The sequence below is a fragment of the Terrapene carolina genome, unplaced genomic scaffold (assembly GCF_002925995.2).
Source record: "Terrapene carolina triunguis isolate 2854851 unplaced genomic scaffold, T_m_triunguis-2.0 Scaffold130, whole genome shotgun sequence".
Taxonomy (NCBI): Eukaryota; Metazoa; Chordata; order Testudines; family Emydidae; genus Terrapene; species Terrapene triunguis.
In genome coordinates this window covers 2672058-2737440 of record NW_020664481.1, presented here as the reverse complement: position 1 = coordinate 2737440, position 65383 = coordinate 2672058, and the positions used below count along the sequence as shown (strand labels likewise).

The following is a 65383-nucleotide window of genomic DNA, read 5'->3' as shown; positions in this document are numbered from 1 at the left end:
TTGGCAGTTCATAGCCCAGCACCTCTGGGCCTGGCAGTTCAGAGCCCGGCACCTCTGGACTTGCTGCATCAGTTCTGAATGTAAAAAAATAGCTTGAGCCCTGGCCCCTCTTTCATTACAAATTAAGCACTGCATAAAACCCAAGATTTCTGACCCGTCCAGGATGGAGCCCGTGGTCCTTGTCCACATAATTCCCTGGCTTCTCGATTGCATTTCCCCCACCCCCACAGTGTCCCAATACTGCTTCTGCCAAAGGGCAGATCCCCTGCTGGAGCCAGTTCCCTGAATTCATGGCCCTTATATGTCCCTCATGAACCCGAAGCACTCCAGGAAACCCGCACTTTTGCAGCGTTCCCATGGTGCTTTAGCTTTAGAGGCAGAGCAGTGAAGGTTGGCCCAGGCTCCAGGAGGGGGCTCGGTGGGAATGGGAACAGAGTGAAACAAGGTATCAAGGGGCTTTCCTTGAGAGGCAGCAGCACTGCACCCACAGGGGAAGGCCAGAGCTCACGTCCTTGCCACCTCGTCCTTTCACACAAGACACGTCTGGAAACTACAGCTTGTGAGAAAAGAGAACAATGGGAGCAGCTGCAGAGTCCGCCACAGCTTTTCCTTCTTCTCCTTCAATGCTGCCACCCGTGAACTTGGTCCTGCAAACTGGCGGCTGATTGCAAGGGGTGGAGGCAGCAGGTGGGCTCTGTGAAAGCCCACCCAGCTCTGCCTCTGCAGCTCAGCCCCACAAGCCCTATTCTAGGCGCCTCCTGAGCAGCACTGGTCACGATGGATGCAGCCAGACCCAGTGGGTGTGTCTACACTACACCCTAAGCCCAGGCTCTGACTCGGGTTTGTGTCCAAGGGCCGCTTCTGTTTGCACACAAATCAGTCCGACTCAGGTCAGCAAGGCTTCAGGACCCTGGTCCTAGGACCCTTCTAGGGAGTGGGTCAGAGCTTGAGTCCTGCTAAGACTCGGGTCCAAGCCCTGTCATTTTGCAGAGTGGACACAGGTCAAGCAGCAGACCCAAGTCAGAAGGTCAGGGTAGTGCAGTATGGATGAGTTAGCCTGGCTGTGAGACCTTGGCCCAGCAGCTATAAACCCAGGTTTACAATGCAGTGTGGATGCTCAACATGGGCTTGGAAACACCGGTTTCCACAGACTAAGGCTTAGTGTGCAGTCTAGATATACAGACGCTCCCCGACTTACGCAAGCATTCCATTTCGGAATGCCTTGCGTAAGTCAAATTTTGTGTAAGTCAGGGACGTATAACCGACAATTACACACACACACACACACACAAACCAAACTTACGGAACTTACGGAACTTTTTCCGTAAGTGCGGGTTTGCGTAAGTCGGGTTTGCGTAACCCAGGGAGCGTCTGTACCCAATGTGGCCAGGCACTTTACAAGCATACCATACACAGCTCAGTCAATCCACCAGTCTTACTCCAGCCCTGGGCCCCTGGGACACACTGGCACCTTGGCAAAGGGTCCCCAGTTCTTTGCAAGCAACTCTGGTCTCAGACCTGACAAACTCACTAAACCAAACACACTTCTTGCAGGGCATTTATCCATCAAGAGTAACATGTAAGGTATCTACTGAAAGTTCATAACTTGTCAAGACTCAGAATCATTGTGAGGTGTGTGTACAGGTGATATTTAAGGACAATGTAAGTATATGGAAAGTCTGCTTTATAGTTGGTTATAATTAACGTTAGTCACCAGGGGCTATCATATCTCAGTGATGGTCCATTCAAGCAGGAGGGAGTTGTCACCCCTCCCAGTTTAGCTGGTGATGTCATGCAAGGCTCGGTTGTCCAGCCTTGCTCAGTCCCAAGACTATCAATGGAAAACCATCAGGGACAGCTGCAAACAGTCGAAACCAGTTGGAGATAAAAAGGGAACATTACAACAGATTAGAGAGCTCACCCTGTCTATGAACAGAGACAAGACTTTTTCAGTGTAACCCTGAGTGGAGACAGGCACCCTGGATGCATTCACTGAAGAAACATCTTGTATAATGGGGGTGTTTTAATCAAAGTTTAGTTCCTGGTTCCTATTACACCAGCCAGCTCTGCAGTCTACTTTATTAGCTAGGAAAGGTAACTATTCATAAGTGTAGGCCCTAGTTCGCATTCTATGGGTTTTTTTTTGTATTGTAACCATTTGTTTCCACCAGTCTCTCTTGTTTCTAGATGAAGCTCTATTCCTTCTTAAATAAACCTACTTTTGTTTTATTATGAGTGCTCACAAGTGCTGGGCATTATATAGGAGCTGTGATCTAAGGTAAAACTAGTAACTGGGGTACACTGCTCCTTGCGGGGCAGAGGATCTGGGCTTTCTCTGAGTAATCGGTGTCAGGGGCTGGATATCACAGAAGAAAGGGACTTGGGGATTGGGCTGCACCGCTTGTTAACTTGCATTTCCCAGAGGAGAGTGCTTGAGTGGCTAACAGGCTGGGGGTATAGGGAGCAGATACCCAGTCACCACGGGCAAGCCTACTCACAGTCCAGGATACCCCGAGAACTGTCACGGCCTCCACCCAGCGCCAGTATCTCTCAATCCTGGCCGACAAGAGTTCCACTATTCCAGTTCTGCTCTCCTCACTCCTCTGCCAATCTACATCAAACAGGCCCACAGCACCTCTACTCTTCAGGTCCGCCCCCATCCCCAGTCTAAGTCAATGTACCTTTATCTTGACCTTCAGCCCTTCTGCTACGTCCATAGTGGATCCCTGCTGAGCAGAGAATGCCAGCTCTGTGATAGTTTTTGCAATGAGGAGAGGAGATTCAGGCCCTGATCCTGCAAACAAAAAACCATGTTTGACTTCAATGGGTCTGCTCACATCAGCAAATTATGCATGGGCTTGTGTGTTTATAGGAATATTCACTTTAAATCTCAGTTCCCCCTTTGAGGTGAAAGGCAGGTATGTACTGACTCCGCTGGGCCATGTATTTTCCCCAAATGTTTGGGAGTGTCCCCCTGCTGCAATGAAAGCATCTGCAGAGACCTGACCGCTCTCTGAACATCCATCCAGAGAAAAAATATTTGGGAAGAATGTACAGCTTGGATTCGTGACAGCTTCTGAACTGTAGCTCAAACTTGCCACCTGGTGGCAGACTCCATGAACAGAATATTTTGCTCTCTCATGGCCATGGCCCCATGAGATGATGTGCCGTTTTAAAAAGAAACTTTTAAAGAACCATCTGTGCTTCCCATAGCCTACGGAATGCCTCACCCCATTTCTACACAGAGCCCTGTTCTTCCAACAAGGGCAGAGACTGAGGGAATGACTGGGCAGATCTCATGAGACTTAAAGGCTGTCTCCTATTTTACAGCAGCAGTCGCGTATTTGGGCAAGAGATGGACAATCATTGAAACAGATCCCTAATTCCTTTCAAGGGTTTCATCAACCAGTGTGGAATATACAAGTCTACCTCTGAGTCTTGGCTGCTGAGACTGTTAATTACGCTGTGAATAGCCCTGGAAATCCAGGAAGAGTGACAAATTAGACAAAGCTTGTTTGCAATTTACAAATAAATACCTAAAAATCTGAAACAATTGAAAAAAAGCCTTTAAAACAATGATCAATATCATGATGGAACTTGGGTGGGAATTAGCTTCCGGCACTGGGACAAAAGACTATCTTAAGAAGACACTCTCCTCCTACAGTCCTAGGACCAGGCCATATTGGAAAGTTTAAATCCAAGCTGCTTTTTGAGGTTATCCAAATGTGCATGTGTGTGTGGGGGGGGGAGGGGAATAAAATCAAAACATGGTGACTGACATCATTAGGTTTTACACTTGCATTTTTTTACAGTTGGAACAGAGACAAAAAACACCTCTCCCCTCCCCACCACACACTTTGCAAAAGATGATGATACAAAAATGTACTAGGAAAGGCCCTGATCCTGCAAGGACTTATTTTATGCACCTGCAGTTTTAGGAGCCTGATCACCGTGCATAAAAGTAAGCACATGCATAAGTCTTTGCAGGACCGGAGCCAAAAGTAGTTTTGAAGAACAGAAAATTATAAACAGTATTGTCAACCAGACTGTCACGTTTTATAGGGCAAGTTCTGTGTTTCTAGCTTGCTCACCACTGACACATCCTGACAGAACACTTGGGCTGCAGAAACGATCCGTGTGACATGATGTTTTTCATGACAACGCAACATTCCATTCAACATCCCCTTTCAGCGCTGCACCACCTTGCTTCAGTACAGCACCTCCAACTTACAAAGTGGTTTCAAAGAGACATTGCATGTGACTCTGGAACTTTCGCATGTGCCATCGGAACATTCCGAAGCGGCAATTGTCACTTTGTGGTGGGCTTGACATGACATCATCATGCGTTGTGGCGCTGACGTCATATTTTGATATGACGTCATCAGCCTGTTGTGTCGACATCATATTCTGATCTGACGCCATCACTTTCTGACGCAGCGAGTTCATGTGTCAGAATGACATCATCGACGCTGAATGCTTTGCCGCCATTGCCCTGCCAGGATGCCCATGCCATATATTGGCACTTCAGTGGCTTGTAGTCGTGACACCATAGTCTGGCTAAATAGGGGAGCTGAGCCCTCTCTAAGCCCCAGCTCTTGAGGGGCGCCCGTGAAGGAAAGAGAACTACAATTCCCAGGAGGCAGTGCCGTAGTGTCTCATACGGCGCATGCGTGCCTTCCTCGCGTGCGCTCGGCTTCCCCCCCCGCTGTCTCGCCAAGCCCCGCCCCGCGTTCCCAGCTTCCGCTGCCGCCGCAGCACGTAGCGAGCGAGGGGAGAGGCCGGGTTTCCGATTCCGGCCAGCCTCGCTCTGGTCCCTGCGGCTGGCTGCCGAGCCTTGTGCCTCCGCCATATTGTCTGTGTGAGGCCGGTGGGGCGGGAGGCCAGCGCGGCGGTCGCTTCAGGTACCGGCGGGCGGGGCGGACCCGACCCCTCCTCCCGGGGCCCGGCGGGGCGGGGACCACCCCCGAGGCAGGGAGGGGACGGGGAATGGGGGCCACGGCGGAGGGGTGTCCCCCCCCGAGCCCTGAGAGGGGAGGGGGCGCCCCTGGAGAGGAGGGGCCTGGCAGGGGGGTGCCCTGAGGGGAGGCTCATCCTCCTTCCCGGCCTCGGGGTGTAACTCTGCAGCGGAGGGGCCTACCCCCTGCCCGGCCCCGCTAGGGGATAGGGGTGGGGGGGTGCCGGGGAGAGGGGCCCAGCCCCTTCCCAGCTCTGCCTGATGGGCGGGGGTGGGCCCCTTCTTCCTTCTGTCTGGGGGGAAGGAGTAGGGAGGGTCCCAGCCCCTCTCGGGTCTCTGCGGGGTGGAAGTGGGTGGGGGGGGGGTCTATATTCTCCTGGAGAAGAGGAGCCCCTTCCCATCCCAGCTCTGCTGGCAAGATATATACCCCCGGGAGAGATAGTATCTTCCCCACTCCCCTTATCACTTCGGGGGGGAGGGGGTGACTGTTCCCCTGACTGAGAGGATCTATCCTGCCCCACCACGATGAGGGGCGGGAAGAGGAAAGGTCCATCTCTGTCTAATGCTATCAGGGGAGTATATCCTCTCCCCATGTGAAATAGGATGTTTCTTCTTTTAGCTTCACTGGGAGGGCGCTCTTGCCCCTGAAGCTGTGGTTGGCCAGTCTTTTCACAGCTCTGTGGATGGCAGGGGTTTATGTCCTGAGGAAAGCTCCACTTATCACTGCTCTTCTCACCCCAGCTGAAAATTGGTTCAAAATACTTGTATTGGACTAGCAAGTTATATCACTATTGCTCAAGCATGTGATTTTTTTTTTTTAAGAGGACCAATTGGGTAAGAATGTTTAGGCCACATACATTTTTCTAGCCAGTCTTTCATTGGAAACAATGGGAGATTTATACAAAGACTGAGGATGGAGTATGCTTCTTATATGTTAGCTAAACTTTTAGGCCCCAATCTTGTTTCAAGGTCCAGTAGTGCAGTCCTCTGTGCCCATGTGGAGTCCCATTGACTGCAGTGGAACTCCGCAATGATGCAGGGCTTTGCACTGTTAGAACATGATGCAGGTTTGAGGAGCGCAAGAAAGTTACTGTTGTAATCCGCATCATTTAGTGGGGAGTAAGTGGTGGAGGGCACTGCTAGGACCACACTACTCCTGTTCTCTTTTGTTATGCTCGTTTCACATGTAGTTACCAGATTTGTTCACATAAATATGGTAACTGTGCAAGTTTGGTTCACAGCACTACCTAAATTATTTGGAAAAAGCGGCCCATAAAGTGTCATAATCAGGCTTAAGAGTCAACATCCCATTGAGATGACTGGGGGACAGTTCACACCTCTCCTAGAGTTGCTGTTTCAGGCTACTTGCAGACACCTGGAGACAACGCATCAGCTTTCCAGGTGTTTATACTCAGGCCTGGCCTAGACTAAAAAATTATATCGACCCAGCTACATTGCTCAATGGTGTGAAAAATTCACACCCCTGAGTGGCATAGTTAAGATGACCAAACCCTGGTGTACATAGTTCTAGGTGGATGGAAGAACTCTTCTCTCAGCCTAGCTCTCACTTCCCAGGGAGGTGGATTACTTGCGCCAACAGGGGAACCCCTCCCTTCACCGTAGGTAGTGTCTACACTGAAGCACTACAGTGACTCAGCTGCAGCTGTGCTGCTATAGCATTTCAAGTGTAGACAAGCCCTCAGTTCATGTTTAGAAGACTGTCTTTGTAGACATAGGTGCTAGAAATATACTCTTTTAAAAAAAAAAAAAAAAAAACACTTTAAATATGCAGAATCAGATATTCATGGGGCCATGTAATACCTGAGGCAGGCAAGATTTGCCCATGGGTTGCGTGTTTTGCTCCACTCGCTCAGACCATGGACATCTGTAATAGGTAGGTATCAAACATCTGTCCTGTATATATATCCCTCTTCTGTTGAGAGAGACTCATCTAACAGAGAGGCAAACTTCATTTCATAGTTATCTTGGGGGTAGATGGATCTGTGAGGAGGGTGGGTTTACATCCCCCTGTGGTGATGGAGGGCCTACCTGCTCCTTGGACAGTTAGGTGTCAACCTCTTCTCACACCTGTAGCAGAGAGGAATGTATTGCCTAAGGGGTGAGGGTGGATTTCTTCCCAGCTCTGAGGTGGGTATGTAGCCCGTTGAGGGGTGGAGGTCAGGGGGGGTCCGTTCCCTTGCAGCTCAGAGGTGGGGAGATAAGTAGAGTATGTTTGGGGTGGATATAGGTTTTGATATTTTCTACATATTAGTGGAAACTACATCCTCCAAAATCTTGGCATGGGGAGGTGCAAAGCTCTTGGGGTGCTGATAGTATAAACTTCTGTGTTTTTCTAAGTAGGATGTGTCCTCTGAAGAGGAATCACTTTCTTTCAAGTATAATCCCATAATGGAGTGGGTGGTTTGTGCTGGGATGGTATTAATCCTAAAAATGATTTGAGGGAGGTTATAAAGAGAATTCCAAAACAAGGGGGTGAATCTGCAGTGGGGGTGGGAATGTGTCCTGGCAATGGCTGTGGTAAAAAGAGGGGGGAATTTGACATCAGTGGAGAACCAGGTGATCTAGTACGGCCAGGATTAGATGTAGTAAACTGAAGGAAACTAGGTCCTGGATGGAGAAAGGGTGGTGAAATTGCTGATGTGGAGGGGAAGTATTTCGTGGAGAAACCAGAGAAATACATTTTGGTTGGGATGAAACATAAGGTAGAGGTTATATAATAAAAATGGGAGGAGTAGATCCTGGGGGAACATTGATGTGTGGAAAAGGGATTAGACCATTGGCAGTAGGTTGTGTGGTCAAAGTGGAGGAATTAGATTTTAGGAAGGAGCTGGGGCAGTGGAGATGAGGGCTGTAGTAGTGATGGGGAAGGGTTGCCACTTCATAGTCAGGAGGTGTGTGAGTTCAGAATGAAGATGAGCTCCTGGGGCTGGGGTGCAAGGAAAAATTGTAGTAAAGGTACTTTCTCAGGGTAGAAGAAGAAATTACTTTGAGTGTTAAGGATGTGATAGAGGGGGTTCACTGAGAGAAGGAGTGTGTTAACCAAATGAGGATGTGAAAGGAGTAAGAGTAGGTGACAGAGTGGAGGTGTGATTAGTTTTCATGTCTCATGTTATCTCTAGGGAGGCATGGGAATCTATTTCTGGGTTATCAAATGTGTCATTCTTTTTATCCAATGATAGTGAATTGCTTATATTAATGTGTGTCCCTTATGGGGCTCCTGGGGTGGGGTTGAGCTCTAGTGAGAAGTAACTCCTAGATTTTTAAGTCCAGAAAGGACCATTATGATCATCTAGTCTTATTACAATGATCATCTAGTTTTGATTACAAGGAAACTGCCTCCTATGAACTCCCTTGGTGCCAAATGCACCACACATAGTAGCCAAAACCGTGGTCTTCTTCCTTGATGACTTCTACAGTGTAGTTGTGAGTGGTTGGTACAAAATTCTTTAGCTTATATTGACAACTAATAGTGGGGATACGGTAGAACAAATTGAGTTTAATATAAAAAACAAGAGCCACTACTGATTATTTTAACTTTCATTCAACAAAAACCTTATTTGCCAAAATTTCCTTCCTTTTTTTTTTTTAATCTACCACAAGAGTGCCACAGATTTTAGAGTGGTAGTAGCCATCTTGGTACCAGGATGTGAGAGAAACAAGGTGAGTGAGGTAATATCTTTTATTGGACCAACTTCTGTGGCTGAAAGAAACAAGCTTTCGAGCTTACACAGAGCTCTTCTTTAGTCCTGAAAAAGATCACTGTATAAGCTCAAAAGTCTGTCTTTCAACAACAGAAGTTGATCCAATAAAACATACTACCTCACCCACCACGTTTCTCTCAGATTTTAGGTTCAGTTGGCTGTACAATATGGGAACCTTGACAAAAGGGAGTTCAACTTCCACTTCAGTGAAACGCCTAGGTGTTCAGAACAAGTTGACTTATGAGGTTGGTCATTGCTAACAGCAGTGTGATCTCCACTATAGTCTACATTTTTAGGGCATTTGGGTATGTCCCTCTTGACAGAGGCACATACGTTTTGTACTGTTTTCAGAATAAATGAACCTGAGGCAGTTGGATTCACTTACAGTTAGTAGGTATGATGAATGTTGCCAAGATGGAGGGCAGATTCTCCTTAGAACAGCAATTGACAGTTGTGATTTTTATTTTTAATATTTTGTATGCTAAGGATGGACTTCAGCATTCATATCCCTACCAAGTTGTAATGACTATTGAATACTGCTAGTCTTGTGTATTTAGTTGTCTTCAAAAGTGCTGGTATGAAATGCAGAATTATCATGTGACGCATTCCTTAGTGGGTATATTTCAATTGCCCCCTCTGTCTGAGAGCTGCCCTGTCTAACAATAATTTTTATACAGGGCAACCTTTCCTTATACTGTATTAGTAACACAATAGCTGACATTTAACAAACTCTGATTTATGCAGACCATGACTGTTTTTCTCCCCTTGTAGTATTTATATATAAACTACTCTGAAGTTCAAGTATCAGGTTTGTATGGGTGCAAGCTTTTTAGGGGAAAATATTTTTATGTATTGCATCTCCTGCTTTAGGATCTGGGAGTGGCACAGACTTTTCCTGCCTTAGTTTCTTTCCTGATGCTGCCTGAATGTTATTGAAAATGACCTGCCGTCACTTGTCTTGCAGTCCAGTTCTGTCAATTTCTGATGGTTACCACAAATTTTCTGTTGAACAAAGTTTACAAATGTTACCTGCTTGACAGGAACAGACAGCCATGAGGATTTCCTGAGGAGAAACTTCCAAATAGTGAGAACTTTTTCCTTGTGGTGGTGGTGGTATTTTCTGACTCTGCCAATACATGGGCTAGTTAAAAACTTTAAAAGCAAACAAAAAAAATAGTTAAAATAACTGTGGCTTTGCTGTGTGAACTCCAGAGAAAGCACTCTCCTTAAATAATCCATGAGGGAAGTCAGGTAGGAGATTGCATATCAGTGCTCTCTTAGTCTGTTTACTAATTAATGACAAGAAAAGCCCAGTTTCTAGGTAGGGTATAATTTTCCAGAACTCAACTGGATGGGAGCCCACTGTTAATCCAGTCTGAGATCAGTTTTAAAGTGAATATAGAACACAAGAACGGCCATACTGGGTTAGACCAAAAGTCCATCTAGCCCAGTATCCTGTCTTCCAACAGTGGCCAATGCCAGGTGCCCCAGAGGGAATGAACGGAACAGGTAATCATCAAGTGATCCATTCCCTGTCGCCCATTCAGAGCCTCTGGCAGATAGAGGCTAGGGACACCATCCCTGCCCATCCTGTTTAATAGCCATTAATAGACCTATCCTCAGTGAATTTATCTAGTTCTTTTTTGAACCTTGTTATAGTCTTGGCCTTCACAACATCCTCTGGCAAGGAGTTCCAGAGGCTGACTGTGCGTTATGTGAAGAAATACTTCCTTTTGTTTGTTTTAAATCTGCTGCCTATTAATTTCATTTGGTGACCCCTAGTTCTTGTGTTATGAGAAGGAGTAAATAACACTTCCTTATTTACTTTCTCCACACCAGTCATGATTTTATAGACCTCTCTCATATCCTCTCCCCTTCCTCCCCCCCACACCCCCTGTTGTCTCTTTTCCAAGCTGAAAAGTCCCAGTCTTATTAATCTTTTCTCATGCAGAAGCCGTTCCATACCCCTAATAATTTTTGTTGCCCTTTTCTGAACCTTTTCCAATTCCAATATGTTTGTTGAGATGGGGCAGCCACATCTGCATGCATATAGTGGTGCTGAAATCTCCCTTTCTGACTTGAAGGAGCAGTTATTTACTGTTGCCAAGTGGAGAAGTCCAGCAGCTACAAGCTTGATAAAGGGTTATAGTTTGGATATGGCTGGCCAAAGCCCCAGCAGAACAAGGTTTATATTTGGCAGACTGATGAGGAGAGAGAGATTGGCTTTGCATTGGAATTCTTGCAAGAGCTTTTGCTTTGGGTGGTGTCTATTACAAATTTGCAGAGGTATATGCTTTTTTTATGCGTTCCATGACTTTCAGCCTTTGGTGCATGACTTGCACCCTTCAGTTATCCTGTAATCTATGATATTCTAGTGGCACAGCACCAATTAGCACAATGTGGCATGTGTGGGGAAAAGGACACTAATGTGTACCACTGTCTTATACTAGATGTATTAGTTTGGCAACACTTGTTTACTCTGGTACGTTAATAAAGCTTTTAAAATTGGATTGAGTTTCTCTTCTGCCAGTCTCTTAGGTAACGTAGCACTAACGCCTGCCATACTTTGAGGATAACAGGGAACGACAGGATGAAAGCTCCTTCAGCCCAATTCAGAAGTGGGGATGAAAGAGCCTGTGCTTTAATGAGACTACTTGGGGTTGGACTTTTAGTTGTGATATAGATGCCACAATAGAACTTGGGAACCTGAGAGAATTCAGTAGACTTACTCTAGAACAGGTCCTAGAGTTTTTGGGTCTATGAAACAAAGCCAGACAGTTTTCCTTCCTCTAATGCAGTGATACTCAGATGGAGGCTCAGGAGCCACAAGCAGCTCTTTAATGTGTCTCCTGCGGCTCTTTGCAGCACTTGATATTAAAACACTGTGCGATTTAATTATTAACCAGTCAAGATGCTTTTATGATGTTAACCAATTGTAGAATACTTGGTCATTTTGCTGTGAGAATTATATAAATAAAATGGTAAATGAAACAATGAATTCACAGTACTGTGATTCTTCTGGGTAATGCTGATTACTAATTTGGTTCCTGAACCACTGAGGTTTGAGTATCACTGCTCTAATGTAACTGACTTCTGTGATCACACTACAATGCACAGAACTAGCCTTAATATTTAAGGGAGGATCAGTGAGACTTTTTTGGGGGTGGGGGAGAGCCCCCCAAAGTCAACAGACTACATAAAGTGTTTGTTGGGCATGGAGTGGGAGAGTGGAAGGAAACCTCCTGGCTACTAGCAGCCTCCTGTTGCAGGATGAGTTCCCAGTTGTTTGGGGCAGGTTGCGTATGTCACTGCCAATACTTACACAAGTTTTGCATGCGATAGTTGCCCAGATAAATTGGGGACCATTAGAGGGATCTGTGTGTATTCCTTTGAAATTTAGCCCTTATAAAGTTGTCTGCAAACATCAGCAGATTAATTGCCTCAGTGAGCACCCCTGTCAGATGGGTGTGGTACTTTCTCCATTTTACAGATGGCAGAACAAACTTTCCTGCCATTTCCAGTTATAAAGGCTTGATCAAATTTTCTTTTGAGTTTAAGTTGCAAACTCTTCCCTTGTTGCCTGAGTTGACAGAGAGGGGTCTCAGGCTTTATAAAATCTGACTCATTTCTCCACAGCTGAGCATCACCACCCATTTAAAAGGAAACTGGAAGGATAGCTTTGGCTCAAAGTGTAGTTCAGGAGGCAACAATGGTGGGAGAACAAGACTGGGGTAGCCAAACTTACTAACCCTCCGAGTCGCATATGACACTCTTCAGAAGTTCGAGAGCCAGGGCGCGCCTGCTCCTGCTGAAGCCCCGATCCCCAGCAGGCACGCGCCACGGGGCTGAAGCCCTGTGACCTCCCTCCCTGCTGGGCAGAAGCCCCTACCCCACCCCCCGCTACAAGGCACAGTCCGGAGCTCCCCCCACAAGTCTGGTAGGTGGAGAATGGGAGAGAGGCGTGGGAGGCTCCACGAGCCACACTTTAACTGTAAAAGAGCCGCATGCAGCTCGTGAGCCATGATTTGGCCACCCCTGGATAAACTTAAACATTTTGTCTATTGGTGTTGGGTTTTTTAATCTCTGAATTTCAATAGAATGTTTTGTTTGGATTTTAAAATTTGATTTTATTTTCAAGTTGACGTTGTCCCTTTAACAGGCAAATGGATTCCTGGAAAAAAAGATGCAAAACACCAGTCCTGGTAAATCCAAACCAATTTCCATTTCTAGTTGGATTATGAAAAATTCAGATTGCTGGAGTTCCTGTATCCCTGTAGATATGCAAACCAAGTCCCTGTTGCCAAATTGAATTTGTTTTTAATGTAAACCACAGCAGTCACTAGTGCTTCTGTTTTAGGGTTAAGAATGGGATTTTTGAGTACTGAGTGAAGGAAAGACTACCTTCTTTTTGACCAGATAGGCTTCACTGTAGTCATCTACAGTGTGTCTAGATATTTTATTTAGAGTAACATGCACTTTGTGCTAAGTCCTTTCCAGACACAAGGACAGTCCCTACTCCAGGGAGCCCACAGTTGAGATTAGCCAGACAAAGAGGCAGAGGTTAGAGGAAAGGGAATGATCCCAGACAGTTTGTATGTAAGTCAACTGCTTTTAGAATGTTTCCAGTAACTACACTGGACATCTTTAAACATTGGTTATTTCAGAGGTGGACCTAAGCCTTAATTCTGAAAGGTGGTATTTTCCCCCCAGTGGTGCGGTAGAGAAATAGATGCAGGTTTGGAAAGGATTCTTTTTCATTCTTGCTCCTTAGGCCACTTGGTGGGGGGGTTATTCAGCATAATTTTGCACCTCTCCGATACCTGGTAAAAAGTGGTATTTCAGAATGAGCAGGCTGTTTTCTTTCCTAGCTACATGAACACTGCTACAATTACAGCTGTTAACGAGCTTATGTGGGGAAAGTAGGAGTGAGTGGAAAGCCTTTGGACCCATCTGAGTAGTCAGACTTTGCTCTAGTTCTTTCCTTAGAGACACCTGTTTGGTATATGCGCTTTCTAGGGCTGATGAAGTGAGGGGAAGATTTCCCTGGATCTCTGGGGGCAACAGGCAGCCACAAGAAATAATTTTTAAAAAATTGGATAATCTTGTCAGTGCTCATCTTGTTCCTCTGGAGACATTTTCTGCCAGCTTAGTCTGACTCTTATAACTGGGTCATCTTCTGTAATGGTCACATTACATACTATTGAAAAGAGTTCAGCGGTGCTCTGTCTAGATAAACTTGTAACTTTCGGGTAATATTCTGCTGCTGGTGGAAGTAGTGAAGCAGTGCTTCTACTACCCCCTCTATGGCTTGTTACTATTTAGTGATGTTTGTATCCAGGGATGTCTTATTTATACACTTACTCAGAAAGGTCAGGAGTTAGATAGCTGTTGCAACATTCCTCAGGCCACCAGTCTTCTGGGAGTTCTTGACTTCCAGTTCAATTAGTGTCAATGTAAGCACTCAGACTCAGTGTGACACTTGTTTTAGGTGTAGGGCCCTGAAGAATCCCATGCTCAGAATTTTCTGCAAGGAGAGCTTGGTGCCAGAAGAACTTCCACTGAAAGGGAAAATGCATTCCCATAACTTAGTTACGCTCTCAATAAAATATACAAAGTGCCTTTTCAAAACAGTTTTCAGAAATACCTGTCTCCAGAACTGTGAAGGGTGCAGGTATCTCATAGGAAGCTACGTTTTGCTGACATTTTGTATAGAATTCTTCTGCTGAGAAGTAAATTGACACACAAGAATTGACACACATCTTATTTATTAATATTACTTTTTTGTGCTGTAAATGTACACCACCCTTTAGAAAACACAAGTTCTCTGATATGAGGGGCCTACTATTGAGATTAATGAGAGCAGATTTTAAAAGTTGTCACTTTTTTTTTTTTAAATGGCTAATTTAACTGTGGCTTAAACTAATCAAAATATTTTTTTTAAATAGAATTTTAAGCATCTCAGTCTCAGCTTTCTCATCATTCTAGTGGTGAGCTGCATTTCTTGTGTCCTAACCTACAGAGTCAAGCTCTCAAGATGGCATACTGTTTGCATCTTGTTACTGACTTGAATTTTAGAGAACTGATTTAATCCTTTTAATAGATATAGAAAAGAGGATTGTAATGTGCATGGTACCTAGCACAATTGCTTCTGATCTCTGATTGGTGCCTTTAGCCGCTACTCTAATACAATTAATAATCAATTATACACTTCATATTTCATTTAACTGTGGTCTCATGCTTTTACTCTGCATAGGATAAATTAAGTTTTGTGGGGTACTTCCAATAAGGATGATATATGAAATAGTGATAAGCCCATTTGCAGTTTGGTTAGGAAAATTTCAAATGGTCTCTAAGAGTTTGTTTGCGTGGGGAAATTGACCAGCATAGTTATAGCACAGGGGCTCTCAAACTTCATTGCACCGCGACCTCCTTCTGACAACAAGAATTACTACACGACCCCAGGAGGGAGGACCAAAACCTAAGCCTGCCCAAGCCCTGCTGCTGTAGGCGGGGGGCCAAAGCCAAAGCCCAAGGGCTTCAGCCCCAGGCTGGAGGCCTGTAACCTGAGCCCCACCACCCAGGGCTAAAGCCCTTTGGCTCGGGCTTCGGCCCCAGGCGCCAGCAAGTCTAACGCTAGCCTTGGCGACCCCATTAAAATGGGGTCACGACCCACAGTTTGAGACTGCTGCTGTAGCAGTTTCCAGAGTAGTGTTCACACCTGGGAATTACAGCTGTTGCAGAATCTTTCTGAATTATCCTGCTATAGCAATGCTGGTCAATTTCCCCATGTAGACAAATCCTTAGTGTTGAAGAATCTTTAATCTTTCTAAAGCCAGACTCTTTTCCTCCTTCACCCCTCTGTCTGATCTCCAATATAGCATTGCCTAGAAACCTAAAACCGTGATTCTCACTTAAACCATGTTTGTGGTAGAGGTGGGCCTTCTCCAAGTCTTTAGAAATCATTGGTTACATTCACCACTTATGAGGAGGTGCTGAGTTTTCTTCAGAGCTGTACTGCATCACTACGGGCCTCAAGTACTATGATGCTTTGCTTCGGTGACACTTGGTTTCCTTGCTTTGCAGTGCTTAGTGCCCCAGGATGTTTTTTGTCTCTGTGGGCAGGATGACAATTTTGTATTTTGTTTTAGTATCTGGTGAGGATAGTAATGTGAACTGTAGGTTAGAGTAATCCAGCTGCTGGCACTTGTCTCCATGTGTCTGCTTTTTCAGTATTACATGTGCTTCTGCTGAAGATTAGGGAGTTCAAATACCTGTTGCAACCAGGAGCAGTGACCATTGTTGCTTTTAGGCCCTGTTCATGCTACAGCGTGTATTGAATCAGTTAACTGGCATGGTTGGCTCTGGCACATGCTTGCCTTCCTGTAACCAGTTCAGCACGCACTGTATTTTGCAATGTGGACATGACCCAGTCTTCCCCCCACTTCCCCGCAACACATTTATGTGACTAGTTTGGTGGTTCCTTCTTTCTCCTAGCTCTATGTGCAATAAGACATCCTGGACATGGAACAATGCCACACTGCATTTCCTCCATGTACTCTAGTCTCTGAGATTCACTTTAGGATAGCTAAATTTTCCCTAAATGAACAGGTATTGTCAGGCAGTTTGGTATGTGCAGATGCACAAACAAGATTGTGAAGGCTAGAAAGTTGCTGTGTGGAAACAAACTTCTCTTTATTGCTTGTAACCACTTTGACAGTGCCTTTTAATCTGTTACAAAATCACAGGTCAGAAATAGTGTGGACGGGGGCCTCTGTTCTGTCTTGTGCTTTTCCCCATCATTTTTGTTGTTTGACATACTGAACATTTTGTTCATTTTGTTGGCTTCATTGCTGTTTGGTTTGAAGGGAAGTGTGTCCACCCAGATTTGAGAGCTTAAATGATGGAAGCAGGAAGTGGAGATGATAGCGTTCATGCAGAAATAAACAAGTCACATGCTACATATAGGCTCTGTCCACACTACAAGTGTAACTGTGGTTTTGTAACCAGTTCATTACACTCATTTGACCTAGGTACAACTCAGCTGTTTGAGTTGTCCATAGTGCAGCTTTTCTTCCTCACAGCTATGGGTTGAACTGTAGTTTGCATGTTCCCGCTTATCTCACTGCCTAACCACGTTGGTATCAGTACATTTTGGCCAGGAACTTAAATCATCTTTTTTTGCCCTCTTGAGATTGGGGATGAAATACGCATTAACCCTCCCCACCCCACCCACAACACATTTCTTATCGAAAGGGATGAGAGAATTGACAGTGCTGGTCACTTTTGGTTTTAAAGGAAATGGAAGATGATATGCAAGTAATGTTAGATTTACTTTAAAATCAAAAATGACCACTACTGTCAAATTCTCTCATTCTTCCTCATGTAGAACTGTGGAGGTAAATACATATTTATCCTTCCAGTCCCAGACGTTTGTGTGGAATTGTTGGGGAATCTCCAGTGGGTGGTGGTTTTCTGAGGTGCCTTTTCGGAGGGGTTCTTCATACTGTACATCCTGTGTCAGGCTATTACTGCATGACTTAGGAAGCCATCTACTGTGAAGTTTGTCCTGTTGACTAGTATGATTCACTTTTTTCAACAAAATGATGAAATCGTTCTTCTAGAAGAAGCTAGACCAGATGGAGCACTCTAGAATTCTTATTGCTGTTTAAATCCTTGTAAGAGTTCAAACTAAAACAGCCAAGTCAGTTTAAACTAGCTTAGAATCAGCTAGTTCTGCAAAGAGTATTACTCGAAAACTCTCCTTTGCTATTATGCCTACAAAACTTGACAGTGACTAGATCGCTGGTATGTGGAGACCGCTGCATATCATGCTGACTGATATTTTCTCATTGTTTCCTTGTCTCTTCCCCTGCCCCCCATCCCGCAAATCTGTCTGTCTCCATCCGTCTTGTCTTATACTTGGATTGTACATTCTTTGGGGGAGACTGTCTTTTTGTTCTGTTTGTACAATGCCGAACACAATGGGGTCCAGGTCAGTGACTGGGCTCCTAGGCACGATGATAATATAAATAATTTCAAATTAGAAAATTAACCAGCTGAAACATTGCTAATTAGTCTTGCATGATCTCTGTGCATCCAACCGGCTAACTTTAGCTCTTTAGTTGCATAAATGGAAAGTCTCTGTCACTCTGCTGGGAGGGAGCAGGGTAAGGAAGTGAATAAAAATGAAAGTTTTGACTTGAAATGTACGATCTTAATAGATTGCAGTATACTAAGTGCATTTTAGTAAACTTGTGGATTCTTGCGGTGTACAATTACACTTCAGGGGCTTTTCCATCTATCTGCACTCCTAATTTCTAGTTGTGCAGGTCCTGCAGAGCCACACTCATGGCCTTAGACCTTAGATGATTGCTGCATGGTTTTCTACAGTAATATTAGTTTGTTGCAAAGGCATAATATTCTCTTCTGCTATTTTCAGTTGGTGCTCCAGGCCCACTCAGCTGAGCTGCTCTGAAATGCACCAGTAAATGAGTCTTTTATTCTGCATTTTATTGGAGGCGTCAATCATATCTCTGATTCAGACAGTGCGATGAGGATGCACACCTTTGTAACCTTGAGGCTGTATTATCACAATGACTTCTACTTGGAGCTACACTTAAAAAGCACCTGCATGTGTCAGTTACTGCAAAATGCTGCAGCCCATGATATGAGTAGGGTCCTACCAAATTCATGGTCCATTTTGGTCAGTTTCAGTCATAGGGTTTTAAAAATCATAAATTTCATGATTTCAGCTATTTCAATATGGAATTTCATGGTGGTGTAATTATAGGGGTCTTGACCCAAAAAGGAGTTGTGGGGGGAAGGAGGTCGCAAGGTTATTGTAGGGTGGGTTGCAGTATTGTTACCCTTACTTCTGCACTGCTGCTGGCGATAGCGCTGCCCTCAGAGCTGGGCAGCTAGAGAGCGGCAGCTGCTGGCCAGGATCCCAGCTCTGAAGGCAGAGCCGCCACCAGTAGCAGTGCAGAAGTAAGGATGGCCTGGTATAGTATTGCCACCCTTACCTCTGCATTGGCAATACCGCAACCCCCCTAAAATAACCTTGCAACTCCCTTTTGGGGGTCAGGACCCCCAATTTGGGAAATGCTGGTCTCTCCTATTAAATATGTATAGTATAGGGTAAAAGCGCACAAACGACCTTATTTCACGAGGCGGGAAACCAGGTTTCACAGTCCGTGACGTGTTTTTCATGACTGTGAATTTGGTAGGGCCCTAGGTATGAGCCACTAAGAGCACCTAACCAGTGCAGAGAACAGATTCTACTTGCTTGTTTCTGGGTATAGCTCAAGATGTTGGTTACATTGTACAAAGTCCAAAAGAGTCTCAGATTCTGGTCACCTGAGAAATTACCTCTCCCTTTGTCCTTACATAGGGATTATGGGCCAGTAAATTGCGTCCTGCAGTTGGCTTGTCATCTATTAAGGGCAGGGGATGGAATGCTCTCAGTGGAGAGTCTATACCTCTGGGACTTGTCCCTCTGGTTGGGTGGCACAACCTAAATTTAGCATGCTTCAGGGTGCTGTGCAAGGCTTGTTGATAAAGCCATAGAAGTGTAGAGCTAGAAGGGATCTCAAGAGGTTATGTAGTCCAGCTTCCTGTGCTGAGGGAGGACCAAGTATACCTAGACCATCCCTGACAGGAGTTGGTCGAACCTGTTCTTACAAACCTTCAGTGATGACAGGGCTTCCACAACCTTCCTTTGTAACCTGTTCTAGTGCGTAACTATCCTTATAGTTCGAAAGTTTTTCCTAATAGCTAACCTAAATCTCCCTAATTGCAGATTGAGCTGATTACTACTTGTCCTACCTTCAGTGGACATGGAGTACAGTTGATCACCGTCCTATTTATAACAGCCCTTAACATATTTGAAGAGACTCATCAGAGCTCCCCTCCGCCGCCTTTTCTCAAGACTAAACATGCCCAGTGTTTCACCCTTTCTTCGCAGGTCAGGTTTTCTAAACCTTGTGTCATTTTTGTTGCTCTTCTTTGGACTCTTTCCAATTTGTCAACTTTTTTCCTAAAGCGTGGCACCCAGAACTGGACCATTCTCCAGCTGGGGCCTTTCCAGGGCTGAGTAGAATGGTACAGTTACCTCCGGTATCTAACATACGACATTCTTGTTCATACGCTCCAGAATATTAGCCTTTTTCACAGCTGCATCCTACTATTGACTCATATTCAATTTGTGACCCACTACAACCCCCCAATCCTCTTCAGCAGCACTACCACCTAGCCAGTTATTCCACACTTTGTAGTTACACATTTGATTTTTCCTTCCTAAGTGTAGTACTTTGCACTTCTCTATTGAATTTCACCTTGTTGATTTCGGACAAATTCTCCAATCTCCGGCTGTCTTGAATTCTTATCTTGTCCTACAAAATGATAGCAGCTCCTCCCCTCTTGGTGTCATCCACATATTTTATAAGCATATGTCCATTCCATTATCGGAGTTATTCATAAAAATATTGACTAGTACTGACCCTTGTGGGCCTCTGTTAGATACACCCTCTGTTTGACAGCAAACCATTGATAACTACTTTTTGAATATGGTCTTTCAACCAGTTTTGCACCCAACTTATAGTAACTTCATGTAGAATACATTTCCTAGGTTATTTGAGACTGTCATGAGGGACTGTGTCAAAAGCCTTACTAAAATCAAGATATCACATCTACTGCTCCTTCCCATCCACTAGGCCAGCGGTCCCAATCTGTGGGGCTTGTCCCCTAGGGGGGCGCTGAAGAACATTCAGGGGGGCATGGCTGGGACCCGGGCCAGCCCCCACGGTGGGTAGGGAGGGAGCACCACCCAGCCCAGCTCCTGGCCCTGCGCCCAGGGCTCCGCTTCCAGCTCACCAGCCCCACACCCGCCTCCAGCTGTGGCCCCATGCTTGGCCCCTTACCCCAAGGAGGGAGGCACGGACAGGGGTGAGGGGGACACTGCACTAAGCCAGTAACCCTATCAAAGAAGGAAATAAGGTTGGTTTGGCATGATTTGTTCTTGACAAATCCATGTTGGCTATTCCTTCCCACCCTGTTATCCTCTGTTTACAAATTGATTGTTTAATAATTTGTTCCAGTATCTTTTCAGGTATCAAAGTTAGGCTGGCAGACTTGTAATTTCCCAGGTATTCTTTGTTCCCTTTTTTTATAGGTCACTAATTGACCAGTGGAGCTATTACTTCAGTAGACACTTAATTAGACTACAAAATATGAATAGAGGCCTGTGTTTTTTGTAAGGGGCAAGGTGTAAGGTGCAGCACGTACATGGTTGAATTATTTAGATTGTGCCCACTCTGATCTAGGTGTCTTCCACACAAAGGAAGACACAATCTCTACCCCGACTGTACAATCTAAATAGTACACTTCTAAGGGTTTGTTGCGGGGGGCAGGTTATGGACCATTCTGAAATACAGCTGTCTTCTTCTTTTCCAAAACTGTTTTCTAAAGCTAGCAAAGATTTTTATTTGGGACCATTTAAACCAGTGGTTCTCAAACTTTTGTATTGGTGACCACTTTCACACAGCAAGCCTCTGAGTGCAAGGGTTTCGGGGTGGAGGCTGACAGCTCGCAACCCCCATGTAATAACCTCCTGCCCCCCCTGATTTAAACAAGTGTGTTGCCTCACCCCTTGAGTTGAAGGGGTGAGGATATGCAAGAATACAGGAAATATCTCCCTCTTTAGGAGGGAAGAAATGTAAGATTGCAAACCCCAGGATTCACTTAATATGACTCTGAAGGGTGAGTGTCCTGTAATGCACACCTGTGGTGCAATATAAATACTAGTCACTTCTATAGAGCCTTCCATCTGAGGAGCTGTAGGTGCTTTATGGTCTCTAAGTGAGCTCATAACCTAGTGAGAGAGCTATTCATCTCAATTTATGGATACTAATATGAGATCATGAGCATTGATATCTGTTCTAGGAGTAATCATGACTCTAGTCTCTTTAGATTTGTATACTATGCTCAATACCATAGGATCTATGCGCCTTCCAAAAGTGCATTCAACAATGTGACTAGTATCTCTCCTGCATGACTTTCTCCCTTCCTCCTACCAAGGAGATATTGTATGGGATTTTTTAAATGGATTATATGTACACTTTGCTCTGTTTGTATTACCAAAGGCAAGGTCAAAGTATGCCTTGCATTTGGAGCAAAAGGTGGTGAGGTTTGTGGTGGGTTAAGTGGTACTGAAGTTCATTCCACCATATTGGACCAGCTCCTGAGAGAGCTGTCTTCTGCACAAATGAGCTTTACCCTTACAATGGACAATTCCATTTTGCCTGAGGATCAGAGTAGTCAACCGCGATCCCCAGCCCAGTTTTAGGTGATATTTTAAGTGCTCTGGGCCGAGACCATTGCATGAGCATTTAACAATAATAGGTGGCCCTTGTGGAGGAGTAGACTAGTTATGCTGTGTGTTCAGGTCTAGATTTCAGACCAGATGGAAGTTACCCATAACATTTAAATATTAAATTTTTCCCTTGGAATTGAAGTTAGTCTGTTCTGACTCATTCTGACTGGTTATTACAGTGGCATTAATTTACATTAAAGCAAGGGCAAAGCTTAACTGAACACTCAGTGAGAGTCACACTAAAAACGAGAACATGAGAAACTGTTTGTAATACTCCTAACAAGCAAGATGCAGAGCAGTGTCGTCAGACAATCATTTGAATGTGAGACCACAGCATTGAGAGCCACATCTTCTTGTAGGCCAATCAGATTTGAAGTCTTAACTTTTTATGGTCAAGTGATCAAAATTATTTTCCTCTGCCTGTAGAATTTCCCCTAGTTAATGCAGCAGGCCCTGGTGATGAGTCACAAGCTATTGAGAATAGTTTCAAACCAATGCTTAAAACTCTGGATAGCTCACCATGATCAGTCTTACTAAGGCCATGTCTACACAGTTCTTGCACTGGAATAACTGTCAGCCAGGTGCGGTTTTTTAATGATGCAACACTTAGTCTGGACACGGTTACATCAATATAAAAGTGTCTTATACAGGTATAGCTTATTCCTTTTCCCATATGGGAATAGCTCCACAGGTATAAGCACCTTTATAGTGATATAACAACATGCACACTGGGGATGTCCTGCCTTAACTATACCAGTAAAGTTAAAGCAGTACAACTTTTGTGTGTAGGTAAGCCCTAAGGTACATGCCGAGCCCTTAAAAGCATGAGGACCAAGAGACTGGCTGTTACTATCTTGTTTGATCTTAAGTTAATGTGTCAAAGTTGGCTTTTGTGTGTAGAGGATGTCAGCGTTGGGACGTCTGTGCAGAAGAATATGAACATAGACACTTCTCCGCTATTTCTCAGAACAAGAGGAAGTTGGAAAAGTTTTACACCACAAAATAGAAAAAATATTCAAAGGAGTGTTGGGTTGACTTCAGTTACTTTGTTGCTGTTAGGTTGCATTTGAGGTCCTAGACGTGTTTTGAATCTACTAAACTTAGACTTTTATTTCTTGAGAGAGTAAGTAAGCTGTATTAAAAAGTCTGGTTATTTCTGTTTGACACAAGCCTTTTCAACGAGATTTGTGGTCAGTACAAACTTTCCTGCTTGGATATGAAAGGATCCTTGCTCTGAAGCAAATTTCAAGGGTTTTTTACGCAAGTTATGGGAGGTCTTATGGAGGTGGCTAACCTTTATTTAAATACATAATGGGAGAGAAGTTGTTTATCTAGTTACTAGCTAATTCCTTAAGTGGCATGGAGAAGCCACAGCAGTGACTCAAGGCCAGTGATTCTTTCCATTCCACAAAATGGATATATGTGGTCATAAAAGCACATCTCCTGCATGTTAGTCTAGATAAAATCTGTTCTCAGTGGAGGAGAGGGAGTAAATTACAGATGACAAGCACTGGGAAGCAGTAGAGAAGGATTTGTTTTACTGCAGGATTGTTGGCTGGGACACTAAGCATCAATATTTTTGTTCGTTAACATAGCATCCACCGTGTTCTAGATGCTTTAGCGGTTAAAAAAAAAGCCACGATATCTGCCCTGAGGAGTTTTCACTCTAGATGGTATAAAACTGTGGTGAATGATCAGTGAAATGTGCACAAGTCTTGACGTTCGGTGACTTTTTATTCTTTGCTTTTTGCAGATTTAGGATTTGTTGGATGTGGGAAAAATCAGTAGCCAACTATTTTAAATTAGGATAGGGATCCCTTTGGGCAAGGGTTGTCTGCCCTTGGTTGAGTGGTTGTACTCGCAATAGCTGGGATAAGACAGACAGTGTTTACTAAATATATGCTGGGTAAGTCTCTCACCACTTTGAAATGCCCCATCAACAGAAGACCTCTTGGAGATCTCTTGGGCCATTGGCAGAGGCCAAAGCAAGGAAGTGTTTCTAGACACCTAAAAGGTCTTTCATTTCTAAACTTCACTTTTTTTTTTAGTTTTCCCTGGTATTTTGGCTGTAGATGGAAAACTAATTTTCTGAACATAAAATAACTTTGGGATTAGACTGGAATCGGGTTGAAACTCTTGGGCTTGAGTTTAATAAAAAGCGAGCATAGGGACAAGGGGGAGAGAAAAGAAATGTATAAGCCTCTTTTCATGCATATTTGCACTACAAGGTAACAAAATCATAGGCTACTTTTGCCCCGATGCATTTATAGTTCTTAGACACACACGATTATAAGTAAAGATTGAAATATTTAAATACAAAATATTGATATTGTTTTTATAAAAAGTCTACTCCAGAAAACTTGTCAATCTGCCCATCATCCCCCTATATTATGCAGCATCATTTATCACTGCATTACAAATAGGTGGTGTATTCCAGTCATATACGTCACCTTTTAATGTGGATATAGTAGATTGGGCTCTTCAACGCACGGTGACTTGGGCATTGTTTCTCTACTGGAGGGTTAAGGAGTTGGATGTTGTTGCTTTCAGAACATGGTTAAACTAGGAGTTTGTCTGCAGATTCAGACCACACTCATTGATTCCCATTTGCAACCATGAAAGTTAGAAAACTTTTTTTAAAAGTGAAATTTTGAATCTGCCAAAATGGATGGGGTAGTGCTCCTTCCCACTTACTCAGGGTGAGCAAGCAAAGACGTTTTTCAAGCCCTGAGGAATGATCTCCGGCCCATGGCCAGTTTCCAGTTCTGCTGGGCAGCTTTTAATGATTAACTTAAACATTTTAATATTGCCTTGAGATTTTAACCTTTGTTCGTTTTGTTTCTGTAGTTGGAAAAACCAAAGGCCCATCCAAGGCCTTCACCCTGTGTCCGGTTTTGAGCTCAGAGGCTACCAGAAATCTAAACACCTAATATAACTCCACCCAGCAACCTGTCCGACATGTCAGGACCCGTGCCAAGCAGGGCCAGAGTTTACACTGACGTAAACACGCACAGACCCCGAGAGTACTGGGACTATGAGTCACATGTTGTCGAATGGGGGTAAGTGTCTGCACTTCGTATTGACTGTGCTGGGCAGGGGTTGGTCCTTGTTGGATCTGGCTGAGTGGTGTGTGGGAAGCTATCAGTTCGAGCACCTATAATGCTTAAGGTTTTTCTTGCGTTTTGCCAGTATTCTAGTAAGAATGGTGTACGTTAGGGTTGTAAGGTTTATCGTTAATTGTAGAAATAGCACAGTGCCCCTTCACAGTGTCTGAAAGATTTTCTTGTGTCACTATTTTAAAACCACAACAGTATAAGAAAACTTTGAGCAGCTCCCTCCTTCCTTTAATCTAGTTGCTTTTCAATGGTGATGGAGAAACTAAGATCTTAGCTCTGGGTGAATCATTTGAAAAGATGTCAAGGTACCTCTGTAAACTGGGTGATAATAGAAGAGACTTTTTTTTTCAGTGTCTCTGTGTATATCACTTTGTAACAATCTCATTGCTCAGCTCTCTGCAAGGGTCTGGAGAAGTTTTGTACATTTAATTCAAAGGAATGGAGTGTTTAAACTGAGCTTAGAACTAAAACCTCCCAAGATTCAGACAGCATTGGTGCCAGCTGATATTGCAGCATTTCTGCTTTTCTATAGCAGCGTCTGGGCTGTGTAGGCCCTTCCTATGCCTGACTCTGAAATGTACGTTGTCTTCTGAGCATAAGCAGTGCCCCAGACTCAGCCCATTTTAAACAGGTTTTATAGCACCTGTCTATAGGTGCTGTCTCCCTTAGTAATTTTAATTGATGTTAACAGTCTGTTAGATTTTTGTGATGTGCATGGAAGTCATACACATCAAGTCTGTGCTGGAAGGACCGAACAAACGTAGTGGGGTGGTCCCAACTGAAACACACCATTTTTCCCAGCCCTTCACTCAAGGGAAAAGATTGGATACTGGGCTTATCTTGTCGCTTGTTGGAGGAGAAACACCTTAACTGATTACTCTCATTATAGTTAGTATGGCAACACCCATTTTTTCATGTCCTCGGTCTATATATATCTTCCTACTGTATTTTTCACTGCATGCATCTGATGAAGTGGGTTTTGGCCCACGAAAGCTTATGCTCAAATAAATGTGTTAGTCTCTAAGGTGCCACAAGGACTCCTCGTTCTTTTTGCTGATCAGTTCAAGTGAACTTGGTTCTTGTGACATCCCAGGGAATAAATCCCCTATCCAAGAAAAGATCCAAAAAGGCAGTGACAATGAAAGGTTTCCTACACTCCTCTCCCGATGTTCTTCAGCCCTGAACAGGAGGGGTCACCTCTCTGTGTGAGGGTAGCTGTCTACATGGTCCCTTCAGTCCTTGACCTCTCTTGATGAGAATGCTTCAAGGTCTCCATGTATGAAGGTGGGTTTTTTTGTGAACTCCTGTTGAGGAGGAACTACATGGAGACCAGATCATTACAAATAGGCAATTATCAAATGGCAGCTACTCTTGGTCATTACTCACCTGGGTTGGATTTGTATTGAGATGGAAAGGTGAGGTTCCACATTTCTCTATCAGTCTTTGATCTTTTATTTTAGAAAGAGGAGTCCAAGCAGCCAGACTACCTAGCTTTTATAGAAGACTAGGCAGACAGCTGATGTTTGTCGAGGGACAGTTTTGTGAATGAAAAAGGACTGACTGAGCTCTTTGGGGACTCTGTGCCTTTATCTCTCCACAGAAATCAAGATGACTACCAGCTAGTTCGGAAATTAGGCCGGGGCAAATACAGCGAAGTGTTTGAAGCCATCAACATCACAAATAATGAAAAAGTAGTAGTTAAAATCCTCAAGGTGAGCAAGGGACTGTCTGGAAGATGGAAATCTGTCCCTGGGGTATTTAGGTGGATATAAAGTGCAAGGCTTTGGCATAGAACATCTGAGTCTCCTGAAATAATTCTGTTATGGGAAATGTCACTCAGTGGCACTTGGAACCCCGTTGAGGTTCCTGTAACTTAGCACTATTCTCAGTCCATCCGTGCAAGCCCCATGCTTGCTTACCATGTCAAATCTGTCTATAGGAAATTTCTGCTTGTAGCAGCATCCGCTTCTGTGCATATCCATCCTTCCAAGGTGCTACTCTATATCACGATGTGCTGCCATGGCTTTCTCCGCACTGCATTAGGAAACTAGGTTTTCTTTGAGATCAATGCCAGTGCACCAGACATTAGCTTTTAGAGCTGAGCTCATAACCTGTTGACACCAAAGGGATGATTAGAAAATTCTCTTGCCCTGTGTGAAGCCATGAGCTCCTTCCCCCATGAGCACTCTGGCTATTTCCCCCTTAAGAACAGAGGAGCAAAACACCCAAGAGTCAAGCTGGAATTGTTCCTCTTTAAGGCCACAGATTAGCTAAAGCAGGGGTCGGCAACCTTTCAGAAGTGCTGTGCCGAGTCTTCATTTAGTCACTCTAATTTAAGGTTTTGCGTGCCAGTCATACATGTTAACGTTTTTAGAAGGTCTCTTTCTATAAGTCTATAATATATAATTAAACTATTGTTGTATGTAAAGTAAATAAGGTTTTTAAAATGTTTAAGAAGCTTCATTTAAAATTAAATTAAAATGCAGAGCCCCCCGGACTGGTGGCCAGTACCCGGGCAGTGTGAGTGCCACTGAAAATCAGCTCGCGTGCTCCAGGTTGCCTACCCCTGAGCTAAACTTTAGTGACTACTAACCTTAGAGCATTGCTTTTCTGCTCTACAGAATGTCACCATAGTTAAGATTTACATCTAAAATGCAGACTCAAGAGGTAGGCTCTCAATTGCTAACTGCTAAAGACTCTGGCATGTTGTCTCTGGCTAATAAAAGGTCACTAGCACTGGAACGCACACATCTTGCAGCCTTAATTGGTGAACTGTTGTAATCCAGAGTTTCTCAAACTGGTTGTATTGCTGGTGTTCCACTCAGAGCTTGCTGGTCACCTGGTGCTACTTCTCATTTCCAGCTGTCTGATCATATAGATAGTATCAGGATCATTTTGTATTTTTGGCTACCTTTCCAGGTAATAAGTGGCTTTAGATGTTGCTCTTACCAGGTGGTTGTACAACTGAGAGTGGAAGGAGAGATGGTCTGTTATCACAAATGTTTGAGACTCCCCTCCTTCTAATGCATGCAAAATCAGATAATGAAACTGGAAAGTTTGGCTTTTTAACCTAATTCCGTAAGTGCTCTGACAGCCACTTTTAAGAGAGAGACAGATGCTGAGCTGCAACTTTTCCATTAGTCTTACTCACTGGAATGTTTTATTTTATCAATGCTTTGGGTTTTTTCCTTCAGCCAGTAAAAAAGAAGAAAATCAAGCGTGAAATCAAGATCTTAGAAAACTTGCGAGGTGGTCCCAATATAATCACCCTTGCAGATATAGTAAAAGACCCTGTGGTGAGTATAAATGGCTTAGGGATGGTGCTCAAATTGCTGGGTTTGACTTCAGTGTTGACCTGTCCTCACTCTGCTTTCTCCCTTCTGCTCTTAAATCCTGTCTTTAAATTGTTTAATCAGAACAGCCTTTTAATCAGTTTAGCTTCTTTCAGAGGGCCCTACCCCATCCAGAGACCATTTCTTAGGCTTTGTTTACACTTAAAACACTAACAGCGGCACAGCTGCAGTGCTTCAGTGTAGACACTCGCTACAGCAACAGGAGGGGTAGCTATGTTGACAGACGAATTCTTCCATCAACCTAGCGCTACCTACGCTAGGGGACATAGCTCTATCTCTCAGGGGTGTGGATTTTTCACACCCCCGAGAGGCACAGCTATACCGATGTACGTTTTCAGTGTAAACCGGCCCTTACCCTTCTAGCGTAAGGGGCAGTAACACTGAACTGAAATGTGGGAATTCATTCTGCAAACACAGGGCCAATGCAAAGTAGTGCTGGCTTCAGCTCTGCCATCTCTTTGTGAATCCCAGAAAACAACTGAAGCATGTCAATTGTCCAAGCGGGAAGGGATTTTAGTGGTAATCATAGAAAATCATCAGATTCATTCATAACTGTGTACAAAGATTGCTTATCAAAGATTTAACATAGCTAAATACTTCTTTCTCTCTTCCTAGTCCCGGACCCCTGCTTTGGTTTTTGAACATGTAAACAACACAGACTTTAAGGTACAGTCTGAGATATCTGCTTGTAATTGTGTTCTTTTCCATTTGAAAGCCACCTCCCTTAACTTTTATTTATGGAGGGGGGGACTAGTACCATTGTCTTGGGCAGGTAATTCAGTCGCTGTTTCCTTTTGGCATGTTAGCCTGACATTAAAGGAGGCAGAGGGCAGAGGTTTGTAACTTGCTTATTCATTATGTCTCCGTAGTAGAACACTTAATAGAATCCAGGAATCCTGATCCCAAGTCCCATACTGTTAAATACTTCGTGTGCATCAGGTGAATCTCCCCAACATTCATTGCCCTGGTCACTTCCCAATTTTGAAATGCGAAAATGCATGTTACTGTGGCTTCAGTTCTGTGGGGAGAGAGTTAAGTGCTGCTTGCCCTGACCTCTGTTGACATACCTCTGGAGTTATTTACCCCTTCACATAACACAAGAACCAGAGGTCACTCAAAGAAATTAATAAACAGCACGTTTAAAACAAACATAAAGGAAGTACTTCTTCACACAATGCACAGTCATCCTGTGGAACTTGTTGCCAAGAGACTTTGTGAAAGCCAAAAGTTAACGGGGTTCCATGAAGAATTAGGTTCATGGAGGACAGGTCCATCAATGGATATTCAGCAAGATGGTCAATGATGCAACTCATGCTCTGGGTGTCCCTAAACCTCTGACTGCCAGAAGCTGGGACTGGACGACAGGGGATGGATCAGTCAATAATTGCCATGGTCTGTTTATTCCCTCTGAAGCATTTACCACTAACCACTGTCAGAAAACAGGATACTGGGCTAGATGGACGATTGGTCTGACCCCAGTATGGCCATCTTTTGTTAACACCATCTGGAATAGTTGTCTTAATTCTGCGGAAATCTTCAGCCTCTGAGAGCCAGCCTGCAAGCCATTGCTTTTTATGACACTGCATTCGAGGGTTGAGGGTGTCTGTGGGAAATGAAATCAGAACTGTACTTCTTGGAAGTGAGCTTTACATTGGCCAAAATTAGAGGTGAATGATACAGCTGAATTATGGGAGGAAGGGGGCAGTGCTGAGTGGCTGCTGGATTGAGGAAATGTTGCTACTGCCATGAATGCAGCTGGAAAAACATAGCTGCAGGGAACCTGGTTGTTTTATTCTGTATTGGCATGGATGTGATTTCCTGCTCTGTTCTTAACACTGAAGTGATGTCTTTGTCTCCCACAGCAATTGTACCAGACATTAACAGACTATGATATTAGGTTCTACATGTATGAGATTTTGAAGGTAAGTGTTCTCCAGTTCATTGATTTTTTTATCAGTTTTGTGTGGATCTGGGATTTGCCCCCAATACAGTCCTACAGTGGCTGGCGTGACTAGTCAGTGATAGAAAACAAATGCAGGTGGGAGAAGGATCGGGTCTCTGAATGACAGAAGTGAGAGGGCTAATACCGAGTTTACAGGAACTGGCCTGCCTTGTTCCCACACATTCTAGCCCTGCTGGGTATAGACGGGCTGCTGCCTTTGAATTTTTGGGTACATTGAGACAAGTAGAAATACCAAATCAGACGTGCGTGTACAGCCTGAGAAAGGGGAAAACTTGGATTGAAAGCTATGATGTGCTGGCTTCCTGCCTTAATGTAGTCTGTGAACTGAGTGCGTTTGCAGCACAAAATCCCCTTTCTTACCCAAATGGGGGGTGTCCCTCTTTCCCCCTTCATCAGAGTTTGAAGGAAGCAAGACCTGTTTGGTCCATGGTGCCTTATAGCTCTGCTTTTACGGACCTTATTGAAATTCCACTTACATTAGGAGGCATCTGAGGTGAAGCTAGAAGCATTGCTCTCCCCAAAACATATTGATGGGCCTACTCCTGGGGAGAAGGTATTGAAAAGCAAGTTCTATAGGTTTTCTTTTCTGAGTAGAACAGACCTCGGATGATAGTCAGGTCTGCTGTGTGGTGAGATTGGGGTATGCATGAAAACACTTCCCCACCTGCTGGGTTTGCAGAAAGCTGTATCTCAAACATTATTCCTGTAACCAGTATTAACTTTACAATGGTTCGGTTCATAAATCTGTCTGAAGTAGGGCAGTTATCTATTTTTGGAATCCCTCCTCATACAGCTTCCTCCTTTCCTATGCATGGGAGCCTTGTCAAGGGAGTAGATCTCAAGGAACACCAAATGGTGTCGTTCCTTTGTGACCCCTGCTTTGGTCAGAGTGGGTGCAAAAGAAAGCTGCTAACCTGTGTTGAATGACTTCTTCCTTTCCTCTGTTCTATACACAGGCTTTAGATTACTGTCATAGCATGGGGATCATGCACAGAGATGTCAAACCCCACAACGTCATGATTGACCATGAGCACAGAAAGGTAAGGAGCAGAATGCTGGGTGGGTTTCACTTTTTTCTTCAGATCTACAGCACCTCCATCATGCCATCGCTGCGCTGTGGTGCTGCCAGAGATCAAGGCTCAAAGTGGCAGCTTTTCCATCATGTGAATAAGTCTAAAATGAAAATCTGTAAAAAGCCTTTAACTAAATAGCTACAGTTAAACTTTATACAGAATTACAACTGTTTAAGTGACGGCTCTTCCTCACATGTTGTAGTTCATACTGTAACATGTATAGCTAGGGGTGATTACGTGTACATGCATTCAGAGGTGATTCCTCTGTGTGGTTGGAATGTGGCCACTGCTTTTACTTGCAAGTCTAGCTATGCTAGTGACTATAATATGGTTCCTTTGTCCCTCAAAAACTGATCTTGTATGAGACATCCCCACCCTGTTAACCCAGACAGAATCAGCTTGTGCTAAGAAATTTCCTTCCTACTACGTTAAATCTTGGAACTGAAATGCAATGCTCTGACTTGCTCAGATAGTCTCAAATGTGTGTGGGGGTTTGATTAAGTATTTCCAGCACAAAGATAGAGGGGTAGCGGTGTCGAGTTGAGACTAATCCTCTACCAAGAATCAACACAAATGTTCATGATCTCACTTCTAGCGGATTAAAAAGACCCAATTTAGTCTAAAATTTCACCAAATTAAAATTTTCTGAGACATGGTGTCTAAAGTAATTGGAGAGCCAAGGCCCAGACCAGGCCTTCTTACCTCTTCCTCTTCCATTTCTAGCTGAGGCTAATAGACTGGGGTCTGGCTGAATTCTATCATCCTGGCCAGGAGTACAATGTCCGAGTGGCTTCCCGATACTTCAAAGGACCTGAACTCCTTGTAGATTATCAGGTAAGAATCACAAGTGAGGTTCAGACCAAAGTTGCTTAACTTTGGCTTATGCAGAAGCCCAATACCATACCAGAGTAGGAGACTAAAGGAACTAGAACATCTGAAGACTGGACAGCATTCAAGAACCTTGGAGGACCTGTCCTCCAATGCAGGGGAAAAAAGGAGCAGAGGGTATTCAGCACCAGTATACTGGAGAGACTAATGTTTCTAAGAGGCTCTAGAGAAGAGCCAAAAAACTTACAGGCCTGCTTCCTTGATTTCAGAAGCAAGGGAAGATAAGGGGACCAGCCTTGTACTAAGGAAGAGCATACAAAGAATTGAACTGGACCCATGTTTACACTCAGGGTAACTAAATGTATGGCATAAATTACTAAATGGAGCCATTAAAATCCTAAAAAGAAAGGTTATTGCTGTAGTTCATTTTAGCTACAGGCTGTTTCCATTGTGGAGGGTTACAAACTGCGTGCTGGGGATGGAAGGATGTTACTGACTGACCAAGGGGCCCAGCACTCCCAGATTCTGTTCTGGTTCAGGGCCAAGCCAACTTCTCACCTGCCAATTTTTCCTAAGGGAGAAACAACCTGTTTCTATTCTTCCTTGCTTACCCCACATTACTTCTCTGGCAACACAACCTGCCAATTGATCAGTTCCATAATGTCTACTTCCAGTGAATGTAACAAGGTGTGTGAGGGCTGCAGTTCCATCAAGATAGAAAGATGGAGCTGAGGACAACTGCCACTGTTCTTTTAAGTTCCCAGAGCCCAGTTTGAGCAACTGGAATTTTAGAGCCAAACAAGGTTTTTTAGGATCGTATTGTGTGAGCACGTTTCATTCTTTATTCCTAACATCATCTGGCCTATATATCATTTGGACAACACTCTTTTTAGCATTGGAGTCACTTAAGAAGTTAGCGTGCCAGAAGGAGTGAATCGTGTCTTTGCTTTTTCCAGATGTATGATTATAGTCTGGATATGTGGAGCTTGGGTTGCATGTTGGCCAGTATGATCTTCCGAAAGGAGCCATTTTTCCATGGCCACGACAATTATGATCAGGTGAGTTTGGCAGGTGCAATCCCCATGGTCCAGGTTTCTGGTTTGCATTTCCAGCCATCACAAGGGGCTGAAGAATTAGCATTCATCATCACTATTTTTGTGAATCTGAAGCCATGTTTTAGTCTCTATTCAATGTGTAACATTTATCTACTGATTCAATGGAAACGTATGGATAGAAGGAACAGTACATCATTTGAGCCGTGTCTCAGCTGGTGTATCTGAAGATATTTGTTCTCCTCAAGAGCGATGGTTCTATTTAGCATAGTAGACCGTGTGTTTCAGAACAACAGCATGAACCAGTAACATTATATGAAAAGCCCTTCCTGATACCCATCTTCAGTCTTGCTCTCAGACTTACCCAGCATCTTCATGGTTTCTCTTATTCAATAAAGTGACTGACTTCACACCAGGTTCATTATTTATCCCCTTTTGGTACTTATGCACCAGAATTATATAGGTTCTAGGACCATGGGCCAAAACTTTCAAATGGAACATGTCTAAAATTAAGCCCTTAATCCCCATGGATTTAGGTGCCTAAACTGATATGTGAAGTTAAAGAATGTTGGCCTTCTTGTTCAGACCTTCATTCCCGAGCCTTCTAAGATAGTGTATCGCCCTTCAGTGGCTCATTCTGGGGCTTCTGCCTTTTCCCTGGTTTTATTCTTGCCTTCCCACACAGTTGCTATTTTGGGACTTTTCCTCTACAAATTGAATTAGAATATTGCATGCCCTCCTCTAATAGACTGACATGACTGACCAGAAGAGCTGAATATCGGTAAGGGCATGTTTGCCGTATTTGTGATTCTATGCAGTCTGGGGAGTAGGAGCCACAAGACCACCCCTGAACGTGGATTCAGTGTTCTGGAATAGCACGTCAGTGCTCATAAGGGGATATACTGTTACAACCATGATGAAAGTATCCCATCCTTCTTCCCCCCTCATAGCGGTTTATCTTTTGTTGTTTGATACCAGTTGGTGAGGATAGCCAAGGTGCTGGGGACAGAAGATCTATATGACTACATCGACAAATACAACATTGAGCTGGATCCACGCTTCAATGACATCTTGGGCAGGTGAGCCAGGAACCTTTAAGATCAACCCAAAATCTTTGAGCAGGTAGACTAATGCTCTGGCAGCAGTGCTGTGTGTAGACACAGACCACTGTCTAGGAAGAAAGCAGCTGTAGGGCTCCTGAAACTAACCTGGTTCTTGTGTGATATCAATCCAGTAGAGCAGTGCTGCCTTGAAAAGAATCCTGTCTCTGCAGATGTGGCTAAGGACAGATGCTGACAGATTCTGGGAGATCTTGTAGGCAATAAATGTACAGTTGGAGTTAGTGACTAGGCAGATGCTACCACTCTTCTTCAGGGGAATTTGATGAGGTAGCTGTTGACTTTGTTATAGCAAATCAATCACTGTTTAGGAGGAGGTAGATTTTTCTAGTACAGTGATCGTTTTCAGTGGTGACATCCACCAAAACTACCTTGGGGGAGGTGGAGTAGGGAGAAATAGGGCTTATCTACACTACCGGCCAGATCGACGGGCAGCGATCGATCCAGCAGGGGTCGATTTATCGTGTCTAGTATAGACACAGTAAATCGACCGCCAATCGCACTAGCGTCGACTCCGGTACTCCACCTCAACGAGAAGCGCAAGGGGAATCAATGGGAGAGCGTCTCCCGTCGACACACCGCAGTAAGTAGATCTAAGTACGTCTACTTCAGCTACGTTATTCACATAGCTGAAGTTGCATAACTCAGGCCTGGTCTACGCTGGAGGGGTGGGGATTGATCGATCTAAGTTACGCAACTTCAGCTACGTGAATAACGTAGCTGAAGTCGACGTACTTAGATCTACTTACTGCGGTGTCTTCGCTGTGGTAAGTCGATGGGAGAGCGCTCGGCTGGATCGATCACTGCCCATCGATCCAGCGCATAATGTAGACAAGCCCTTAGATCGATCCCCCCCATAGTGTAGACCAGCCCGAAGTGTGGGCTGGGAGTTAATTTCACAACCTGAATCAGAGTGCTGTAAGAAGTCGGATTGACTACTGTGCCACCAAGAGGTGGCATGGTGTACTTCAACTTTATAATCTACAGTACAATTTTGATCATATTTGCTGCCACATTGAATAGTGACAGTATCTCTTGTGGCATACACCTGGCCAACAGGCCCTGTTTAAAAGAGGAAAAGCCATATTCAACAGTGGTGGTGCAGACACCGCTCATTTGACTTTCCTCACTCTACAGGCACTCCCGTAAGCGATGGGAGCGCTTTGTTCACAGTGAGAACCAACACTTGGTGAGCCCAGAAGCTCTGGATTTCTTAGACAAATTGCTGCGGTATGATCACCAGTCACGACTCACAGCAAGAGAAGCCATGGAACACCCCTACTTCTGTAAGTATAAACCTTCTCATGTTTTGCTACTGTTTGAGCTGCTGGTTCTATTGGTTAATGATGATGGAGATGGGGCAAGTGGCTGTAAAGTGAGCCTGGTCTCTCCAGACACTTGCATAGGATCTGAGAGATTGTTTGCCTCTGACGTTGGTAGATGGGGTAGTCCATTACACCTAAGCCAGCCTGGACTTGCCCTTCTGGGAAGGGAAGGCACTCCCAGGAGGGAGAATGAGTTGTGGTATATGGTATTGTCAAACCAGTCAATCAGCTGCCTTGGTAATGAAGACACTTGGTGCTGCTTTGGTGATAATTGCAGCACAGATGCCTGATTTCTTATCTATCTCCCGTGTTTTAATAAAACCAAATGAATAGTACCTCATCCCATCTTGTTGTTTAATGTGTAACTGAATGAATAACTTGTTTTAGTTTTTGCCTATATTTTGTTTGATAGTATGGCAAAATTCTCATACATTTGTTCAAACTTATTTGCGATTTCTTCAACAAATAGTTCTTGGTCTGCAGATTTTTCGTGAATAGTTGCAAAAATGTTAAATCTGATGATTTGCTTAGTAACACTAGTCACGTTGTTTTCTTGGTCCCTGATTGACTCATACAATTAACCAACACAGTCTACAATGAAAATTTTGCAACTTAAGACACAACTCAGTTTGCTTTTGGCAAATGTTAAGAGCTAAAAAATGGATTGTCATGGTTATTAGCAATTGTAACGCTTGAGTGCTAGAACTTTCATGACGAGCAAATGCAAAAGGCTTCTAGAAAGCGCCGAAGAGAATTTTATTCCAAATATGAACAAGTATCTGCAGAAAAATGGTTTCAAGATTTGCTCAGCTCCTAGCTCAGCAGCAACCAGGGAAACATTTATGGTTCCTTGTGCTGCTGCTGCAGAAGCAGGCTCTGGGTCTTTTACCCTCAGCCATGGGTGTGGCCCTGTCTGTCTGCAGCTGGGACGAAAAGGGGCAGTTAATGAAACAGGCTTTTTATGAAAGATAAAGACCTAAAAAGTAATGGTCACCCCCGAAGTTATAGTATCGTGTTAAATCCTCAATACACTGAACAACTTAGGGTTGTATTTGGAAATTATCTGTTAATTTGGGATAAATCTTGGTCTCTGGTCCACTAAACTCACTTTCAGAGATCAGCTTTATTACAAGTCAAGTCACTTAGTTTTTCCTTCCCAAACTAACTTTGGATGCATTTCCCTCAGCTTCCTTTTATTATGTCAAGCACACCCACTGAGACAAGAGTGCTGCATTAGTGCAGCTTATCAGTGATCAAATGCAACCCTCATGCACCTGTGTGCATTTCCTGCTGAAGTCAGAGGGCAGAATTTGACACTTCATATACAAATGCTTAGTACATACTTGCACAGCAGTTAGCAGTGCATATACAGGTCTTGTGCTTCTGAAATGCTGTCTGGCAGAACAAAACCTAACCCCTCGTATGTTGTTAGATCCCATTGTGAAGGACCAGGCTCGGATGGGTTCATCCAGCATGCCAGGTGGCAGCACTCCTGTCAGCAGCGCAAGTATGATGTCAGGTCAGTTCCTTCTTGGTAATTGCTGTAAAACTTCCTGTACAACAGCGAGATGGGAGGTGAGGAAAGCAATCAGGACTAGTGAATTCTGCAGGCAAAGCTGCTAGGTGTCAGCCCCAGGGTATGACCTATGTAAGGGGGCTACAAACGAGTTGGGGATGAAATAGGAGGAAAGATTGGGTATGGCTTCACTAACCTGCCATGGTCTCTGCTTGTTTCACAGGGAAGTGCTCTATTGTTTTGAATGCCTTTGGGGCAGGGTTGAAAGATGTCGAGATGGGAGGATAGCACTTATCCAGAGTCACGTGTCTGCTCCCAAGAGGAGACGTGTACAAACGTGATTCTCCCCCCCATTTGAGACCAATGATGATTGTTTAGAGGCCAATGAAAGCTCTTGTTCTTTAGAACGTAGTGGCATTTTGCTACACTCCCACTAAAGTGACCTCCCAAAGTAGCTGGCCTTGAGAAGCATATTGGGTTGCCTCAGGTATGATGTGCCATGCCTGCTCTAATTCATGCTGAACTGTCTTGTTTCAGGGATCTCTTCAGTGCCAACACCTTCGCCCCTTGGACCTCTAGCAGGCTCACCCGTGATTTCTGCCACCAATACTCTGGGGATGCCGGTTCCAGCTGCTGCAGGAGCTCAGCAGTAGTGATGGGTTTTGTCTCCGAATGCCTGAGCTGAGTCAGGTGGGGAAGAGGTTCCCCCTCTACCTCTCCCCAGGCTGCAGCTTGCACCTGGCAGGGGAAGGGAGGGGATGGAACACTTTGGAGGCACCGTGTCTGAACAGTTGCTTGTGGATTTATAGTAGTTCAGTCATTATATAAAAAAATTATTATAGGCTGATTTTTTTTTCTTTTTTTTTTTTACTTGAACTTTTCGTAACTCAGGGGAATCCCTGAAAATACTGCAGATGGAATATTTCTCGGACAATTTTTTTCCCAAACTCCTCATCACTTGAGAACAAAGATGAACCAACTACATTTCCAAGCTGTTGTATCCTGCTGGAAATCTCTTCTCTTCATAGTCCCACCATTACTCCTCCACCAGCTCACCCCTTGGGGGGATTGTCTTGTGCTTTTCTCTGGAGTCTACCAGACCAAGTCTTCACAAGGCAGTGGGAGGGGGATTCTTAAAGTACCAGTCACTTTAACACCATATTCTGCATATGACTCAACTGGGGTACATTGAGGAGACAACTTCAGTTTGTAGAGATGGTAAAAACTTATAAGAAATAAGCGCAGATAAGGCCTAAAACCCTATTCTGTCCTGTATGAATCATGTCTCTCTAGGAGTTAACCAGAGCGCTGACTCTCTCCCTTGCATGTAATTTTAGTCTTAAAGCATAAAGTTACTGATCCAGTTGACGTTCTTGCCATCTGCTGTTGAAGGTGCTCCAGTAGGGTAAGCTGTACTCTAATCAGTACCTTTTCCACATAAGGTTCTTCCGGCCAATCCCTTGGCTTGGAATTCTGGAATTAATTTGTTACTGGGTATATTGTTTTGTTTTTTTAAATTGTTTATACAGATTTCAAAATGGTGGCTACTTAAAGAGCTGGAAAATCAGACTGCGCCAAGTCACATATTGAGTCATCACCCACCACCCCCACCCTCCTGTGCCATGTGGTGAGAATACTGGTTACCTCACAGTCTTGTAAATATGCACTGAGAGGAAGGAGCGAGTAGACTAACTTAAACTGAAATGGTAGACCTGTAATTGTGGACAGATATTACTATTGATGACAAAGCACCCTTGTTACAGCCTTGCTACCCTTTGCTGTGTATATATACTTTGTCCTTCATATGTGAAAGATCCAGTGTTGGAATTCTTTGGTGTAAATAAACATTTGGTTTTATTTATCAAGGTTAGATTTAAGTTCCCTGTGTAGAGGTCTCACTGGGTTGGTGTCGCACACTTTTACACAAGAGTGGCCTGCAGGCCTGCACGTATTGAGGGAGGCGGCTTTCCTAGTCATATGCACCTTTGTATGATCTGTTGTAGTGAGCAGTGCAAAGAAGCCTTATAGAAGCATCACAAGCCAAAGTATCTCCTGGGATAAGGATCTTTTGCCATAGAACTCCTTTTGTTTCTCAACCATGCTGGGATTTGTGTTAGGGAAACAATTCCCAGCTTTTTGTGCATTGCTGTTCACTGAAATCAAACCACTTAAGCTTGTCAGGTGCTCCACTGGAGAGACTTTAAGCACAATGGCACCCATCACTTCTGGATCCTCGTTTTAATGCCGTTGCAGCAGCTGCTTGTTCTGGGCATTGAGTACTCTTCTAGTTCTTGCAACAAGTCCTGAAGCCTTGGCATTTCACCCCTGCTTGTTCTATAAGCACCTACCACTTTAATTTGGGGGGGGGGGGTGTTCAACCATTATTTCCTTATTGCTTCAATTAATTCTGCCAAGTAAGGCAGTTGAGTGCATGGGCTGGATTAAATTGAGAGAAACTGGCCAGCATGGAACCCATAGTCCCCTTTCCATTAGGATCACCTAAATGGGAGATGAATTTTTAATGAGCACCAGGATAGCTTTCTTCTCCATGATGTCATCCAGTGGAAATTTATTGTACTTAATCTTTTTATATCCTAGAATGATGTGAAAATCGGACCATGTTGACTGTTTCCTTGATGTGCAGTAGCTAAAAGCACCAAGTATGGCAAAGATATCACTTGTGGTTTGTTTGCACTAGGTCGGGAGCTACACAGGACACTTAACCAATTTATTTTTTTTTTGTAAATGAGGAAGGAGGACTATAAATCAAAACAGTTGGCTCCTTCCTAGCTTAAGAGAGCATCGTTGTAGATAAGGCTGTATAATAAGGAAACCACAAACAGCTGAAGGTTCTTGTGCCCATCAAGCCTTGCAACAAAAGAAAGCAAGAAAACAAGATGAGAATGGAAGGACTCGGTTCTGGAAGTGACACAAGCTCTTTCTATAAAATGCTACATCAGATTCACTGCACAAGCATGCAACTAAATAGACTGGGATAGTGTGTCCCAGTGGTGATGGGAGGGCAAGGGTTTACAGATTGTAACAACTTCTGTGTTGTAGATTACCTCCTCTGTATACCTTGTATTGGAACACTTGTTTCTCAGCAGTGCATTGTGTTAAATGGCAGGAAATCAAATGCCAATAGATTAGTCCTGCTGGCAACTAACCTTCAAGGTCTTTTTTTTTTTTTAAGGTTTTTTATCTTGTTTGAAGTGGCCCTTTTTTTGTTGAAGTTAGACTTTCTTTTCTCGATTTATTGGTTGTAATTGTATTGTAATTGTTATAACTAAACTTAACCATGCTGGGAAGAAGTTGTGCCATGGAGGTCTTTAATTTTTTTTTAATAAAAACATTGAAACAAAATCACCACCACAGAGTAAGCAGTACAGTAACCTGCAGCTAGTTGCACATGCATACTAAATTGCTTTGATTTTACACAAATTACATTGGTGTCTTCCAAAAAAGGAAATAAAGATGAAATGTTATTGTATCCATTCTAATGCTGCAGAAACTTGTGCCCTGCTCAGACAGTACTTGTTCATCTTCTGTACCTGTGCCACTTTGTGCCTTGGTTTTTCCAAGCTCACGCAAGCAAGCAGGTTCTGGCTTGTCAGAGCTTGGATGGAGGCCTCCAAAGAGCATCTAGGTGCTGCAGGAAGTGGTGTTGATTTGGTGGGTGCATTCTTTCCTCTGAGTCGGTCTCTGTGGCGATTAGGGGCACACTATTGCTGGCAACACTGTCACTTGGGTGAAGGATGAAAACAAATGTCCTGGTCATTTGTGGTCACTAAAAACCTTATGTTGGTCTTCGAAAGTATTAGATTTTGTGTAGGAGAGTGGGGATAATTCGAGTAATTCTATTTCCACCCAAATTGCCCCTGCAGTTTGAGCTGGATTAAGGCAGTGACTCTCAAATTCTGGAATTAGGAGTGTGTGGAGCCCTTCCTCTTAATCCATGGAATGAAACTTCAGGAACACAAGCAATGTGATGGAGGATATGTAGTTAACTGAAAAGGGATCTTTGTCTTGCAAAGCAAATGTTGAGTTTCTGGTGATCTGGTATTTAATTCCTGGCCTAAACTACTGGTGTGCTGCTAAATAGTTGCCACATTACAACCCAGAGCTGGCTGCATTTAAATGGCAAGTGATGCAATCTCAAAGTTTGTCTTTAACACCAAGAAGCCCCAGTGAGGATCAGGGCCTCCTTGTGCCAGAAGCTGTACAAATACACACTGGAGAAAGTCCATACCTGCAAGAACTCCCTTTTGTAAAGTGGTGTTAATGGATGAGGTGCTATGTAAATGCATGATACACCTCTACCCCGATATAACGCAGCCCGATATAACACTAATTCGGATATAACGCGTTAAAGCAGCGCTCCGGGGGGGGGCGCGGGGCTGCACACTCCAGAGGATCAAAGCAAGTTCAATATAACGTGGTTTCACCTATAACGCGGTAAGATTTTTTGGCTCCCGAGGACAGCATTGTATCAGGGTAGAGGTGTACTATTAAACTGGGCCTGAAATGTAGGGGGGGAAATGTGAGAAGGGAGGAAAAAATTAAAGCAAATTAGAAGTAAAAAATTCCAGGCTGGCTAACTCTGCTATAGAAGATCTTAATACAACTACTTGTGACATCTGTTTTGGTACAGTCTCATTGGTGGTCAATTTGCTTATTTTCATCTTTGTTTGCACTGTACAGAGGAGCCCTTCTGAGTGTCAGTTGATGGATTTGGCTTCTTTCTCTGTTCCGCATGTTTCTCTGGGTCACCTTCTATCCAGGTGGTGTCCATGTGGACTTTACTTGATGTGGAAGTCATGTTGGTGGCATCCTTAAAGGATGTCCTAAATGTGATCATCTTTGTCATCTTACCATATTTGATGCTTTAGGTTGGTTTGCTCTCCTTAGAACTTCTGATTTTGCAGAAACTCTTTCCAAGAAACTGAACTTTCACAGGCATTTTCTTTGGAATGAAATAATCTTATCAATTTTCTTATAGATTTCCATGACTCTGCTCCCTAAAGGACAGACATGATGCTGGCGTTAAATATTCATATTTTTGTTGGTGTCAAACTGGCCATTTTTCCAAATCTCCAAGTTTATGAAAGTTGTTTGCTGCTTTTGATATTCATTGCTTGACATTTACCATGGTGTCACCCTCATTGCACATTTTTCCCTGGGAAGGTAACGTGACTTACTACTTTTACTCTGAATGCTTTGGGGACATTAGTAGTCATCCATTTTGTCTTCCTGTTAATGAACATACTACTTTTGTTGTGTATGCCAAAAGCACGGTGTTTTCTTCCATTAAATTATGTGTTGAACTAAGCAGGACGATGTCATCACGAAAAACAGTCATCCAATTGTGACTGATCATTTGCCCATAAAATTACTCGGTTGCCTTCTGCGGTTACTTTCCTCCTGACATAGCAAATGATGAATGGAATCAATAGTGGGGACATAATACACCCTTGCCTTACTACAGTTGTTGCTGCAAACTATTGGCTATTGTCACCATCTCCGCCTGCGTGTTCAGAATTATCATATAGAGCCTTAATTATTCAAATTGGTTTTGCTGGTATTCCATAGCATACATAATTTTGCAAAGGCTGTTTGTGTGCAATCAAGAAAACTTATCACGAGGTGCTTGCCACTCCATACTTTGTTCTGAGAATAACAATATAGTCTGCATATGATCTCAATGAAAGAGAGGAACAAGCAGGTTAAGTTGGAGTTGTATTTGCTTCTTGATACATTCCAGGATGCATTATTTCCTAGGCACTGAGTAATGATTCCTCTCCAGCTATGGCAGTTGGTAAGGTCACCTTTCTTTGGCAATTTTACTAAAAGGCCTCTTTCAGTGGAATGGATTCTTTTCTTCTATCCATATTTTATTGAAAAACCCCAAGAAAGTCTGCGGGCTGTTTCAGCACTTGCTTTAAGTGTCTTTCCAGTAATATCCTCTCCTGGTGCTTTGCCATTTTTAAGATTACTGATGGCTTTTCTAACATCCACTATAATATCTCCTAAACCGATACCAAACTCGGGTGGTAGGTCTTTGTCACAAATGTCTAGTAATTTTGCTTGGGCTTGGTCTGTTTAAAACAGCATGAAAATGTTTTGCCCATCTTTCCCTTTGTTCTTCTGCACTAGAAGTCTTTTCTATTTGCATCTTTAATAGGGCTTCCACTATTGCTAAAGTTTCCTTTGATGTTTGATCCTTATACAAGGTTGTAAGGTCACTCTTTGGCTAGCATGGTCAGCCTCTTGACATGTTTTGTCAATATATATATGCCCTTTTATCTCCTCTAGTACTCCTTTTTATCTCTCTGGCTAGAGCTCCGTCATCGTCTTCCACTTGCTTATGTCTTCGTCTTAGCATGCAAGAGATTTTGCTTTAGCTTCTTTTCTACTGCTGCCCAAATCACATTGCTAATCCATCCTTCCCTTTTTAGTCTCTGTTGCTGTTAGGACTGTCTTTGCCATTTCTAAGTAGTACGCTCTGATATCTTCCTGTAGAGCATATGTCTTGATTTTTTTTCAGTTGACTCTACTACAATAAACTGAAGACTGGTTTCAACAAACTGAATTGTACTTAGTGTCTGGGTCTTTTAATAGTGTGCTGTTGATGTGCAGTCTTCTAACCTCCTTCATCCTTTTTAATGTGAACTTCAATTTAATGATAGTACGGTTATGGCTACTGCCTACATCTGTTCCTCTATACAGCTGCTAACAAATTAGAACTTCTTTGAAATGCAGATGTGATCTACCTCGTCCTTCATACTACCCTGTGGGGTATTGTCACTTTATGAATTTCTTTGAGGGAATACTGTTCCTAGTCACTAGGTTGTTAAATATGATTTTCTACTAATCATTCACCATTTCAATTCATCTCTACCCCCCCCGCTGTACTTGCCTACAACTTAATCCAACCCAGCATTGCTACTTCCAACCTGTGTGTTAAAATTATCCATCGACACTTATGTTTTGGGATCTGGGTTAACACATGCTGTGACAAATCATAAAGAGCATCTTCTTCCTTCTCTGGATAGTTATTGGCTGGTTTGTAACATTGAGTGTTGGGCTGGAGCGTGTAATGTAAAAGTGCTAGCTTTGGGTAAAGCTCTTTGCACGTGTCACCATTCTACCCCCCCCCCCCCCCCGTCCAAGCTTTGCGGGTTGTTTCTTGCCAGCAGCGGGCAGAAGGCAGTGCCACCTCTGCATCGTGCTGGTCAGTTCCAGTCACTGGACTAGCTGGACCTGGCCCGTGCGTGCTTTCCCCCAGGTGCACCCTGGGTTTAGCCTTTACCCAGAGCGAGTTCTCAACGCAGAAAATCGGCCAGGCCCCGCCGCCGCTCTGCGTGCAGGCGGGACAGGCTTGCAGCGGCTTGCTGTGATGTCTGACAGCCGCGCGCCCTGCACCGATTTGCTCACAGCCACGTGTCGCAGGCGCGCGCGCTGGGGGGAGGAGCTCCTCCGCTGCTCTTCCGGGGGCAGGGACCGAGCGCGAGAAGCAGCGCGCGCAGGCAGGCCTCTCTCAGGAGGCTGCGTCCGTTAGGCGCACGCGCCGTGGCTTCTACGGCTCTCTTCCGCCCTGGCCATGGGACGGGAGCCTCACGCTCAAGCGCTCGGCGCGATGACAGAGGAGGCCGCGCGCCGCTAGCGGAGGAAGCGGAGCCGGGCCCCGCCCGCCCGGGAGGCGCTTCGGCGCCCGGAGACCATGTCCCTGCGCAGGCCGCCGCCGGACGGTATCGCGCCGCACGGTACCGAGGGGCTGGGCCCCGCGCGCGGCCCCGGCCTGGGGGGAGGGGTCTCTGCAAGCCCCGCCCCTCCGGAGCCCCCGGGTCCCAACTGCCCCCGCGGCCGGGCCGGGCCGGGCCCGCTCCTGCCTCAGCGAGCGGCGCGTCTCCCCCGCCGGGCCTGGCGCCGCTCGGGGGCCCGGCCCCGCATCCCCCCTCCCGGCCCGGCCCGGCCCCGCCGCCTGGCCCGGCGCTACCCCGGCCCGGCCCCGGCGCTGGGGCTCCCGGAAGCCCCCGGGGCTCGGCCGGGCTCTAACTCCCGGACAAACGAGCTTTCCTACCCCCGAGGCCGGCGGCGGCGGTTCGGCGGCTGGTTCCCCGTCTCAGGGGGGGTCTGTAGCGGGCCCGGCCCCCGGCCCTCCCCTGGCGGGTGCGAGCCCAGCCACTGCCCCGCTGGGCCCGGACACTGACCGCCGCCTCTCACCCGCGGCGGTTCTCTCCGTGGCTTGTTCGAGCAGCAGCAGCACCTGGCGGCCCCGGGCTGGGCGCCTGGCCTGGCCATGGCGCAGGGACCAGCCCGCCGACTTCCCAGCAGCGCCCCCTTTGCAGTCCCCCCAAGGGGCGGTAGCAGCCCGGGAAGGAATTCGTTAGTTATTTACCCCCTTGAGTGCTTCTGCCGGGAGGTGTCTTGTAAATAGCTGTTGTTACAATACGCAGGGGGGTCTTGAACGTTGTGCCCCAAAGGGACTGCCCAAGGGGTGGGCAAGTCTATAGCAGAACTAGGAGCTCAGGTTCACACCACCGATGACCCAGGCAAAGGGTTTGTTACCCTCCAAGAGTATTTATAACAAGTACATTAGACTGTGTTCATGTGTGGTTTCAGTATGGCTACCCTCGTCCATTCATCCCCCGGCCTTCCTGTTGCCTTTTGGTTACCTTGAACCAGACTCTTTGGGGCCCTGTGTCTTGTGTTTGTGCACCACCTACCGCCATAGGGCCCTAAGTGTGCCTCTGAAATACAAATACACCCACTCTCTTCATATTTGTGACGTTGGCCCCAGTCCTGCAAGTATCAAGGGGTAGCCGTGTTTGTATCCACAGAAACTACAAGGAGTCCGGTGGCACCTTAAAGACTAACAGATTTATTTGGGCATAAGCTTTCGTGAGGTAAAAAACCTCACTTCTTCAGATGCAACGCAAATGTGCACACGTCCTGCCAATGTGCACATGCTTACTTTTAAGCGTGAGTAGTCCCAATGACTACTTAGGGGGAAAGCAAGTCAAATCGGGCAATCTTAGTTTTGTGTCTTGACGAGCAGAATATAATTGTTCTTCCATTGCCTGCGAGATTAACGGGCTCCGTGACTGTGGCTTGAACGGAGGGCTAGAAGTTCCATTCCCAGTGCAGCATTGGACCATTCCCTTAGACGTCTTTGAGCCTCAGTTTCCCCATCTGTAAAATGAGAGAATATTTGCTGCCATCACAGGAGTGCTGCAATCTTTACAAAGTGTTACCTCGGTGTTAAATATTATCAATGTGGTGCCAATGCTTTCTGTTTCCGCATGCCATTGGAATTGTAGAGTTCTCTCAGCATAATTACAGAAATCAGATGTGCCCATCTCTATATAGCCCTTTAGCATCCTAGGTGATCATCTGCACCTTTGTTTTATTTCTTTCTTTAGCTTTCTATTTGTACAACTGTGTAAAAGAGCACCTGTCACAGGCTTTGAGCTCCATCGTTAGTCCTGGACATAAACAAAATCCATCTGAGCCTGATTTTATGGAGGACCTGGAATTACTTGTATAGCAAAACCTACCTCATCCCTTTGGCTGCACATTTCTCTCAGCTGAGGTGGTGGTGATTGATACTTGCTAGGGACTTGAGGAGAAATTGTTGGTGGATCAAAAACATGTTTGAAAATATGCATTCTTTCCACCCCCACGCAACAGTTCTCGATTTTCACGCTTTCAACTTTAAAAATAATGTAATATGGGGAGGCCAGTGCAGCATATATTTTCTTTCCTGGGTGTTGCTTCCTACATTCTTTGAGCGTTCTCTTTTATAAGCTTTCTCTTCTCCTTCCTGATTCATTTACGATGTGTCAGTCCAGTGTTTGTGTTGACATTAAAGCTTGACTTCAGTAGGCAGTAGCTGAGTAGAAATGAGGTAACTTCAGTAGGCAGTAGCTGAGTAGAAATGAGGTAACTTCTGTTCACACACTAACACCGTGGTGTGCAGCAGGGAGGAGAAAGGAAATACAGGGATAGTAGAATTACTGTGTAAGGTTTTGATAACTTTCTCTGTTTACTGGCATCAGGTGACTTGTTTCTTAAGAGGGTGTTGCAGACCTATCAAAAACTAAACAGAACTACATCTTGATTGAAAAACAAACTATACAAAATGAGTTTTGAAAGGGCTGCTGTTTAGATGGGTACCATCCACCACTTGAGCTACTGACTTGTTTGTAGGTGTTTGAAAAGCCTGTCATCCTGTCCATTTCTCTCATTCAGACACTTCAGAACATAATGCTATAAACTGAGCACTCAGGAGCAACTCTCTAATAGCAGACAAGGGTGGAAGAGCAGTGGGGAGGAAACACACTTCTGATATCAAATGTTCAAAGGGCTGCTATAAACTACAGTGAGTGAAAGCATGGTGGGAAAGCCAACAGTTTTCTCCATTAGGCCAGTTTTAGTCCATCCTTGTCCATCTGCCCCCCAAAAAATCCCATCCAGACTGACTTAGTACCAGTTTAATGCAGTTCAAATCAAAGGGGTGATATAATGGATGGTGAGAGTGGGGTTTAGACTGGAAAGCTTTTGAAGGCAGGCTAGATGTACTCTCATTTTACTCACTGGAACTATGGCTCTCAAACAAAACCTTCAGACGTACTGAAGGATTTTGCTGCCAAAGGATATGGAAATCAGCTGATTCTCAGCTGCCTTTCTTTTCCCACATAGCATAGTGCTGGCAAGTACCCCACTGCAAATATGGCCACGCTGGAATCTGCTCTAAGGAAATATTTCTGTATCCTGTATAATGCCTTTAACCTGTTAATAAGCAGTTCACTACATGCATTGTGTGTGTCATTCTTTTCCCCACCTAATGTCCCTAAAAATCAAATGTCCTATAAAGGCATCATGGTATATTTGCTTGACAGTACTTAGCCCTGACATCACGTTACAAATATTAATTGGCAAATCCTTGCAACACTCCAGAAGGATGGGTAGGTATGATCTGTATGGAAATGGAGTATAATTCTAATGTAAATGCTCCTGTGCACATATGGCAGCACTGGGGAAATGTTCAGTTACGTGATATTTCTAGGTTCTGATTTGGGGTAAGCTCAGCTCAACAATACTAGAGTCTAGCTGCCAGCCAGTAGCAGTGCAGAGGACCAGTCTTATGAAACACTTGACACCTCAGCTGGAAGCTGAGCCATCCCAGCAGTGGAAGGCAAACAGTTGCAAAGTGGCTTTGAATAGTAACTACTGGGTCAGGTGCAGTGGCAGTTCTGTTGACATTAGAATTGAAGGACAAGGGATCCTGTAGAACATTAGTGATTGCTTCTCTGACACCTCAGAAGTCACATGTCATCTGAAGAACAGTAGCCTATATTCCAGTGAGATCTCACAGTGCGTGAAGGACTTGCAGAGCTGGTAGCAGGGTAGTGGAGTTGGCACTTTAAGTGGTGAAAGTGCCGTTGTTATGCTTGGCCTTTGGTGAAGATTCTTGGTATCCAGTGATGATAGGTCATATATAATCTGCCCTTGCAGGGGAAGCAGAGTGAATAATCTCCTAGGCGCCTCCCATCTCTAGCCGGGGTGACCCAACATGTTTTTTCGAGCAATTTTTTTACATGGTCTTTGCATCTGTGAGCTAATCCAGTCTGTGCCTTCGTTTTGCATGGTGGACAGTAGCTGTAATCCTGAAACTTTATTTTTTGTTCCTCTTGCAGAGTATAATTCTAAGAAGAAAAGGAAAGTAGCGGAGATTTATCAGGCCCTGAACAGCGATCCCATTGATGTGGCTGCACTCAGACGAATGGCGATCAGTGAAGGGGGTCTCCTGACAGATGAGATTCGTTGCAAAGTATGGCCAAAGCTTCTCAACGTGAAGACGGATGATCTGCCTCCTGCTCCAGGTACAGAGAAGCCCTTTCTTTGCTGCTTTGGAAAAACTCTAGTGATCTTTGTACATACGTAGGGCTTGAATTGGGCTGTTTTTAACTTGCGTTTTCTTCATGTAAATTGAGATGCCTTTTCCATTGCGCTTGCTTGAGAATCATACTTGTGGCGCAGAATGATTCCGTGGTTTCACCTGTGTTACATATTTAATGATATGAATAGCAGATCCAGGAATGACCTGAATTTTTTATTTTTCCATTGCACTGTAAGAGCCCTTTTACTGTTGGGCCACATTGATTGAAGTAAGCGTGTTTGGAACACAGCTGGTGCGGTCTGGTGTAATTTGCTTGCAAAATGCACGGTAACTAGTAGCAAAAAGCTGCTATGTTGCAAACATATCTAGTTTAATTACCTTTATCGTGAATGGGAGCTTGGCTTTATTGAATACTAAATGGACCTTCCTGTCCTAGGCATGGGTGAATCAGTGGCCAAATTACTGTAAATTGAAGCTTGTACGTAGAATAAGTCACATCCGAGGCAGGGAAAATTTGCTTGACACGCAGACTTGGAGGAGTTCCATATGCAGTGGTTTTTACTTCCACAGCCTCCAAAGTGTAAGATGGGTTTTTGTGAGCAGAAGTATCTGTTCAAAAGTGTGCATTCCTGGTTGACCTCGAGTAGCTAGGGTTGTATTAAAAATGCAGAGCTGCAGGAGACAGGGGACTAATGTTCAGCTCCTTACAGCTGCGTGCGTGGCTTATGGCACAGTAATGATTTCTTCCACTTACGTGTTTTAAATATCTTAGCTACCCATCCTTAATTTCACTCAATTTCTATTTACTAAACTGTGTGGTGTTGCCTCTACCCCTATGTAATGTCTTAGAGCTATATTCTGCCTTACTCCAGTGGTATGGTGATGGGGCAAAGATTTATGCCAAAGGACAAAGGAAAGATGATGATGTAAGGATCTTAAAATGATGTTTGTACCAAAGAAATTAGTGCCCTGTTTTCTGGCACTGGAATGTCATAAATTGGTATTGACAGTGCCAGAATGTATAGCAGTACTGGGCTCATGTGTAACAAGTGAAAATGGGGATCTAAAATTGGGGACTTGATCAGTTTGGAGCCTAAATTTCATGCCCTTGACTTGTGCAGGGTCCTTCTCTGAACCAGCTCCCTCTAATGCACTCTGTATGCTACTCAGTGACCCGGGTGGGTTTGTAATGCTCTTCTTTCTCCATCAGGAAAGGAGCTGCGGGAGGACAATGAAGACTACCAGCAGGTGTTACTGGATGTGAGGCGATCCCTGCGCCGCTTCCCACCCGGTGAGATGGTCTTCCTGTTGATAGCAGGGAAGCTCCATGTGCACCAGGAGCTCCCTGTCCCCACACCTCCATGTGATGCATCTCACTTCAGGGGCCACAGTAGATCTGCAGGAGCAGCACTCCAGGGGCCCATAGAAATGGAGTCTTCTGGAAAGGCCTTTCCGATCTGTTTGCAGCAACACCCATTTCAGATATGGTTGCAGGCTTGCACTGCAGCTGTTTTTCAGCATGTTCTTTCCACACTAAATTCTCACCCTTAACTTGCTGACTCATTCTGCCAGCCCATCTGGTACAGTTAAAACTCGCCCTGTATCTAGAGAGGCCTGACTCCGATATAACCATCCCTGGCCGTTCTGCTGCTCTTCATAGGATGCGACAGACTCGTGTACGGCGTTTGAGGGGTTTACCATTTTCCTACATGTGTCTTGGGCTGAAACCTGTCTGGGTTTGGAGCCTGAGTTCACGAATGATTTACGTGGATTTTGGTTTTTTTAATCATTGCTAAAGCGTGTTCCTTCCAGTGACTGTCATGCACCAACCTATAACAACTCTCCATGTTTAATAACAAAACCTTCTTGCTTTCGCTTAGTTCATATGGTTGGTTGGTGCTATTTATAGACCCTTTTACACTAGCAGTTACCTGATTTTGCAGAGCAGCTGTTTGTTGCTCCTGGGCAGAAACTGCTTTTCACTGCTTGCTTTTCTTCCTTTGTAGAAACAGTCAGTATATTCAGACCATCAGTATGGTGTGGATACCGTGCAGATCCCTGTTGCTCGAGGTTCTGCTAACACCATATTGCTTTTGAATGGCCATATTCTGACAATGCTTAGAATTCATAATAGGCCAAAAAAAGATCTTTGTGTTGTCAGAACTTTGCTTGGGATTTTGTGAAGCTTGTTCTGTCGTGGGGCACTGTATCTACTTAAACGGGTCCTGGCAAAAGGTGGATACAGTTTTCTCTACACATGACGTTCTGTTCCAAAGATGCTTTCTGTCAGTGGGCAGAAGAACCCTGTCTATAGATGGGCAGTGCAGTGGTTTCTGTGAGTTTTGCAAACTCAGCACAGTTTCCATGAAAGGGGGTTAGTTTAATTAAGACATCTGGAATATTAAAAATAATTAAAATCCTCAGCACTTACAGGCATGGAGTGGAATTTAGCCTTCAAGATGTTTTACAAGTACTAGTAAATCCTCCCCATCCTTGCAAAGTGAATATTAATATCCAGGAGTTGCTGGTTTCTAGTCCCATGCTCAGACCACGGCACCATGCCCCACGCTCAGATAGGGTTGGTTGACAGTTGTCAGGACATTGAGATTGTGGCCGTCTCTACATGGCACAGCTGATTAGACTGCTCCTGGGATTCTGTGGGTTGACTGACACAGTACGTGGCAGGTACCTTGTCAGGTCTCTGACTCAGCCTTGTACTAGGCCCATCTGCTGCTGTCCCCACAGGGATGCCAGATGAGCAGAGGGAAGGGCTCCAGGAAGAACTGATCGACATCATCCTGCAGGTTTTACAGCGCAACCCCCAGCTGCACTACTACCAGGGCTACCATGACATTGTGGTCACTTTTCTGCTGGTCGTGGGGGAGAGACTGGCGACTGCTCTTGTGGAAAAGCTTTCGACCCACCACCTCAGGTACTTCAGCTGGGCATGCGTGGCGCGTCTCCTGCAGAGTGGGGTGACGAGGAGCTTCCTGCCTGCCTTCCCTGTCAGAAGCCGCATGTTGTGGAGAAGCCTTTCCTGCCATTCACATAGGGAAGAGTCTGGAAATGCAGGGGAAACAAAGAAGCCCCTAGAGCCTGAAAAGCAAAGCATGAATAGACTGGCTGCTTTTAGCCGACAGTGCTAACAAGGCCTGGGGTGCTATGAAACTGCAGTGGTAATGACATGAATAGCACATGCCGTGGGGAAAGCTGAACTGAGGGCTGGTGGTTCTAATGTCATGGTGGAATGCACTGCCTCTGTAAATGAAAAACCCACTTTCTAGCCCCTCCTGTGACCGCCTGTTCCATTGTCACTTCCATGGCTGCCCCCAGGGTGGCCTAACACAATGGCTCACTTTTCATGCAGTGCAATAGGCTGTCTTGGACCTGCTTAGCGGTGAGCATGGCCAGGTACCGTGGGAGAATCTGAGTCTGAGTGAGCTGTGTGTGTCAGCCAGGCTGGAAGTCAGCCTCTGGCCAATAGGACTGGTTTTGAAGGGAGTCTTCTCCAGTCCCCCAGTGGGGAGCTGTTGGCTACAACCCTTGGCACTGGGAAGGCATTAGGGTTGTGCTAACGTTATTTTCCTAACTCTGGGCCTATCTGCACTCAGGCGTGCACGGACGTAGCAAAAGGTGTGAATAAAATCAGTGCTGTAATTTCGGTGCAAGGTTGTGTGTAGACCAGCGGTTAGTTCTTACTGCTAGCGGTAGGTGGCTGTTGCAGGGAAGAGGGTGTGCGAGGGCAGAGTCCCTGGCTCTTTTCTGACTCCTTGTTGTGAGGCTGGATCTCAGGAAGGGGTGGGATGCAACAGGGTCAGAACTCCCTGAGATGCAGTTGTAGGGACACCCCCACCCCAGGGGTCAGTTAGGTTGCAAGTGTGTCTTAACTTCTGACTTGCTCTGTGTGTTGTGCACCCGCAGTGGTGAATGGGACCAGAATGACACTGTTACCTGATGGAGCTTATGTTTGTCTCGTGACAGGGATTTTATGGACCCAACAATGGACAACACCAAGCACATTTTAAATTACCTGATGCCCATTATAGACCAGGTGAACCCTGAACTCCATGACTTCATGCAAAGGTACGTCAAGATTCACCAAACCTTTCCCTTTCTCACGGGGTTCATCGGCAGCTCCCAGCCAAGCCCTGCCGTTCTCGTGGTGTTATTCCAAGGCACTGTGTGGCTCAACTGGGTCAGGACCGGCACAGCACAGCGGTGCTTTCCTCAGAATGGAGCTGCGGCCCCTCCGCTGATAAATGAGGAAACCCTTGTGGCCCTTGGTTTTCCCGCAGCCCCTTGCTTTTGAAGCCATTACACTGCGTCTTGAGGGCTGGGTCATACTGTGGCATCACCACCCTGGCTCCTTATCATCTGTGCTTGCATGACAAAATGATTAGCAGCTGGTGTGGGACACAGTTCTAATTAGTCAGTTCTGATTGCCTCATTTGTATAGTTCTGTGGGTGCTGAGACATCTCCTCTGGGGGCCTTCTGCAGTTTATCATTGGCCCTGAGGATAATTGGGGCACCTTTCAAAAATGGCGGTGGGTTGAAATCAAGGGAAAGGGGGGGACCTATCCAGAGAAAAGCAGAGGTGGGAAACTTCTGTTCAGAGTCCCTTGCCCACTAGACCCATGGCTGCGCTGTTCATTGTGCTAGCAATCTCTCTAGTGATGTTGGCGGTGGACTCCCAGGGGCTGGTGACTCTTCAGAGTGGGGAGCCCTGCTGACAGGTTTGTAACGCGTACCGTGCAGTTTGCTATACACGAGTGCAGCACACATCACTCTCTTTAAAACCCTCCTGAAGAGAGACTCCAGGGTCAAACTCCCGACCTTTGTGATGGAACTGTGTCCTCTCTGAATGAACCGCTTCCAGGCGGTGGTGATCTGGGAACTGAGGGAATCCTCGGCTACAGGGGACATTCCAAGCTGCACCTGAGTGTATGTGATGCAGTCACTGTGCGTTTCCATGCTGGTAGCATCTGTCTGTCGAGGGGAGAGAGGCACAGTTATAGTGGTGGGCTGGGCCCTAACCTCTCATCACTGATGGCCAATGGCCCGTCCCTTACCAGAAATGGAGGAACCCCTGGCATTAAGGGATCACCAGAAGGTACTTTTATCCACACTGGAGAGGTGTGGCCGAGGAGATTCTGGTAGCAGGTGAGCTGTCTAATTGGATGCTTTCTATTTGCACAGTGCTGAAGTGGGGACCATCTTTGCACTCAGTTGGCTGATCACCTGGTTTGGGCATGTCCTGGCTGACTTCCGACATGTGGTGCGATTGTATGACTTCTTCCTGGCATGTCACCCGCTGATGCCCATTTACTTTGCTGCTGTGGTCGGTATCAGCTGTTGTGATTTTGTAAATGAATGAAACCAGTGTGTACCATTAACAGTTACCCAGATGGGGCTAGTGAATTCAGCATTGGCTTCTAACCCTGTTCCATCTAGAGTGTCAGGTGTACCTAAAGCCCTTTCCGAGGGAATGGGGTTTAGTGAGTTCAGCATGTTTTTAGTGAAGAACATCACATGTCCCTCTTTGCCCACTGCCCCGATCTCTGAACCCTGGGAGTGGAATCCCAGCTGTATTCACCTTCCTGCTATTCCCATACAGGGCAGTTGGCATGTCTGCACTGTGTGGCTAAGAGGGAGCCAGGACATACAGCAAGCTTAAGCCTGTTGTTTCATACTACAGCAGTGAGTGAATGTGTTGGGCAGACCCTGGGTGCAATACTGACTGGAATTCTTTTCCTTGGCGTTGCCACTGCAATTTGAGATGGAGACTTACCAAGGCATTATTTACAGTAAGGGCCTGGTTGCAAGCAGGTTTCTGATTTGTGTCCATGTGCCATTTATCTGAGTGCCACCTAAACAAATGTCGCTTCCAAAGCAGTTTCACCCCAGGGTGCCTTGTTCAGATACTGACTGGGCCTGGCTCAGGAGTCTTGGATTGCTCCCAAGAATGAGCCAACCTGTATCCATCACAGCCACAGCACCTCCGGCAGGAGCTTTTCATGGCTTCAGAGCAGCTGGGGGAACTTACTGTGTCTCCTATGCACCTCCAGGCTGGATCCTGGAATTCATTAAGAATCGGGGGGGGGGTCCCTTTTCATGGCAGGCCGAGTTCCTTCCAGGCCCTAGAGGTGGCAGTCGTGAATGAAAACAAAAAGGGGGCCATCCTACCCCAGAGCACTGAGCTGCTGCTTCCTTCCCTTTGCAGATAGTGTTGTATCGGGAGCAGGAGGTTCTGGACTGCGAATGCGACATGGCCTCTGTCCACCATCTCTTGTCCCAGATCCCACAGGACCTTCCCTACGAGACCCTGATTAGCAGAGCTGGGGATCTCTTCGTCCAGTTTCCTCCATCGGAGCTTGCCAGGAAGGCAGCACAGCAGCGTGCTGAGAGGTGAGTTTTCGCTGTGCGACTCCCAGCACACAGCATTAGCACAGCTCAGGAGGGAAGCCCAGTGTCCATCTCCGAAAGTGCTCGCAGGAATGGAGTATGACTAGGATCAGAGCGTGTGCTTTAAATCCTCGTGCTTCTGACCTGGGCAGGCAGAATGTTCCATTTCACCTGGTCACAGCTCTTTAAAAGAAGGCCAAACCATACAGGTTGGCTCATTCCATCAGGCTCTGCCTTTCCCTCTTCTGCACAAACTCCCTGACAGCTTCCTCGCTCCCTTGGTACTCCCTATGCTGCCCCCTCCCTGCTGGATCCATTCCTTCTGTGGGCTGGGATTCGTCGTCTTGGGGTCCAAAAGCCCAAGCTCCTCTCTGCCATTTGGTCCCCACACAAATCTAAACCCCGTAGACCTTGGTCGGGATAACAGAGCTTTGTTTGAATGTGGTATTAAGATGATATTCTCACTTTGTTGGATGGACTGTTCTTGGGGCTGGTGGATACAACACCAGCAGAACAGTACTTAGGGGCTGACTAACATAAGAACGGCATTACTGGGTCAGACCAAAGGTCCATCTAGCCCAGTATCCTGTACTGTGGCCAATGCCAGGTGCCCTAGAGGGAATGAACAGAACAGGTACTCGCCAAGTGATCCATTCCCTGTTGACCATTCACAGCTTCTGGCAAACAGAGGCTAGGGACACCATCCTTGCCCATCCTGGCTTAGAGCCATTGAGGGACCTATCCTCCATGAACTATTTTAAAGTGTTAGCAATGCTCTGTTAATGCCTAATCAAACCAGCAAAGCTGAAAGGGCCTCACTACTCCAGAGTGCTGCTTTTCCATGACAAACGTCTCTTTCAGGTTTTGTTTGGAACACCGGTTTCCATCCTTTGCAGTCACTTGCCCTCTGGCTTTGTCCCCGGGGCATTGGCAGTAACTTGTGGAGCAGTGGTTTTTACCAACATTTCTCTTTGCACTTCAGTTAGTTGCTTTTGGGACAGTGTAGGTCCGCAGTCCCCTGCTCCTGCATCGCTCTCATTCAGCCAGCAGAGTGGAGTATGCTGAGGAATGCTCATCCTGCTTGGAGCAGCTTTCTGTGGGCCAAGGGTGTCTGGGTGCAGAAGGACCCATTCAGCTCTTTTTCTCTTTATTTCTGTCCCTTCACTTGCAGGACCGCTGCTTCCACCTTTAAAGACTTTGAGTTGGCTTCAGCCCAGCAGAGACCAGACACTGTGCTGCGGCAGCGCTTCAGGGACCGGCTCCGAGTGGAGGAACGGACAAAATCCATCTTGACAAAACCAAGGACCAACCGCTTTGTCAAGCTGGCAGTGATGGGGCTGACAGTGGCACTGGGGGCAGCTGCTCTTGCCGTGGTGAAGAGTGCACTAGAATGGGCACCCAAGTTTGAACTGCAGATTTTCCCCTGATGGAGGGAGAATGGTGCCCTGATCACGTTAAAGATCACGTCCTGCCATGGCAGGAGAGGACGGTGTTTCCTTTATTGAAAGGACTTGTCTAAAAATGACTGGTGTAGAGAATTTTCTAGTCCTGCTGCCCTCCTTAACACGACTTGCCTTTGTCTCCGAGGCGGAGGGGGACTGGCCCAGCAGCAGTGGTCACCTTGTTCTCGCCTCCCTGAGCAGCAAGGAAACTCCTCCTCTCTTACTCTGAGGAATTAGACGCTAACACTTCCTGAGCTGGCAATGCCTGGAACAGCCTGGCAGGTCAGGTTTCACACACAGTGGCTGGACACCTGCAGGGCTGTGTGTGTGTCGGTCTCTTGAAGCACTCTGACGTTCTCTCCCTAGAGTGTAATGGGAGAGGAAATGACTAAATATTTTCAGGTAGATGAGCAGTCACATCTGCACCAGGAATCAGTCTGGGAACTCAGTGGGTTGTAGGGGAGATTAGACTCCTGACGAATGGTGTAAAAAGCTTTTTGGTTCCCATAGCATCGCTTTCTGTCCTCGCCCAGAGCACTTCGCTTTCTGCAGAATCCTGGACTTACCAACACTCGGATCTTTTTCTTGCTCTGCGGGCAATGTTTTAGTAGAGCAGAGCCCTCTTCACAAATTCCTCTCATGGGAATAGACCCCCTAGACTAACATTAGGGTTCAAGGATGTCACCACTGTATAACTCCATGAGTTAAGTTAGTGTCCTAATCTCCCCAGTCTGGTATGTTTACAGGAGGGAACATCTATGGGCTTTTTCTGGTCTGCTGGAGAGAGGTCAGCTCTCAGCCAGCCACACCAACTTGACTGGTGGTAAGCGTAGTCGGTTCTTTCAGTTCAGCAAGATAAGACAGGGCTGAGTGTGAATTATTTGCCCCAGGTGTGAACAGTTACTTGCCAGGCCACACCAGCTCCTGTTACTACACCTAGAGAAGCCATTTCAATTGCTAACTTTTAAACACAGCCTTTAAAATAAAAAAAGATGCTTTCCACCGTGCAAAATAGCTTACGGCAGGACAGAAGCCATTGCCACTGGAAGCCCCTTTAAAATGTCTCTCCAAATAACTGTTCAGACTTTCACATCAACCCTTAAAATGCTGCAGGTGAGTGACTTTTCCAGAAATTGACCCCAGGTGCCTAGAGCCCAGCCGCTCACCAGATCTGCCGCGAGCTTCTCCTCCTCCCAGCCCCAAAACCTCCAAGCACCTAGTACTGTCTAACTTAAACTAAGCCAATAGACACTACACATCTCTACCTCCTCCTCCACTGCTGCTAACCCCTCCCACAAGTGCCCTTACCCTGCCCCACTGCTTCCCAGGTGACTGACTGTTCCCTGCTGCATCCCACCCAATGCCATCTGTCCCCGTTTCCAGCAGTTACACACCTGGAAATTAGGTGTTGGTTGAAGAGTTAAGGAAATCCGAATATACTAGAAGCTTTGTGCCCTGCAGTAATCTAGAGCCTTTTATTCATTCTTGATACAGTCAATTTGATATCTGAGTTACTCTGACTGTGCTCTCAGTCCCGAAGGCACCATGCCATTCAGAACTGCAGCGTAAGGAAGTAATAGTGCCTAGATAATAGCAGTGCGCACCTTATACAAGCATAACTTTATCGGATGGGAGCAGGGCTCGGAGCAAACAAATTGCCCTTTGCTTCTGCAGTGGCTGATGTCTGTGGTATGTTTTGATTCAAGAAACAAAAACAAAAAAGCAAGGAGGAAATTTGCACCATTCCCCTTTCTGTTGTTGGCCCCTCTTTGTGGGCACCTTGCTTTCTAGTGACATCTGGCTAGTCACTGATCAAGCAATCACTCCTCCCCTTGGCCAGCATGTCTTCTAACATGCTGCATGTGTAAAAGGAATTGTCAATTTCTGGCTGCAGGGGAGTGGGCTGCCCAACCAATGGGAAGTTGTTGGTGGCATCCTCTGCGTTGCAATAAATGGAGTTGGGGGTATGGGAAGAGCTGTTAAATGAAGCACTTTATTTAAAAAAAAAAAACACTTCTAGAAGAGGAGGGCGCTCTTCCCAGGGGTTATTTTCTCACATGGTTTACCTTCCTTGCCTAAATACAAACCCAGGACCCTGTTTCTATCCGGGGCACCTTGGATGCTTGCAGTTGATCTCATTGAGACAGAAGATACCTTCCTATATAGCTCCCAAGAGAGATGAGCCTTTCTGCAGTGTTTGGCCCTTGTTTAACTTGGTGTGGTTTGTGGTAGGCCCAGGCAGGGAATTAAGAAGAGAGGGAGTGTGTGAGAGGATTTTTCCAAAGTACTGAGGTGAGTTGAAAGTACAAGTCCCATTCAGTGGGGTTTATGCTCCTAATTCAGGGGCTTCTGCAAATCCTGCCTGACCTGTACAATTAAAATACAGTGGGGGGTTTGGCCTTTTCTGTTGTGTAAAGGCAGTTGGAAAGGAGTTCCTTCCCCCATCTGAAAATCTTTCTGCTGGTTTTTTTTTTTTTTTTTTTACACATTAGAAATTCAGATCTTCTCACCTGTTTTGCTTATCAGATGCTGGGCAACTAGAGAGCTGGTAGGATTGATATCATAGGTATCGAGGAGCAAATACTGAGCAGTTGAGAGGTATAGTCGGCTTTTAACATTGTTTTTCCTGTTAACACCTTTAGCTCCAACACCAGATGCAGTTGGCAGGAAAGATCTTTGTTAAAGGTCGAAACCCTCTGTCCATGCTTCAGTTACAGGCTATGAGTGCCTGTTCCAGCTCTCTGGGCCTCCACCACACACAGGGAAGAGGTGACTTGATGTTACTGACTCCTGAGGGAAAAACACAAACATCTCTGCCGCCTAGTAAAGTGACAAGGTGCCATTGCAGGGACCTGTTGTGGCGCTGAGTGTTGTGCACTGTGTGATTTCCCCTTGCGTGTACAGATCAAAAGGCCTAGCAGGTAGCCTGGAGATGCTGCTGGAAAGCAGCACAGCTTGGGGATCCAGTCAGACACCTCCCACACCTAAGTGTCAACCCCTGCCTTACACGCTTGGAACGGTTTCCAGCCCATTCCCGCCTGGAGGGGTTACTGAGCCTTCAGTACCCTTCTGTGGCTGAGGGACCCTGGAGACTGACAGCTGGTGCGCTTGGCCTGCACTCAGGCTCTCCAGGAACGTAACCGTTTCATTCTCTTTTCACACCTTCATGGAGGAGGCCAGGATGGCCCCTGCTGAAAGACACTGTTCTCTTCAGGTGGTTTACTCTGTATAAAGACTTGTATACACGTGTAAATGCTGTTTTGTACAGAACTGTGTAAAATAAACAGCACTACCCGGTTACCACATACCTCCCCCGTGTGAGTGCGCCTCGGGGCTAGCAGGTCTCCTGGCTGCCCAGGCACGTGGCTTGTAGCTTGTGCGGTGCAAAATTGGCTTTTCTGTCTCCCCCGAGCCTGGAGCTGGTCATGCTGTGCAGTGAGTGAGTCACCCTGTGGTTCTGTTTCCAGCTCTGCCACCGACTCAGATGTGTCGCTGCTCAAGGAGCTTCATTGTTTCTAGTTCCCTATTTGCCACAGGTTCACTTCTGAACTGAGGAAGGTGAAAGGACGAGAGAATGGGCGGGTGAGCAGGGAGAGGCTGCAATGCACTTAGTGCCATGGTCAGAGATGCTGGTCATGTTGCCCATGTCACTCTTAGCCACCTCGAAAGGAGGCTGTGTGGCACCCATCCAGTCGTCTCCCATTGACCCCAGCCTGGCAGCACCATCTACAGCTGGGTTTGAGTTCATTAGCAGCCCTGCTCTGTTGAGCCCTGCAGAGCCTCTCCCCAGCTCCATGACGTGTTTCAGACACGCGGTTTACTAGAGTGGGCTGGTGCTATTTTTAGCATGCTGTGACTTCCTCTCAAGAAGTAATTTTCATAATCACGTTTAAAGTTTATGTTGTAGGAATGTTAAATTGGACGTATCACTTCCTCCGCTGGTGAAACGCAGCCCACCCCTGCACGACAGCAGCTCGTTATCAGCGTTCTGCTATCCAGCAGCATAGGCCAGGAAAGGAGTCGGACTTCACCCCGAAGGAAAAGCCAGGTAGCCAGATCTTGTAAAGGGAAGTGGGATTTACCCATGACTAGCCAGGAGCCCAGGGGGGTCTCGTGCACGGCTCAGGCATTAGCCAGCAGACTGGCTCCTTGGCTGGGATAAATCAGCATGGACGGCAATGGAGCGATGCTGACTTGGCAGCTTGTGTGGAGATTCTCTCACAGTGAGACCAGTTGCTGACAGACACCAGCCCCTCCCCAGCAGGAATCGTTTGGCCTAGTTTGGGAGTTACGTCTACAACCCACTGATGTGCGAGGGGCAGGCTAAACCTGCCCTTCAGTAGATGCCATATCTGCATAACCAGGCACAGCACCACTGGGTTGACACACAAACTTCCGGACCAAAAGTTGCAGCTCTTTATTGTAAATCCAGGTGGAGGGCAACGAAAGCTGCCTGCTAAGAACCCAACACTGCCCGGTCTGTCCCCAGTGCCCTGGAGAGTACCGTGCACGCCAGCTGGGCTGGCGGCTGCTGGGTCCTGCTGCACCAGCTGCCTGAGAAGTGCCAATGGGCTGCAGCGGGCAGGCTGGAGGCTGTAACTGGAGCCAGGTGGAGGGGTGGGGGCCCAGGCAGTCCCCTGCACTGCTCAGCAGTTTTGCTCCTCTCTAAGGGGCTGGCCCTTTTTTCTGCTTGGCCACTTGGGAGATGAGGGGCACCAAAAACCTTTCTCACTGTGGCTGGCCAAATGGCTCAGGCTGCAATGCTGACCTGTAGGCGAGGGGGAGCCATGTTTTCCCTAAGGGATGAGGAAGGGCTCCTTCAAGCCTGAGGGCCACTAATGTACCTGCCACCTCCATCAACTAGAGGAGCCCGAATGTTCCCAGCCTGCTGTTCCAACCCAGCCCGGTCGTTTTCTACACAGCTGCTGCAGCAGGACAGGTGAAGGGAGCAGCTTGTGAGGTAGGCCCCCCTCAACTTCCACAGGGCACTGGGTTCCCAGCACGGGGCAGCCAGCACCCAGCCTTCTCCTAAGTCCGCCTTCAATCCATGAAACAGGAACGCTCCGCTCGCCCCATGGCTGCTGACCTGCGCAGTCCTTCCCCGAGCGGACACATGAGTCTGTGGTGGGCTCAGGGAGCCAGGCCCCAGGCTGTGAAGGCATGGTAGAGAGAGTAGCCAGGGGCTCGAGGGGAGCTGTGTGCCCCCCCAATGGGGCTGGAGCACTGTGTAGGGAGCGGCCGCCCCCTCCTTCCTCTTGGCTCCTGCGTGCTCAGTGGCAGTTCTGACAGTGGGGATGGCAAGGAACGCCGTTCAGCCTGCAGCGGCAGCCACCGTTGGTATCGCCCGGGCCCTGGGGAGAGGAAAGCAGAGGAGAGATGATGCACATGCAGGCAGTGGAGGGAGGGGTAAGAGGCTGTCAGGACGTGGGACCGGGAGCCAGGCATGCGTGCTAGGCTGCTGGCAGGGCTGAGTTTTGGGCAGGCTGGAGGCAGGCAAGGCTCTTGGCACTGGGGGGGGGGGGGGAGGAAATCACATTTTCCTCCCCGTTGTGAGGTGGGAGAGGAAGGAAAATGTAATGGGGGGAGCCCTGGAAGTAACTCCCCACTCCTGCAGCCAGCTGAGCTGTGAGCCGTGACAGCCCTGGCTGGCTCCTGCACCCCCGCCAGCCACTCCAGCGTCCCGAGGGCCAGCTGTGTGCAGCAGCAGTCAGTCATTTAAATGGTCACAATTAGGCTTCAGAGTGAACAGCCCTGCTGCGACCAGTGGTTCATGCCTCTCTGAGCACGTGGGTTGGGCTGTTTGCAGACTTGAGAAGGCAGAGCCACAGGGGCTTGTGTTGGGCAGGTTTTTTTAATTCTGGGGCAAGCGACTCCGCAGAATGGCAGGATTCCCCAGGTCGAACCTACAGTCGCACGTGCTGGTTCATGCGCCAAACCTACCGCTGGCCCCCAGCGCGGCCCCTTGGTCACCCAGCAGATCTCCGTGTGACAGACAGTGCAGCGGATCCAGTCACAGCCGTCCTTCTTCTGGACAACGATCTTACAGGTGGGACAGTACATGGCCTCCCCGCTCTGGACCATCAGCTGAAAGGAGAGGAGGGCAATACTAACGTGTACGGGGGAGTTGATGGCCCCGACTTCCCATTCCTACCCCGGATCCCCAGCAGTGCCACCTAAGACACTCACTGGGATTTGCCCTTTGCAGCTGATGGGGCTAGCGGCTGGGCTGCCCCGAGCTCAGAATCAGTGGACTGGTCGCTTTACCTGGCTCTCTAAAGCCGATACTCCCTCATTTTGGACCATTGCACCCACCGGGTAGCAGAATGCCCAGGAGCCGAGCCATGCGAGCCCCTCTTGGTGCAGTCACATTCCCCTGGGCTGGCAGTGGGAAGCCGGGGCGTTCACCTATCTCCCACTCTCTACAACCCCCTCCCCATCCGCCTGGTCAGTGCCTTTCCTAAAGCCGCAGCAAGGGCTGAGAATGGTCATACGATTCTACCATTAAATCTGCTGTACCTCCCTGGCCGTGTGTTCAGTGCTAGCCTGCAGCCCCTTCCTATCCTGCCCCCTCTCCCCACCGCCTCGCTCTGCCCACAAAAGGGCCAGGCCAGAGTGGGCTCTTACCGTCAGCATCTCGGTGGTCTGCCTGGCAGCCTGGTTGTTGTTAGCCTGGCGCTTGAGGTCTTCCTGATACTCCTTGCAGTTCATGGTCTCGTGAATGGCCTGGGGAGAGCACCCTGCTAGTTCACCAGGCTCTAACACGCCTCCTGGAGCAGGTGCTACCGCCTGGCCGTGTGTCCCAGCTGCTGCTCCCCGGCTCAGGGGCCAGCACAGGTCCCCTCCCCCCAGCTACAGCAACTGTGCCTAGGGGAACACATCTCCTCCAACACAACCCTGAGGTCACGGAGATGGAGTGGGACCCTGGGGCACCCCCTCACACTGCAGGGCAGGGCTAGCATACACATTCCAAGCCTCTTTTGTGGGGCAAGGATAAGTGACCAGAGTTGAGGGGAAGATCAGAGTGAGCTGGGGCTGGCTCCAGGAGAAGGATGGAGCACAGGGCAGTGGCGACGGGCTGCTGTTGGCAGAGCGAAGGCCACGGCGCAGGTTCACACTGGCCCTGTTAGCACCTCTAGGAATGCTGTTCTCTTTTCCATCTACCTCTGTCCCTTGCACTGAGGGACCATGGCAGGCAGCATGTGACACCATGGCTCTAGGGCTGCATGGACGTGCCTTAAACAGGCCGCTCCTTCCGGGCTCGTCTAAAGCCCCGGGCAGGGCCTTCGCCAGTTCCAGGGCAGCCATGCAGGGCTCGTGAGCTTGGTCACTGCTGCCACACACAGTTCAAAGGCCACCAGCTGCTTTAAAGCTGGATCCCCCTCCTGCTGGTGCCAGGATCCCCCCACCCCTTCTCCGAATACAGCCATGCCCCATGGCACCTGGCTTCGCAGAGCCCAGCGGGCTCTGAACTCCCCTCCACCCGTCCTGGCCTCTTGGCCTGGGAAGCTGCAAAGCTGCTGTGGCGGAGGCAGGGGGCATCTCACCTTGCAGAGCAGGCAGTTCACCTTCTGGCACACGGGGCAGGCAAACTCGTTCACGTCATCCTCGAAGATGCACCAGCCCCGGCAATCCGTGGTCTTGCAGTGGTAGCTGGACCGGCTGCGGTTCTCGGCGATGGAGACGCCCCGGTCCAGGAAGTGCTGGTATTCGGCAGAGCTCAGGAGCTGTGAGTGGGACCCAACCCTCTCCATCAGCACCGAGACACTCGCCCATCCCCTGGCAGTGACTGATAACAGCCCCATCCTCTTCTCCCTGCCCCACATCCCCCTGCCCCCGTTCCCTGCTCTAGCCCAGCCTACAGGACCCGGCCACGCTGGCATGCCATCGCTTTCTTGGGTTGTATCCCGCCTCAGCTGTGCCTGCAGCTCCCACCCCACCCCTGGCTCTGTCCCCTCCTGCTCCTGGCCCATACCGCTTTGATCTCACGCTCCAGCAGCTGTCCTGTGCAGGAGTACTTCTCGTCGATGTACGGGCAGGGCACCTCAGGCTCCAGGCTGTTCAGTATCGTCCCCTTCAGACAGTCCCTGGAGGGAGCCAGGGGTCAGAGGAGACACAAGCAAGGCACAAGCTGCTTGAAGACTGAGCTGGATGGGGTCACCTAGGGGCCAACCGAGGCAGCAGCAGAGCCAGGCCTGAGATAAGGAGCAGAATCCCACCAGCAGACCGGGCCCATGGATAACCCAGGGG

The 65383-nt window shown here is 46.4% G+C and overlaps 3 protein-coding genes across 7 annotated transcripts in view; 2 read left to right on the top strand and 1 right to left on the bottom strand.

Annotated features, from left to right (window-relative positions):
- The first annotated feature begins 4813 nt into the window (after nt 1-4813).
- Nucleotides 4814-40697, top strand: CSNK2A1 (casein kinase 2 alpha 1). Its single transcript, XM_024200916.2, has 13 exons — nt 4814-4901; nt 24893-25104; nt 26762-26873; nt 28356-28457; nt 29130-29180; nt 30377-30436; nt 31434-31517; nt 32274-32384; nt 33335-33436; nt 34409-34509; nt 35686-35834; nt 37306-37392; nt 37927-40697. The coding sequence occupies exons 2-13, from the start codon at nt 25004-25006 to the stop codon at nt 38040-38042; spliced, it is 1176 nt and encodes a 391-aa protein (XP_024056684.1). The 5' UTR covers nt 4814-4901; nt 24893-25003; the 3' UTR covers nt 38043-40697.
- A 4269-nt stretch (nt 40698-44966) lies between these two features.
- Nucleotides 44967-60436, top strand: TBC1D20 (TBC1 domain family member 20). Of its 4 annotated transcripts, none has more exons than XM_024200915.3 (8): nt 44967-45137; nt 49089-49274; nt 50502-50582; nt 52037-52223; nt 53273-53374; nt 54489-54630; nt 55513-55697; nt 56866-60436. In XM_024200915.3, exons 1-8 carry the CDS (start codon nt 45110-45112, stop codon nt 57119-57121), a joined length of 1167 nt encoding a protein of 388 aa, XP_024056683.2. In that variant the 5' UTR covers nt 44967-45109; the 3' UTR covers nt 57122-60436. The 4 variants fall into 4 exon arrangements, with proteins under 4 accessions (XP_024056683.2, XP_024056682.2, XP_024056681.2 ...); XM_024200914.3 differs by having other exon boundaries at nt 44967-45152; XM_024200913.3 differs by lacking the exon at nt 44967-45137 and adding an exon at nt 46250-47296 and having other exon boundaries at nt 47332-49274.
- Nucleotides 60437-61557: 1121 nt separating this feature from the next.
- RBCK1 (RANBP2-type and C3HC4-type zinc finger containing 1) overlaps nt 61558-65383 on the bottom strand; it is a 13136-nt gene continuing 9310 nt past the window's right edge. Inside the window, exons 9-13 of one of the 2 annotated variants that reach the window (XM_026652777.2) lie at nt 65109-65220; nt 64681-64860; nt 63761-63859; nt 63077-63220; nt 61558-62487 (exon numbers count right to left, since the gene is read on the bottom strand). In XM_026652777.2, the coding sequence (XP_026508562.1) occupies nt 62407-62487; nt 63077-63220; nt 63761-63859; nt 64681-64860; nt 65109-65220 (616 nt within the window). In that variant the 3' untranslated portion in view covers nt 61558-62406. Of the gene's footprint in view, nt 62488-63076; nt 63221-63760; nt 63860-64680; nt 64861-65108 lie in introns of those variants that run through there. The other variant, XM_026652776.2, reaches the window with a different exon arrangement.

Coding starts and splice junctions, on each gene's coding strand:
- TBC1D20 (XM_024200913.3), top strand. CDS start 48,965: ATGTTTTTTCGAGCAATTTTTTTACATGGTCTTTGCATCTGTGAGCTA. Junction 50,583..52,036: donor CCTGCGCCGCTTCCCACCCG/GTGAGATGGTCT, acceptor CTGTCCCCACAG/GGATGCCAGATGAGCAGAGG. Junction 55,698..56,865: donor GCACAGCAGCGTGCTGAGAG/GTGAGTTTTCGC, acceptor CTTCACTTGCAG/GACCGCTGCTTCCACCTTTA.
- CSNK2A1 (XM_024200916.2), top strand. CDS start 25,004: ATGTCAGGACCCGTGCCAAGCAGGGCCAGAGTTTACACTGACGTAAAC. Junction 29,181..30,376: donor TAAACAACACAGACTTTAAG/GTACAGTCTGAG, acceptor TGTCTCCCACAG/CAATTGTACCAGACATTAAC. Junction 35,835..37,305: donor CATGGAACACCCCTACTTCT/GTAAGTATAAAC, acceptor GTATGTTGTTAG/ATCCCATTGTGAAGGACCAG.